At 42.4% G+C, this 60,948-nt stretch overlaps 3 protein-coding genes across 3 annotated transcripts in view; 2 read left to right on the plus strand and 1 right to left on the minus strand.

Annotated features, from left to right (window-relative positions):
• The window catches only part of ELOVL2 (ELOVL fatty acid elongase 2), a gene marked incomplete at both ends in the record, with an annotated part of 23,791 nt that extends 9,399 nt beyond the window's left edge, over positions 1 to 14,392 (plus strand). The window contains 5 exons of the mRNA XM_082499193.1: positions 7,000 to 7,077; positions 8,216 to 8,387; positions 10,531 to 10,655; positions 13,481 to 13,615; positions 14,264 to 14,392. Of these exons, the coding sequence (XP_082355319.1) occupies positions 7,000 to 7,077; positions 8,216 to 8,387; positions 10,531 to 10,655; positions 13,481 to 13,615; positions 14,264 to 14,392 (639 nt within the window). The remainder of the gene's footprint in view (positions 1 to 6,999; positions 7,078 to 8,215; positions 8,388 to 10,530; positions 10,656 to 13,480; positions 13,616 to 14,263) is intronic.
• Positions 14,393 to 24,423: 10,031 nt separating this feature from the next.
• Positions 24,424 to 55,237, minus strand: SYCP2L (synaptonemal complex protein 2 like; the record flags this gene model as incomplete). The annotated part of the gene is made up of 38 exons (XM_082499194.1): positions 24,424 to 24,512; positions 25,740 to 25,809; positions 26,287 to 26,345; positions 26,426 to 26,525; positions 27,953 to 28,047; positions 29,358 to 29,482; positions 30,141 to 30,272; positions 31,962 to 32,025; positions 32,192 to 32,280; positions 32,730 to 32,826; positions 33,881 to 33,930; positions 35,039 to 35,195; positions 35,735 to 35,789; positions 36,402 to 36,457; positions 37,611 to 37,659; positions 39,259 to 39,320; positions 41,089 to 41,131; positions 41,782 to 41,827; positions 41,994 to 42,063; positions 42,504 to 42,622; positions 43,339 to 43,437; positions 44,950 to 45,010; positions 45,854 to 46,002; positions 46,426 to 46,486; positions 46,579 to 46,671; positions 47,443 to 47,488; positions 47,840 to 47,892; positions 48,347 to 48,489; positions 49,239 to 49,273; positions 49,368 to 49,456; positions 49,577 to 49,662; positions 50,584 to 50,608; positions 51,893 to 52,024; positions 53,208 to 53,318; positions 53,456 to 53,593; positions 54,076 to 54,141; positions 54,451 to 54,680; positions 55,147 to 55,237. 38 exons carry the CDS (start codon positions 55,235 to 55,237, stop codon positions 24,453 to 24,455), a joined length of 3,306 nt encoding a protein of 1,101 aa, XP_082355320.1. The 3' UTR covers positions 24,424 to 24,452.
• Positions 55,238 to 55,669: 432 nt separating this feature from the next.
• GCM2 (glial cells missing transcription factor 2) lies at positions 55,670 to 60,422 on the plus strand (the record flags this gene model as incomplete). Its single annotated transcript, XM_082479254.1, has 5 exons — positions 55,670 to 55,711; positions 57,027 to 57,279; positions 57,679 to 57,791; positions 59,223 to 59,348; positions 59,544 to 60,422. The coding sequence occupies 5 exons, from the start codon at positions 55,670 to 55,672 to the stop codon at positions 60,420 to 60,422; spliced, it is 1,413 nt and encodes a 470-aa protein (XP_082335380.1).
• Positions 60,423 to 60,948: the final 526 nt, after the last annotated feature.

A 60,948-nucleotide genomic window follows, 5' to 3' on the forward strand; every position in this document is an offset into this window, starting at 1 on the left:
CAGGTAGCCCTACTATATCTGAAAGACCAGGTCTAAAAAAAAACAAAACAAAACAAAACCAGCCCTGCCCAGCTGCCCTTATCCTACTGAGATGTCTCAGAACTTTTGTGTCAATAATTAGGTGCCTTCGAAGGCTTCCCAGAAGGGCAGTTTATTAGACCTTAATTTAGACATCTGAGTTAGGCAAAGGGATTTTCTTGAATTTGTCAAAGGCACTTCCCTCTTCCCACTGAATATAATGGAGAAACGGTGTACTTGGTTTTGGAGCATGGCTTTTTCAAGTACCTGAAGCTTAGACGCAAGTCCTGTGCCAGGTGCACTGCCAAAGGGGTCAGAAGACAAATCTCTCCACCTCTACCCCTACAAGGGAAAGCTGCATCAGAGGTTTGTTATTGGATAGGTATTCTGTAACATTAAGTGTTCATAGACCCAGATGAAGTCTACTGATCCAACAGTTTCCCGTAACATTGACAAAAATCTGCATAAAGAAAAACAACCACCACCTTTTTATTGCGATAAAAAAAAAAATATATCTATAGCAATTTTCACTGAAAAAAAATAAATCACAGAATCACATATGCTTTTCCTTTACAAATCTCTGCCTAAGATACTAAAAATGCCAACTAGGAGCAGAAAACCAGTTTACCATGAAAAGCAATCAGGTCTTTGGATATTTTAAATCGATTTCTTGGGCAAGTCAACTCACAGACCGCACTCCAGGGACCCAGTCAGAGGCACCAGAGGCCAAGATAAGGTTTTGAAGTAGACTGCAGGATAAAACTGTCACAATTGCAATGCTGAATTAAAACTGGAAACAAAGGAGACCAACGCTGATCTCTGAATTGTGAAATTACTCAGGCAAGGATACTCTCTCTCGTTAATAGGAAAAGACATAATCTCTACCACCATGGTCTTAGGCTGCTTTCCCCAGCAGTAAGTATCACCTCTGCCCTATTTAAATTAAATCTCAGCTAGTCATCAAGCTCTCACCCAAGTCCTTTTGTTGATCAGGCACTGAGAAAACCAGGACACTGGCACCATCTGGGTCAGATTAAAAAGGAGATCTAGAGATATGTGTCATTAGCATAGGGGTGGCGTGATGCCTCAAGCTGCCTGTATCCCCAGGTAGCTTCACAGACTTATTACAAATCCATAGGATTTGTAAGCAAGCAACCACATCCATGTGGGGAAGCAGGACTTGCATGTGAGGAACCCTCAATTCAGAGCAAAGGGGAAAGAGCAGAACCACACAAGTACTGCAAAGCCCTGTGCATTAACTTTTTTAGTGAAGACAGAAGAATACCCTTTTACCTTACAGGATTAAAAAAAAAAAAAAAAAAAAAAAAGTAAATTACCTTCAATTTACCTGTTTCTAGGAGCTGAAAATTCCCGCCCCAGTAAGTCAAATTTCTGAATTATAGTCATGACTTAGCAGATCCATAGGTGCCAAGACGACATGAGGATTTCCAGCAGTATCGGAATTGCCTTCTCTGCATCCTCTGACAGCAGGGAAAGGTCAGAAGCACAATGCTGGCACAATGAGGGCCACTAGCCACCATTTTTAGCCCTACACGTTGCAACTGAGATAACATCTCACAAATTGCTAGAAAGGCCAGTACAATGCCTGGAATTGGGGTAACTGGGCAAAACAAAAGGAACTAACCAAAATTAAGTGGAGCACTTCAACTCTGTTTTATTCCATCGTTCTAATGGCTGACGTGAGAAAAATTTGCTTCCTAACTGTGCAAATGTTAAAAAGATAGATCTTGAGTAGCAGAAGGTCAAAGTAAAATTTGAATAGTGCAGGTAATGAGGAAAGGTAAACAAAAAAGACATAGATCCTAGTTGGCTCGACTATCCTGGAATTTTACTATAGAAATCCAACTTCAACATAATAATTTTTTCATTGTTTTTAAAGATTGGAATAAATTATTTAGACCTTCATTAATTGTCTAGAAGTTAGCATACGTAAATTTAGCCGAAAAGCAAGGAATGCTTCTAGATCCATAAGATTTGGTGCTTGAGGTGAAGGCTTCCTTTGAAGTAATTCTTTAATTAGGACACAAAGTCTGTCTTAACCTTAGGCGAGCAAGAGGAAAAGAACAAAGTGAGAAACAAGAAATCAGGTGTGCTTTTCTATCATTCAGAAGAAGGAAGAAGTGAGAAAGACAAACTAGACAGCAAAAGGTCATTGAGAGTGCAGTGTAAAGTGGTGAAATGTAAGGACAAAAGTAAACAGGTTTTTTGAGCGAGTAAGAACTTTGTCTGGATAGAGTTAAATTCCCACATGTTCTTTGATCCTAATCAGATAATTTGTTTGGAGAACTGAGGAGCTGACTTTGCTGTTCTCATCTTCAGTTATTCTAACAGGACACATTGTCCTCACTTCTCAGTTTTCATCCTCCAATTTCTCTATGTCTTTTCTACTGACCTTTCTGAGCTCTGCATTTAGGTAAAACATTTAGCCTGCTCATGAAAGAGGCAGTGCTCTGGATCTCACCTGCCCAATTCGAATAGGCTTCAGAACTTTATTGGAAATCAAGAGTAAAATTTTATTTGATGAGGCTTTTTTTTTTTTTTTCAAACATGCAAATCTTCCAGTACAACCACTGGTGCTACAAAGTAATATAGAGAAGCTGTTCAGAATGGGACATGTAATCAAAGATTCATGGAAAATAAGCTTGGAAGGGATTTTGTTTAGCCTATTTGACTATCCCAGACAACAGCAACACACAAAAGAATCAGCATTCATAAGTTCAAGTCATTTGTTCACTAATCCTTCTAGCAGTCTCCTTAAGGGCTATTAAACGGAACTGGCTAGGAGTTTCTCAACAACATGGCTTTACTTTTGAAAAAGTTTTTGTTGACAGAAAAAAAAAATTCAGGCATTTCTCAAAACTGTGAACTTTCTGACCTCAAAATAAGAAAAAGCATGGGACCACTTACTTCCTCTGCTCAGGAATAACCAGTATCCTTCTCCTTATCTATCTGGTATCCTGCTCGGGCAGGATGAGAGACCCAGCATAGAGCCAGCTGTGCATATTGCAGCTCAGGATAGCAAACCCCAGCTGGTGTATTATGGAATTAGCCAATCTTTTTTTGGGCCACAACACATCTAATTATTGGACCTCTATCTAGACCCAAGGAGAGATGCAGAGCCTTACCAAGGAGTAGCCCAAAGCACGCTATTTACATTTCTGCCCCCATGAAAAAATTCTCTGCTGCATCATAAAGAGGGACAACAAAAGATTTTAATTGTGAAAATTCTCATGGGGTGTTTCCCATTGAGCACCTGTTTCTTAGAATCATAGAATCGTCTAGGTTGGAAGGGACCTTTAAGATCATTGAGTCCAACCATTAACTTAATACTGCCAAGTCCACCGCTAAACCATGTTCTTAAGTACCATGTCTACCCATCTTTTAAATACCTCCAGGGATGGTGATTCAACCACTTCCCTGGGCAGCCTGTTTGAATACAAATTTCAATATTTGGTATTGACTTCCCCTTCTGAACTATTTTGCAGACACCAAGGTGTGTCAGAAGCCTATTTAGGATGGCTCTGATAGGGAAAAATGAAGGCAGATCAAGCTGGCGATTATTGTCATGAACCAGAAATTAAAAGGGATCCTTCTGGAGGGTAAAGCAGTACATGTGAAGCTTTGCTGAAGTGTTGATTTTGGAATTATAACTAGAAGCTAAAAACTTGGTGAAAATAAATAGCGAATGGATGTATACTTGTTAGCACAAATAAATGAACTGAAAAATTAGAAGGGTGGGTGTGGTGGGAAAATCTGTGCATTTCCCTGGGACTGCAAACACCAATCCTCTCTCTGGGTAAACTGAAAATATTCCGAATGCCTTACACAGCTTGGTCATCTTCCAGGTGCTGATGCCTCACCCTCCATCTTTCTCCTGCCCTGGGACAAAGGGGAATACCTTGGTGCTTCCAGACATTTTGTCACTGAGAAAGCCCAACATGCATGGAGTTTTTTCTATAATTCAAAGAGCACAGAAACCGCAAACAGTAGAAATAGGACTACCCATTCAGAAAGCAACATTACTTTCATTTTTAGCCTACCTGTAGAGGACAGCTGCAGGAACAAGCTACAGCTGTGAAATTTTTGAGGCCAAAAACTTGAAATGAGCAGGGCTCAGGCCCTTGGGTCAGGGCCTTTGGTGCTTAGTTTGCTACTCAGCAAGGTGAGAGACTTTGGCACTGTTTTCTGGCACCTGCTGCCCCCCCCCCCCCCCCCCCTCAGCTGAGATTTCTTACAGAGGAACCAGGTCTCATTCCTGAACGATGTGATTTCCCATTTAAATTAAAAAAAAAAAAAAAGGGGGGGGGCAAGATTTAGATGGCTGCAGCGAAGCAAGTGTCATGAATCCTTGTTCTGTTCATACTTGAGCAGATGAGAAAAGGTCATTTGTTGGTATAAAAACTGGAATCTGCTAAGAACATTAGAGCGACAGCAAAATATGAAAACTGGACTAATAACAGGATGTTGCTACTTAGTATAAATTTTTCACAAGGCAGCATTTTCCTCTTTACGTGACCTGTTTTTCTAAATAGTTTCAAACAATGCATTTGTTAATATTATTTTCAGGCTAGGTTGCCAACAATGCAAAGCATTCAAAGAATTGTTTTATAGAGAGAGAGAATTTGTGTTTTGAAAGAGAGAGGGGATTTCTCCTCTCTTTAATACATCCTGCACTTGCACCATCTTTGTATGACTAACAATACCAGCAGCTTGACAGAGTCGTGAGAGTGCTCAGCGTGTGAAAGGGAACATAACTGAAAGAGTAGAAGTAACGTATGAGTTTGGCATCAGAGAAAAAGTGACCTAGTAACTGAATATCTTGTGTCAGGCTACCGGCTTCTGTTCCAGAAATGCAGCTTGCTCATTTGGTACCACTGGCTAAGCTGCTTACCTTCCACATCTTTGACAGCCAACAGGAAAGTCATGTCCTAGGATCACCAGGATCCCAAAAAAAGTACTCTGCCCTCCAGGTTTCCCCACTAATTTTTTATTGGGAAATTAGCCAGAAATCTTGAAAATGAGCTTGCAAAGTAGATCATTCAAAACTCAAAGTGGATTCTCCTCTTTTCCCTAAAGGAGACCCAGCAGTATGTAAGGCACCTACACCAGGGAATAGAAAAGTTGAGCTACAGAAAAGCTGAGATGAAAGAGCAAGGTTAAGACAGTCAAAACAGATCTTGTCTCTAAGCTGCTGGCTCTTGAAGCACCGCGGCAAATCAGAGGGAACTCTCCTGCCAATAAACGACTGGGGAATAGGCACACAGTACGATCTCCAAAATTTGGGATTATATAGAATCATGGAAGAACAAACAAAAGAGATTAAAGAAACCCCTGGAGCAAGAAGTGGTATTCTTGCCCCAAAGCTTGCTCTCTATTTGCATGCTAATTGTGACGAGTTGCTGATTTCTCAAATATAAAGTTAAAAATTTGTGATATTGAAAAGAAATATTTATTTTATTTTTGAGCCTTTAACGGTTCTCTCATCTCATTTTCCAATGTGAGAGCTATGAATAGAATACTTGAAAAACTCTTGAGATGTGACTGAGCAGGCCAGTTCAGCACCAGCAGGCAAGTTTCCTAACATTTACCACACAAGCAAACAACACACAAAAGAGATTTTTGAAAACTGGTCTACCATAATAACATATGTCAGAATATTTGTAAAACAGACTAAAAGATTTAGAATAGTAAACTTTTCTAGCAAATTTCTGTGAACAAACATTTTACCTACTATAGCGGAAAATTTTTTGAGGTTAGATATCTTCAGCAAAGCAAAAAGAAAAAAAAAAGAGATAGTTGTTAAAGGAAAACAAAAAGATGTTGAAAGATTAAAGTGTTTGCACAATTGGAATCTGAAAAAAGCAGATTCCTAATTATACATTAAAAGAGAAATGAACAAATTTGACTAATTTAAGCATAGGAAAGATATGAATTTACAGATATAGAAGCAATAGAATAAATCAGGTTAAATTGTTTTAATTAAACTTGGAAAAAAATGTTAAGAATTGCATACCTCTCATAAGGTAAAATTGTTTAAGAGCTTTAGGATAAAAAAATGTTATAGGCACATCACATCCTATCCACGCTGGCATCCAGGATTCTGCCTCCAGGTGAGTTCCCGATACTCCAGCACTGTTTGACTGTGCTGCTCCCAGCCAAGAACAAGATGAGAATTCCATTTTCTTCAGCTTTTCTCAAGCAACAAGACAGAGTTGCGAGCAAATCTTCAACAACAGCCTCTGCTGTACCTGCCTATCCCAAAAGTGGTCATTCTATAAAAACATTCCATATCAAAAACCACCATATGACTTTCTAGAAACTTTCTGCTCCATCCGAGTGTGGTAGCCTGACATTTCATTGCTTTGTCTGCTTCCCAATATGACATGGGCTAAATCTAAGAAATTGCTTGTATATCCATTCATATCTCCCTTCAGCACTATGGCCGCTCTCCTCTACTTCCTCCTGCGTTTAACACTGTAGAATAAAGAAACTGTATGGCATAAGGAAATAGTTGTCCCATTGCACTACTTTGGACTTGCTTTTTGTTTGCTTGCTTGGCATCGGGGATTACTCTCAAGGACGGCTTAGCTCAAGTGGCTGTGTTAAGCTCTGTTCCTACCGCTTCAGGACAGAGATACAATATTCAAGCACGAGCTTTGGAGTGAGGATCACTGCGCTAAGTAACAGGAGATTTTAATGGCTGCCTTAAAGGCTCTAAAGCCAGAGAAACGTAAAAGGTGTACCCTTTCTGTTTATGTGTCCAACACAACCGGATGCCTTTCCCATTTCAAAGCAGAAGATATTAGCAAGTTGTTTGGTTTAAGAGCATCATTTCACGGAAGGAGTGTGAACCTACTATACTTGTGTGCTGCTTTTTTCAATAAACACAGAACAGCCGCAGGGGTAAAAGCGAACGGCTACATCTGTTCATGAACATCATTGCTGTGTTTTCTGTTCCAGCTCATCCTTGCCACATGGGAAGGAGGATACAACTTGCAGTGCCAGAATCTCCACAGCGCAGGGGAGGCTGACATCCGGGTGAGAGACAGCGGCAGCTCAGTCCCCAGCACCCGCGGCAGTCCTTCCCTCTGCACCCTTATAACTGCCTTCACAGCAATTATAAGGATGTTATCAGCGACATCTTTAACACGAGGGTTTTAATCGGGTTGCCTAACATCTGATAGCAAACAAGCAGTGTTGTCTTTCTGACTCAGTACAGATGCGTCTGTATTGAATGCTGTAGAAAGTATGACAGGGACTCTTTTGAAAAGCCATACATCAAGATCTGTCATCAAAACAGCGTCACCTGACTATTAAAATAGAGAATACAGATCATTTAAAAACTTGGAACAAAAATCAATTATCTAAAATGTAACACTTATTGGGCTGTAGCTGGAAATGGATTTAAGCCCAACTCTGAACTCTGGAAAACTGCAAAGACATTTTGCTGGCTTGACTCATCTCTAGTTCCAGCCCTTATTTCTGCATTACAGCAATTCCATGTATTAACCCTCTGTCACTCCCCACGTCAGGCTTACTTTCCAAATAATGGTAGAGCTCAAGGGCAGAAAGATTGTTTAACCTATATAAAATTTTCCCCAACCCTCAAAATTTGTGTGTGTTATGGCAAGGAAAAGGTCAGTTAAATATCTTTTCCCATCAACAAGGTGTTTTCCCGCTTTCTGTTTTAACTAACAGCCTTTAAATGACCTAGGACATATCCTGAGCTCTGATAAAGAGTGTCAGCTCTAGAGGAGTTGTGACACCATTGTGTTGAGTGTCAAAGCTGCACTATTTAAAAATAAGATGCTCCCAGCAAAATCTGTTCAATGCCAGGAAAGTATAAATGGTAACACACTTAAAAAAAAAAACAAACACACACACACAAAACCCCCCCACAATGATAAAAAAAATTAGAACAATTAGAAAACCCTTCCTCAAAGTCTATTTTTCTTGAATTATATTTAGGTAATTACATATTTATATGATCACATTAAAAACAATGTGCTTATTGAAAAGGGAAATAAAATTGAAGCAAGTGCTTGTGCTCCTCCTTCTATAGGATATCAATGCCTTTCGGGAAGTCGCATGCCTAGGGACTGACAAAGTACAGCAATATTTAAGCCCTTTTACAGACAGATATTGATCTCCTGCTCCTTTGTTCTTGCTTGTACAGGTAGCCAAGGTGCTGTGGTGGTATTATTTTTCCAAAGTAATTGAATTCATGGACACTATCTTCTTTGTACTGAGAAAGAAAAGCAGCCAGATCACCTTCCTTCATGTGTATCACCATGCCACTATGTTTAACATTTGGTGGTGTGTTCTGAACTGGATACCTTGCGGGCAAAGTAAGTCTCCGTTTGCTTCAACACCTGGGGTACAAGTCACCTCTTGCTGCCAGAGGGGAACCGCACCACCAGGCAAAGCGAGTGTATCACTGTGCAATAGGACAGCACCCTTAAGGTTCATAGCCTGTGTTTCAGAACTGCCGGACATCTCCAGATTGCAGTAAAATTAAAAGCATAGGTAAAAGTTCAGGGCAAAAACATATCTGAGTGTTAGGCCCTAGATTTTCCACTTAGCTGCCACAACCTCACATATTTACTTCTCTTCCAACCACTTTTAGACAGGGTAACACTACTGAGTAGTACACAAGAGTGCTCACATACCAGACCCACTCCAAAAGCAGATGTAGGATGAAATCATGACACTAGTAAAATCAGTGTCAACTGCGACAAATGAACTCTATAGTAGTTTTACAAAATTTGACTCCTGTATACAATCTAATGTTCTGCTATACCAAGATACTTCACTTAAATAATCACTAACTAAAATGCCAGCTTGGGTTTGTTGGGTTTTTAAAATGAGAGTAAAGCATCTCTCTAGTAGTACAGCAAAAAAAAAAAAAAAAAGAAGTTTTCTCTAACATCAGGGATTGTTTTAGCAGTTACAAATTTATGTCATTATGCAGTAAAGACTTTTCAAAAGTTAATTTATAAAACCTTTAGAGAGTTTTGTGCTTAGGATAGAACTGAGGGCACTCAGAAGGCAGCAGACTAAACAAAATCAGCACTGCCTCCAAGCAAGTATGTAGCAAATCCCAAAATGACTACTTGAACTATGAAAAGAACTGCCAGAAGTAATCAATAAGATCTTATATTTCATATTCATAAGCAGCATCATTTGTCTTATTATACATTGGGTCCAATATATTTCACAACGGGAATCTCTAAATGACTTGGATCTTAAGAAGATTATTGTCATCTCCCCTGTTAAGGCCAGGAAGATGTTCCACGAGCTGCTCACTTGGTATTTGTATACTAAGTCCAAACAGCAGAAAACTACTTCAGGCACCTTACCACATGCATGCTTTTCCAGGTCTTCATACATTCAGAGGCTTCCTGTGGCATCATTGTCAGACCTGAGAAGAAAATCAGTTTTCTTACTTTGAGCTATTAAAGGGAGTCACCTCAGTCCACGTAATATTTCACAAAGAAACTTGTTGCAGGTGTTTTTCAGAACAAAAAGCAGAATTCACATTTGCTGGCACTTATTTTGAACAGTACAAGAATCAAAGGAAAACACTGTTATAGTTAGAAGCAGAGATCAAGGTTTTCATAGCAATTACGAGCTATTTCTACAGAGGTATAAATGATTTAGCAGGGGTTTGTGCTTTCTGTTGCATCTGAACATATTCCCCCTCACTTTGCTCTAGTTTTGCACTATTATAATAGAGTGGGAAAATCCATAGCTAATTATTTAGTAATTAAGTAATTAATCAGTGGAAAAAGCAAAACAATTGGTGAAACCATCTTGTACTTGTCAAGCACTGCTGTCAAACACATAAGCATACAGTAGACAGAGTAGTGCTGCTACTTCTCAATAGTCTGTAAGGTACAGAGGGTAATTACATTTCTCTAGAATTAGTAGTTAGTAACTACAGCTGATCAGAGCAGCGAGGTATTATCTAGGGTGAAATTCTGGAAATCTGCACCTAGCAGAAGAGCCACTGAAGAAAATGAGAGCAGTGCTCAAACTCAGCCACAGGAGGCAAGTGCAGTTCAGAGTAAAGCCCTGACTGCTGCCTCAGGGAGCAGGACAGCAGGTGGCTCCCAGGGCACTGCACCGCAGCACTCACCCACAGCTATGTCTAAAGCTTACAGCAGTAATCGAGAGACTCATCCCCCCCCTAATTTGGCAGGGGGAAAAAAAGCCATAACCTGTAAAGTACAGAAGAGAAAAGGAAAGTGGAGAAAATGAAAAATACAGGATGAAAATACAATATTCAGCATGAGAAAAACGCTATAGGAAGCATCATTCAGTTTGTCAGTTGTCCCTAGGACAGCATCTCTTCACATCAGGGATGTCTTTAGCAAAGGATAAGCACAGAGGGAAGATTTACTGCATGCAGGAGACATTGCTAACAATAAGATATTCTCTCACTTTTTAGCTGTTGGTATATAAAATGTTTCCCTTGTTGGATTTTTATAGGTTTCTTTGGGCCCACTTTGAATAGCTTTATCCATGTACTCATGTATTCTTATTACGGACTGTCAGTCATCCCTTCTATGCGCAAGTATCTGTGGTGGAAGAAATACCTCACTCAGGCACAATTGGTATGTATCTACTTTAATCTCATTTTTAACAAGCAGAAATCCTTCAAAATGCCAGAGTTGAATGACAGATAAATATTGCCATTTGCAGAATTAAGCCAGTTAGAATTTAAATCAAAATGCTACCACACAGAGTAAGTCAATAGCACAGCTTGCATAACTTAATAAAGGAGATGATGCTCAGAAATATTTTCTACAATACAGTAGAAACTCTACAGTCCATAAAATTCCATTATTTTTGATGTCTTGCATAGAAAATGGACATTTCTTAATCATGGCAAACAGACTGATTAAAAAATTATAAAAAAACCTGTTTGACAGAGCCAGCTCCAAGACGGACTCACCGCTGGCCAAATCTAGGCCTACCAGAAAAGCTGTAATAACCTATTTAATAAAGGGTAAAAAATGCTGTACAGCAGCTGAGAGAGAGAAGTGAAAAAACGTGCGAGAAATAGCCCTGCAGACACCCACGTCAGAGCAGGAGGAGGGGCAGGGATTCCCCTGCAGCCCATGGAGAAGACAATGGTGAAGCAGGTTGTCTCCCTGCAGCCCATGGAGGACAATAGTGGAGCAGATAGCCATCCTGCAGCCTGTGGAGGACCCTATGCTGCAGCAAGTGGACATGCTCTGAAGGAAGCTACAGCCCATAGAGGACCCCACACAGAAACAGGCTCCTGGCAGGAGCTGTGGCCTGTGGAGAAGAGCACATGCAGGAGCAGGTTTTCTGGTAGGACCTGTGGCCTGTGGGGAACCCAACTGAAGTAGTCCATTCCTGAAGGAGGGCACTGCATGGAAAGGACCCACACTGGAGCAGTTCTTCAAGAACTGCAGCCCATGGAAGGGCTCATGTTGCAGAAGTTTATACAGGACTGTCTCCCATGGGAGGGACCCCACCCTGTAGCAGGGGGAAGAGCACGAGGAGGAAGGAGTGACAGAGCCAAAGCAACATGGACTGACTGCAATCCCCACTCCCCATCCCCTGCACCACTTGGGAGTAGGAGGTAGACAAGACAGAAGTGAAGCTGAGCCTGGGAAGAAACAGGGGCTTAGGGGAAGGTGGGTTTAGGTTTTTTTGTCATGGTTCTACCCCAGCCAGCAGCTAGGGTCACGCAGCCACTTGCTCACTCCCCCCAGTTTGGATGAGGGAGAGAATTGGAAGAGTAAAAGTAAGAAAAAACACCTCATGGGTTGAGATAAAGACAGTTTAATAGGTAGAGCAAAAGCCGCACACACAAGCAAAGCAAAACAAGGAATTCACTCCCTACTTCCTGTCAGCAGGCAGGTGTTCAGCCATCTTGAGGAAAGCAGGGCTCCATCACATGTAATAGTTACTTGGGAAGACAAATGCCATAATTCTGAACATTCCCCGCACATCCCACCCTCCCCACCCCACCCCCCGCCCTTCCTCCTTCTTCTCCCAGCTTTATATACAAGCATGAAGTCATACAGTATGGAATATCCCCGTGGTCAGTTGGGGTCAGCTGTCCCAGTCATGTCTCCTCCCAACTCTGTGCACCCCCAGCCCACTCGCTGGCAGGGTGGTATAAGGAGCAGAAAAGGCCCTTGACTGCTCAGCAGCAACCAAAACCATCAGTGCACTACCAACAGTACTTCTCATCCCAAACCCAAAACACAGCACTGCACCTGCTGCTGGCAAGACAGTTAACTCCATCCTAGCTGAAACCATGACAATTTCTCACTATAATTCTCTGTTATTAATTGTCAATAAATTAATCTTCCTGAAATCAAGTCTGTTTTGCCTGTGACGCTAATTGTTAAGTTTCACCAACTACCCTCCCTGCCCTTATCTCAACCCACGAGGTTTTTTTGTCTCATTTTCTGCCCCTACTCTACTGTGGGGAGGAAGTGAGACAGCAGCTGGGTGGGCACCTGGCAGCCAACCAAGGTTAACCCCACACACAGTGGTACAACTAAAAAAGGCAAAACAATGTAAACAAACTCTTAGACAAGACAGAAGTTGTCTGCCTTCTATAAGTCTACTCCAGGAGTTGCTGTACCCAAAGAGCTGAGCCACACCAAAAGCTTCTATCAACACTACAGAAGGCTGAACGTGAAATAAAATTCCTTCACTTTTTTTATCTTAGGCCCTGTTCATATTATTTGGGAGTTCAGATGTTTGCAGTGAGCTTAGAAACACCTGTGTAGAAACGCATTTAGCAAACGCTTTTTCTCCGAGCCAAGACCATCCCTCCAGTTGAAACCCGCTGCCCTGTTTGGAGCACACCCCACCATGTGGGACAGAGGGCACCCTCAGCTAGCTGGGGAGGATCAGATGCACCAGCATGGGCTGTGGTTCACAGTCCTAAACACTGACAGCCTTCTGCAATTCCTTCTCCAGCTCATTTTTACTTCATTTGTCCCCATCTTATCTCCATTAATGCAACCACCAGCCTACCTGAACTTCTCCTCTGGACCTGGGATTTCCGTTTTCAGTTCAGTCTTCTAAAGCTATTGCCTGGAGCCTTCAGAGTTTTCTCAAGTTTCTGCCCAGTAACAAAGACAATGCTGTACCTGGCATGACAGTCTGGAAGACAGAACAACCCCTATTAAAATAAAAGGGCTTTCATTTTGCCAGCTGGGCCCCATCAACTCATGTTTTTAGAAATCTGACCCCTTAGTTGTTTTTATTTTTTTATTTCATAAGGGTGCCATTTTAACTTAGCCCTCACAGTACATTCACAGGTTCAGAAAGGGATAATTTTCAAGAGTACTCGAACCTTGAAAGAGCAGAACTAGGTGACTTTATCTGATTTAGCGAGCACCAACACTTTCTCAGAAAATACTCACGTATGATCTTTCCTCCACAGATCCAGTTTCTGCTCACTATTGTGCACACACTCAGCGCAGCTGTGAAGCCATGTGGATTCCCATTTGGCTGCCTCATGTTCCAGTCCTCCTATATGGCCACACTGGTCGTTCTCTTCATAAACTTCTACATTAAGGTAAGCAGTCTTCCAAGAGCTTTCTGACAAGGGTGAGGAAGAGAAAGAACTTTTTGCACAGCAGTCTTGATGAACTCATGTGCAGAATTAGCATCAGTACCTAAAATGTATTAAAATATGTACATCAGTTAAGAATGCAGTAACATCTGCAAGAAAGAGTTCGACAATGACGACCTCCCCATTGCAGCTCAGCTCTTCCATAATGCAATGAAGTGCAGTCTTGCACCAGGGCTCAATTCTGTACGCATATAGCAAGTACTGCATTCAGGACTTGGGAGATCTGAATTTGCTCTGTTGGGCAGCTTTTTGAGTCTTCCTCCCTCCTGGGAAAAAACAGGCAGCTCAGTCTTTGCATTGTTTACTTCAAACTTTTTAGCAGAGACTACTCCAGCCTGCACACACACATAGACCTTCCAGTGAAAAGGGCTTAAAAAATCTCATTTGACATCAAGAAGCATTACAGTAATACTAGTACAGTAATATCATGCACAGCAGTGAAGATAATAGAGTTCCCTTAACATGGTCTGAAGCACATCTATACATCTGCATGAACAAACACCAGGCAGCTCCACTTTACAGTTAATCATAAGTAGTGTTTGGGAGTCACTAAATAAATCCAAGTATTTACTTTGGATTTTGCTTTTATAGACATACCAGAAAGCACCTTCAAGAACAGCAATAAAGGAAACCCCTGTCACAACAGAAATCAAGAACGGTTTCCATAAGGACTACTTTGCTGCTGCCAATGGATTCCTGAACAATAAGAAAGCACAATAAGTATAGTATTTCCTATGATATTTTTTTTCTAAAAAAAGAAGAAAACAAAGACTGAATTACAAGCTTTAGCTTAAAACCCATTTGAATACGTTTATCAGTTCTTTGTACCAGATGCTTATTAATGTACTGCTATTTAGGTTTTAACAAAACACGTAGAATTACTTGTCCTGTCAAAAATCACCATCAGAACGAGAAGGCCAAGATCTTTCTCATGTGAAAAAAGAAAAACCTTTCTCATCTCTAATGCGGACACAAAAACGCCTTATAAAACACTTCACGGGGAAATCCATCAATGCCTTCAAAACGTTAGGACTCTGTTCAGACTGACACGCGGAGCACGGTCTGTGCACGCCAGAGGTGTTGAGGCAAGGCTTCGCAGCGCGCCTGACATATTCAAGCTAAACTGTGGTCAAGGTCAAAAAAAAAAAAAAAAAAAGCGTGAATCATACTGTTTCCCATCACCATACCCCTCTCTGCTGCTTCCCAGCCGTTCCCCAGAGCACATTCCCTTCTGTGGACAGTAGCGAGGTGCAGCTGCGGCTTTGGTCCCACAGGAGCTGGCAGGAGCTTGCCGCTTCAGGGGGCTGGACTGGTAGCACTTGGTGCTGCCCCGTAGGATATTTAGAATATATGATATTACACGACGATATGGGGGTTTTGAGCTCTAGTCAGAGCAAAACAAGTCACTTCAGATGTGCTAAATTAATAGGAATTCTGACTAAATGGATTTTGAAAGAAACAGGAGCTCAGCAACTTAATGAAAATAAATCCTTTGAGTGTAAACGTGCACAAAGTTAATCCTATACAAACACTGCTAATTTGAAGCAACTGGCATACCAAATATTGATTGGAAGACAAAGTCTTAAAAGTGAATTCAGCAATCAGCAAAGCACATTATATAGGAATTTCTGTGCTAGGTTGACCTTATTCAGACTGGTCTCTGACTGGAGAAACAGGTGGGACTAGGGAACAATCCTCTGCAGGGAAAGCAAGGAGATATTTGCTGTCTGCAGCTGCAACAGTGAGTCTCACACAAAGGCCAATCCCCATCTTCACTGTTTCAGTTAGCTGTCTTTACCTCCCGCTTAAATGACAAGAAATTAAGAATTCCCTGAATTAGCTTTGGGGATCTGCCCTCACGCTTTTCTTATTTAGCCCCCTTCAAAATCTCTACTGTAAGTGGACACAGCCTTTTTCCTCTCCCTTTCTCACAGTGAAGCAGTTCTGGTCTCTTCCAATCCGGTGTGTATAAATTCTCCCAACAAAAACACCGTTCGGAGCCTCCCCAGCCCAGCAAGCCCCTCAGCCCAAAGCATTTCTGTAAAGGTACCGTGTCCTCTCCCCACTGTCACCCTACAGGGTCCCAGGGCAGGAAGGGGACAAACCACCTGCACAGCCCAGCACAGAGGGACCAAGCAGCTGCAGAGGGTCCAAACGGAAAGGACCCGAGTCCCATTCCTCCAGTTCTTCTCCACCTACCGGGTCAGTTATCCCCCTTAAACTGTCTGTCATCAGGGGGTCTGGCAGACCATCAGGCGTGAAGGTTTGTGCCAGGGAGCGGTGCGGGCGCAGGGCAGCCACCTGAGAGATGGCAGCCATGAGGGCTCGTGGGCAGGAAGGGAAGAGGCTGGGGAAGCAGTACAGTACAGGGGAAGAACAGACTGTTTTGTCCAGCAAAAGCAAGAGCAGAAAGTGGCACAGAGAATCATAGAATTGTTATGGTTGGAAGAGACCTTTAACATCAGAGTCCAACCATTAACGTAACACCGCCAAGTTACCACTACACTATGTCCCTAAGCGCTACGTCTACATGTCTTTTAAATATCTCCAGGGATGGTGACTCAACCACTTCCTTGGGCAGCCTGTTCCAATGCTTGATAACCCTTGCAGTGAAGAAATTTTTCCTAATATCCAATCTAAACCTCACCGGTGCAACCTGAGGCTGTTTCCTCTTGTCCTATCACCTATTACCTGGGAGAAGAGACCAACTCCCACCTCGCTACAACCCCCTTTCAGGTAGTTGTAGAGAGCAATAAGGTCTCCCCTGAAGGGTGTCTCAGGTCAGAGTTCAGTTTGAATTTGTACTTGAAAGTTCCATTGGATCCCATCTGTCTCCAGCCAGTTACAGCTCCATCACAACGTGGATAAAACCCTTCTGCTCCAGCAAACTGAAATCCCCACAGTGCTGCAGCACCAGCAGTACATTTGAGTAGCCTGGCTGCTGAACTACATCATCAACTGGGCAATCAAAATAACTGCAATATTCAAATGCTTTTACAGCACCACCACAGACATACATCTAACTGGTGCATATTCACATTTACTTGCTCTTTATGAAGCTGGCCACAACAAAAGTCAGTGTTTTGCTTTATTTCACATTTGATAAGGAGGAAAGCCAGCAGCCAAAAAATAAAACCCGAGAAAACCCAAACCCCACAGTCACAAAGCCTAGACTCTATGTACATACTAGTTCTCACTGGCCCTTCCAGCAATTTTGCTTTGTAGATCTTTCTGGTTGATACTATAAAACTCAGAAGTTGTAAGAATTTAGCAGGTTTGACTGAAGGTGTTGTACAAGGCCCTAAGTAAAGGGAGAGCTGCAGAGCTCTGCAGATATCAGCTTGATGCTGGAAACCAGGGTAAAGGCAGAGGGAATTGGAAGAGCTGACGAGATAGATGAATGGATGGGCTAGTTGCCTTGTGTGCTAAGGCGGGCAAAAAAGCAGTTGTGTAGCTCAGCATGGATTTTCAGCTGAGCAGGGTCCATAACCTTTTGACGGCAAAGCATGCATTTGACTATCAAGGTGAACAACGTCAGCATGATAACTCTTAAAGTTTACTACAGCAACCAAACCCACAGATATTATCTTTTGTTTTGTTGAAACCGCATTCAAAAGAAAAAAAATGCCTTACTTGAAACTCAAAGGGCTGGGGGAGTTGGGGGGAGGGGGCGGGCAGGGAAAGAAAAAAACCCCAAGATGGTCTCACCTTGCAGATTCAGCCCAGCCAGGAAGGCTGGAATCAGGTATGTTTTAAATTCTTCAAATCTGTCTTAACATCTTCAAAATGCTGCATCTTTGAAGAAAAAGAAGCATTGACTTTTTAAACTGATTTTCCTGTAATACATAACACTGTAAATAAACACATTTTACTATCAGGGTGTCTACGCTCCCCTTTATTTAAGGCACCAAATTGCTGGGAACTGGTTATTTGAGATTACTTTTGTTCTGAAACTTTTTCAGAAAGCTCACAGGACATTTGCCTTAGACTGAGAAATTACCTCTGTGACTATACACACCAACTCCACGCACACAGATGTAAAGCTCCCCTGTGTTTTTGTACACCTGTCGGCTGTGCTCTGCTCTCCTCATTGATGGGGCAGGTAGCACTTCTGCCCATCATGCTCATGCACACATACTAATTAGGTTGATAGGAAACAGTTTCCTACAACATGCAAGTGTCGCTGTCGGGACTGCCAGACTTCCCTCCCATGTCCCCAGTGGCTCACCTACTACAGGTGTCACCTTAAATATGATCCGGATCCGTCAACAGCTCTGCTGGCTGTCTTCAGCTTCACTGGGCTCTGTCCCCACGACTATTTCCAGTCATCTTCTTCCTTAGCATCACATCGGGGTCGCCATTTGTGGCGATTGAAATGCACAGACTCCGATATGCAGGATCGAAATTGAAATCCACTTTATTAAGCAAGCGTGCTCTTTATATACTTTTCTACCAAGGGCAGTAATTTTCTACTTTACTTGTTTACACCATCGCATACTCTAAAAGACCACGTTCCCACTGAAAAGGGAATCTCTCCTCCCTGTGAGCAGCACCTCCTTATCTAGGGAGTAGCTTCACACAACTTCATCGTCTGCCAGAACAGTGCTGCAGCTGCTTATTCCTCCCTATTAGTTCTACCACACTTAACCCTTCTTTTGCCTCAGTCCCCACATGCAAGACACAAGATGTTTACGCTTCCTACTTGAGATAGCTTTCTTTGGTTGACTGAACATCCCCATCCCTCCCAGACAGTTCTACTTCTTAACAGTGGCTCTGGAGGCAACATAGGCTCCCAGTTCTCTTCCTCTGGGTTTTTGTTCAGATGTACAAAATAGATGACATGAATACCTCATACTGAGTTTGCCTTTTCCAGTGGAGAGAAAGACATACCTTCAGCCCAAACTTCTATCCAAACAGATTTGTTAAAATTATCCTGGGCCTGCTGCCTCCCTGTTCCCAGGCTCTCTTGCCTTGCAGATTTAGGCACGTGAGTTCCTTTTGATTCATCAATTATAAATGGGTCAAAAGAGCAGCCTTGACTTTGACAGAGGAAAATTCCCAAGTACTGCATTGGGAGGAAGACCCAAGCATCCCACTCATTAGGTCAAGTGAATTTGACTCCCAGTTCTTTGTGTTCACAAGTAGTATAATGCACTCTATGGTGCACCACACATAATACCAAAAAAAAAATCTCTAGATTTTGCTGTGTATGACAGTACGAGGGCACAGCGAAGCATAACTGGAGCATCACAGTTGAGACATGGTGGACATACAATTTACAGAACACCAGCTCTACTACCCAAACATGCCAACCTGGGGAGAAACAGCCTGGTTTACCTGTTATTTGCCAAGATGTGGAATCCTGTCAGTCAGTCCAAGCTTCCTTATCAGCTTCTTATGCCTGCTGTTTCTGCTGTATAAAGGTTTAAAAATATCTCATTTGTGACTTCTACCTAACAAAAATAAATAAATCAGCAGTCAATACCTATAAAGAAGCATGTGAATTTACAGTGACTGCTGTGCAGTTTTGACAGCTATGACAGGCTTTTAATTGACACATATCTCCCGAAAGATGGAACATATTGGGTTTAGTTTGTTTTACCACAGAAGAGAGCGGAAATCAAGTTTCTCCAAGTGATCTAATCACTTGTACAGCAAGACAAATAAAAGCATCATCCTGCATCCTTCCCCTTCATGAAGAGAATACCACTGAAAAAGTGTTGCTGGATTGAGCTGTTCAACTTCAATAGTTTCCAGTCCACAAAATGCAGAAGCCACATGCAAAGGAATCCTTGACAGCCAGCTCCAGCTATGAAGGGAAACCTAGAAAGTGTTAAGATACTGAAAGGGAAAGGGAACTACCAAGCCAATTAGAACTTCTTCCTATCACACAGTACCGTAGCTAGGAACTCCTAGCTCTCCATACGCAGCCCCACTACCTGTAAAAACTCGTCTTTTGAACAAAGCTAAGGTTGCAATAACTTACTTGTTCAAAGTTTGTACTTACCCATCAAGTCGTCCTTTGATTCTTAGATTGTTTTCAGCTGGGACCTGATAGTAGAAAACTGAGAGGTGAGACAACAGACACAAATCAATCTCAAAAATATTTATTTCAGACTGAAAATACAAACACAGGGGGGAGATGTGCAAACACTTGACCCCTGCTGTTTTAGGCTCACCAGACGGTACATGTGGGAGGACAGAGAGGTAAAGTGGAAGAGAGCTGGTTTTGATTCACTGGTTTTGGATGTCAGTAGCCTACCAAGGAATGGAGAGGAAGGAATAAGCTTTATTAAGGCCCTTCCAGGAACACTGGAATTAAAGGAGAGAAATCAGGCTGCTGATGTGTGCCAAGGCTCAACTTTACAAGTCTTCTTTCAGGGTTTGGCTATAAGTAACGCTTTCTCAACTCTTGCTCACCATAAACAAAAACCACCCTGTAACACACGACCAGAAAAGGCTCTGTTGCAGTGCTTGTTTCCAATATAAAATCCCTCTCGGCTGTTCCTGGAAATTTGTCTATTTTCCAGTGTGCCGTTCTTTTAGACAAGCCCTACCACTGGCAGAAGCGGGACCTGTCCCAGCGCACTGCCAGCCCATATTAGTACACCTTGCTGAGTGCAGGGCAAGCCGACCCCAAGCCAGGGCAAACAAACACACAGTTCCTCTGGTCACTCTGCCTGTTTCCAGCCACAGACAAGACCCCCTTCACTAGTGCTGCGTAGCCTTCATGTAGCCTTGCCACTGGGTAACAGTAGACCTCTAGACCTTGGATGGACAATTGCATTGATACAGAACGTGCAGGTAAACCAGCACTTGGCACAGCATCATCGCCTGAAAGAGATATGGCATAAAGATAGCAGAGATCGTAACAAGGTTTAATATTAAACTGGTTAAGAACTTAAAATGCACCAAGTGCTTTTCATTAACCTGCATTTTGTAATTCACTTTTTTTTTTCCTGGGTACTGATGTGCGGCTTTTGCACTTCAGCACCCACATCATCTTTGTTTTTCTGTCTCAAAAGAACAGGTTGAAAATTGAGCTTTATCTATTTGCACTGAAAGGAATAGAATAAAAGAAATAGCTGGATAAATAACACTTAAAAGAGTGTAAGTGAGCAGGCAAAGGAAACCTGCCAGGTCAACTACCTACCTTGCAAAAGGAAACGTTAGGGTAACCCAGTTACAGATCTGTGCTGCCAAGGTATCATCTGCAGAAGCCAAATAGACTTAAGACCTTCAGGGTGTTTCAGCTCAAACGTGCTGAACTGACCCAATAGTGCAGGAAGTAGTATATGATGGGCGGTCCAAGATCAGAAAGAGTCATTCCTGCCCCAGATACTGTCTCCAAAAACAACTGCTACCGACTACAGACGGGAAGACCATTAGGAAAGACCAACATTTCCAGCACGTCTTCCCAGCTTGGGCAGTTCACAGGTTACCAAGCTAGAACTCACTGAGCTTCTCAATAGGCAATGTCTTTTATATGAAGGGATTAAAAAAAAAAAAAAAAAAAAGTGCAGGGGTAAGAGACATCTGTACATCATCCCTTTCTGCTCTCCCATACCTGTCACTAAAAGCAGCCTCTTAGGGTTCAGAGTTTTCCAATAAAACAGTTAAAAGGAAGTGTAGGTGCATACAACACAATGATAATTGTTAAGTAGGAGATCCCGATTTCTCCTTCGGCCATGACTTCTGAAGTGCTCAACGCTCACCTTCCAAACTTTGTAGTGACAGGTTACATGGGGATTCAACAGTAAGAGATACAGTGTCCATCAGTCTTGTTTCTGTAAATTATCTAGCAAAGATACTTGGATGAAAAGTGTTCCTGAATTTCTACAGTCACAGGAGACACCAAGACAGCATTCTGTCAACACACGAAGGGTGGGGAAATGTAGCAAAACAAGACTTGCTGCACACCTACTCCATTGTGCTGACAAAGCTTAAATACTTAGCAGCTCTAGCTTAGAGAGCAATGAGGCCAGCAAACATCATCTCAGAAATGAAAGATCAACCATTATTGTCACATTTCGAAAACAAAAATTAGACATTAAAAAAAAAATAATCCTTAAACCATAGAGAGCCATCACATCTCACCCTCTTCCTATTTCAAGCCTTCCCTTTGGGCAGTAAGTTCCTTGGAGATGCAGGCGAGCAAGCCCAAATTAGCCAAGGCAACATCCACCCCAAAGGAGATGACACATGGCCCAAGGATGGAGATTATCAACATTCTTTCTGTTCTCCCATACCTATCACTAAAAGCAGCCTTTTAGGGATCAGACTTTTCCAATAAAACAGTTAAAAGCAAGTGTAGGTGCATACAACGTGATGGTAATTTTTAATAAGTAAGGGTTCCTGATTTCTCCTTCATCCATGACTTCCAAAGTGCTCAACACTCACCTTCCAACTTTGTAGCGACAGGTTACACGGGGATTCAACAGTAAGAGATACAGTTTGATGGCTGTCTATGGTTTAAAGATTTTTAAAAATTTTTAATAAGTAATAGATCCTGATTTCATGGAATCATAGAATGGTTTAGGTTGGAAAAGACCTTGAAGATCATTGAGTTCCAACCCCCCTGCCATAGGCAGGGACACCTCCCACTAGACCAGGTTGCCCAAGACCACATCCAGCCTGGCCTTGAACACCTCCACGGATGGGGCCTCAACACCTCTCTGGGCAACCTGTTCCAGTGCCTTACCACCCTTAAAGTGAAAAATTTCTCCTGGAAAGTGTGGAAAGGTCCCCTCAACTCTTCTTGAGGTCTGCTTCACCTCAAGCACCTTTTTAGACCTGGTTTCATCCATCATGTTTGGCGAGGTTGTGGGGAATAAAACCATGGTATGTAGGCATTTACCCGGGAACTACTAGAAGGCTCACCTTGGTGGTTAGGACTGGGAGTAACATTGCACAAAGCACTCCCTTACATTCACTAGCATGAAATCTGGGTTACAATAACAAGCAACAGGGCAGTTCAAGCCATTACCACACTCCTAGGCCCAGGACCTCGCATTACTACTCAGGTAGTACGAGCCCAAAATGGTTTTCTGTTTTGGATCTGGTACAGCCAGGCAATAGGAAGGGATGCTCAGATCACTTGGGTTGATATCTTAAAGCCTGTTTTGGTTAATGACACTGCTGGTGCAACCACAGCATACCACCACACCGGTGGGACACAAAGCATGCTGAAAACTCTGTTACTGGGCTGCAAAACTAAACAGCTGTTCACAGAGGTTACAAATGCATTTCCCAAAGAACACAGCTACTTTAGCCGAGTGCTTTGAGAGACTGGATTCAAACAGCAGCTGTAAAGACACTGAAGAGCAGCAGGAGGATGGCAGCTTGGTCAGGTCAGCAAGGCCAGCCCTTAAAGAAATAAGTGCAAGGTAGTGGATGCAAAATCACAGCTTCAGCCCTTTACGTTGTGAATAGGAAAGAGCAGACTATTGCACCTGGAGCTTTGGGAAGGGCAGGGACGAAGAGTTCTTTTCTTTTAAACCAGCCCAGAAGGAAAGAGCCAACCATCCCTTGACATGGATGAAGGTAGAGTGACTCATACTAATTCTAGTAAGGGCTACTTAAGCTAAAGGACTAAGCATAATCTCCAGAAAACGACGAAGTGATGGCAACAGCAGCTTCTCACTGTTCTCTGTGCTGGCACTACTCTGCATGATCTTCTTGAGAAGGAACAGTTTCAGCCCCCCGAAAGACATTCAGTGGTGAAACAAACCCTTGCAGAAGTGGGCTTTTGTCATGAAGGTACCTTGTGTGCAACGGATGATTCCCTCCACTCGAACCCACACAACAATCTGAGGTTGGTTTTATAAGATAAGTAGATAGAAACACAGAGCTTGGAAACATGCTATGTTCCCACAAATTCATTAAGATGTACTAGCACGTGTGAAATCTGCTACAGCATTAAAGGCAGTTTGTGAAGAGAAACCGCGATTTAGAGAACTTTGTTGAAGCAGAAGATGATGTTAAATAGCACGGTTTATCTGCTACTTGCTTTCAAGAGACCTTTGATGCTAGTTTATCTAATTTTAACATTGTTCACTGTACTTTGAACTCTCCCAGAAGCCAATAGTCACTGGTTTTAAAAATAATTTCTTCAGCTCCACTCGCCACCTTCTCTGCAGTGCTCCAAAGTTTCTTGCCTTCCACAGCCTCTAGTTTGCCATCATACCAGCTAATACCCGGTATATCTCTCTATGCTTTTATCTCTGCAATCCAGAATTGAGTGGCTCTGGTTTCAAGCCATTAGTTCCCACAGTGCTGGATGCACATGAGAAAGGCTACCCTTAACATGCCCCATGCAGGGTATAGAGGACTCTGGAGTACCTTTTCATAAGCATGCACAGTGCATCAATTCGAAAGAAATGAGGAGATTTTTATCCTATGCACACCATATTTTACTTAGACTCAGTAATTAAATGCTTTTACATTTGATAAAGGTATTAGCAGAACACTCAAAGAAAGCAGTATATGCATCAGTTTGGTGGCTAAATCATGATATTTAGTTCATTTTCTGTTTCTTTTATATTTAACAGACCCATCTTGTAAATTTGCAGAAAAACTTGATGTTATCAACACAGGGGTGAAAACTGGACCATTCAGAATTATGTATTCTTTTTAAGCAAAAAAAGGCTCAATATCAGTATTATTTTCTTCCCCTTTTTTTCTTTCCATTTAAGATAGATTAACATCCTTCACAGGACCATCTTCTCTATGCTGCATAGGGTGCTCAAATGTTAAGAGCAGTAATGAATTCAGTGGTTCTCTAGTCAGAAGGAACAATAAACACGTTGTTTTCTACTGCCACCTTCACTGGGTGTTCATACTGCAGGGAAGGAAAGAAAAAAAAAACACACCAACATTTTAGAAGTTTATACAACCGTTTATATTGCATAAGAAAAGAAACTGTAGAGATCCCAGAAGCACATTTAGATTCAGTTTTTAATTCTCAAGCACCCAGCCTGGAACAAGGTGCTGCAGGATGATCAGCTCCCATGATACAATTGCTGCTTCTTCAGCCCTGCCCCTCTTTAAAGGTGTCCTTCATCAGGAGCACCTCTGATAAGGCAAAGGTCCATGTCCTGGAGCAACTCAGTGCTCGTAATAGAAACTTTTCCTTCTGAAAAGGTTCAGAATATCAGCTTCAACAACTAAGGGAAACAAGTCCTCAGTTTTTGGCATCTTTTCTAAAACCCCAGGCCCAGTCTACTGTAGTGACCACCAACACATCTGTCCCTTCAACACGGGGAGCTTTCTTCAGCTCTGTGCAGTGCAGATGCACAGCATCGCACGCATCACAGTAACCCCCCAGTCTTATTACAGGAATGCCAAGCCACCAAAACCATCGGGTCAGCACATAAAAGCTGCAACAGCAGCAAATGTACATGCATATGTGGTGGGGTGGACAAGATGGAAACTAAGCATTGTATCAAAGTTAACAGAGTATTCAGCTTAACTTACAAATTAAAAGGAGGACGTAAGTTAGTGATTAGACTCTGAAGACTTTAAGAACTTAAACAGAATATTTAACTGGGATCCAAGGCAAATTAATAAATTTGCGTTTTAGAAGTCAAACTTGGAGGCATCAAGGCTAGATGTTGTCAGACCCAAAAAGCAGATGAGAGAAAGCACACAAGGTGGTGTTAGGCTGCAGAGGTCCTAGCCACAGGATGTCATGGACACACAACTCCAAGGGCAGGTGAACTGCATTAAGGGTCACTAACAACACAGAAACCAGCATCTGGATGAAGGAATCCCTGAGATATGAACCCAGGAGAAGCATCACCACCTGACAGTCCTTGTCCTTACCTTCTCCCTTAGGCAAGTGCTTTTTCACCGCTTTCCCAAGTCACTAGCAGGGCAAACACTGCTTTCTCAATGCTTTCCATGCCTCAGGACTGTGGGTCCCATGAGGAATCAGCCCCACAGATCAGCTAACCAAAGCCTTCCCCTCCCAGGACTTCAGTTTCATCTTTTCCCTTCCAACACTTTTCAGTCAGGCCACAGCTCAAAGTCCACCACACGTACAGAGCTGCCCGTGTACTGCACATACCATTGTATCCTGGACAGTGTCAGCAAAACTCTTGGCTGTTTCACCCAGGGCTGAGTCAACAGACTGAATCCTGGAAGAAAAGTGAGCTCAGCTAGTTTGTCTGTCAAGTGTTAGTACTTACTGAAGAAACTTCAACAGACATGTTTACCAATAAAAATGAACCTCAGGATTCCCCTTTTTGCAGCTTTTTTCCCCAGCATTTGTACCAACAGTATCTTTTATATAGGAAAAGATTGCCTCCTTCCACCACCTCTGACCTGCAGATACAGATGTGACCAGAGGGTAAATCTTGTTCCAGATCCTGGTAGAGGTGTCTCTGCATGGGAAGTTGTGCAGAACAGGCATAAGAGTCCCTTATTGCACCCTAGTCCCAATTCAAAACCCTCACGAGGCTGCAAAGGCTCCATCAACAGACACCAAGCAGAGATGCCATACTGACTTCAAGAATACTTCCCTGTATACCAGTGAGGGTACCACCAGCCTAACTAGTGCCCTATTTGACCATCAGAGGGATTGTAAGCATGCAGGACAGCTGGTAGAGACGTACCTTTGCTTTTGCTGGTTGCAGAAAGAACTCAGTTTGAGGAACTGCGCATTCCAGAAGTCCTAAAGGGCCCCCCCAAAAAAACCCCAACATTATTTGAGAAGGGGTACCTCAGCTGGCTGGCACAGGAGGTCATACACACCACTGTATCCTTCTCCATGTTTGCCAAGATTTGAGTTTCCTTCTCAAGACTGGCAAGCTCTTCAACAACAATCTTCTGAAAGGACTCCAGCTTACTCAGCCTAGTGATGGAGAACAGAAACATGTTTGACACTTTAATGTGGAGTAGCACAAGGCAGGTGATAATCTCTTCAGCACCAAACCTGCCTTTAGGCAGAAGCAAACGTCTTTGCTGGACTACGTGGGGCAGTTTTGTTCTCGGGTATGTCATAGAGCACATGACTAGCTGTGCCAGGTGAAACTGAAGATGAGTTTAGCTAAATAGCCTGTCTTAAATACCAGCCAGTAACAGAGGCCCAGGACAGGGCATACAACAGAGCTCCCAGTGCAATACTTGCCCTGCATACTCTCCCATCCTCCAGGGATTTCAGCAGAGATTTCTCAAACTGAAGACAGCATCTTGACACAAATAACCTCTGACAGGTTTTCCTACCACGTGTTTAACATACATATAAAGTATTGCCACAGGATGCCAGAGATTTGTAAACCTTAATCAGCAACACCCTTATTTGCTTGGGTTTGCCACATTTCCCCTGGCAGTGAGATGCCAAGCCATCATCTGATGGTGGCTTTAGAAACTACCCTTCTGGGGTAGAAGAGATTTGGCACAGCTGTGTCCCCACTATCCTGCAGCTCTGGTTGGCTCCAGGTTATTATTTTTATTTTTCACCCCAAAGCATTACCTGGTTTTGGTTTTGGAACACAAACTTCTCTATGTACCTTAACAACAAGCAGATTCTGCTCATAGATATCCTACTGACAGCAAAGATTTTGCACTTTAAAGGCTATTATTTCATACTACGTTTGATCTAAATCCTGCAAACTGAATGTGTAGTAAATACAGAGACCTGATAGACTTACTTATATCTTGGGCTGTGCTTGTATTTCGCTTATAACAAATCCATAACTACTAAATTGATTTTTTAATCTAGCTCCTATCTGAGAAATTGGACAACCTGTAAAGAAAAAGGACCTTCTTAAAGCCCCACCTGGTGAGTGCTTGTAAAGTCCACCAACTGGCATTTATTTTGTGCACATGGAAACAATCTACAGAAAGGGGTCTATAACAGACCCCTTGCTTTTCTTCTCCTCCACTTCATTTAGTAAATCAGAGTTTGGCTTCTTTCTTAAAGCATGTACAAACAGAAGTTACTAAGTGTGACAAGAGGGTTTTTAAACAGATCTGCAAACGTTGATGATAATCAGAAGACAGTCTAAGGACTGCTTCATCAGCTGCTCCTAACTCAAGATTGCTTTGCATTAATACATCCACTCTCTCCTTAACAGGCAAGCAAGGATAAATCACAGGAGCTACGTTTCTGAAATTCTTCTTACAGAAAAGCAAGAGACACACACAAGCTGTTTTGCCTTACAAACCGTAAGTGTAGTAGCTTACCGTCAGGTTCGCTCACAAAGAGGGATTTCTTTTCATATCAATCAAAATTTACACAAAGTTGATGCTGTTTTCAGCTAGCAGTGGACAAATTACCTGCACTCGTGTATCTGGTTCAGCAGGGTGGACACATTCTTCTCCGAAGTCCTCAGGGTGTTCTGTGCACTGGTCTCCATCCTTTTGTACCGGGACTAGCCACATGATGCACCATTAGGGATAAGCAATGGCCCAAGCCAAAAACCTAGAAGTCTAGTATGCAAAACCTTTCCCTGGAACACAAATCCCTCCACCCTCTGCCATTCAGCTTAGTAGAAATTATCTTAAATCAAAATTAAACTGAAGTGAGATGACACGTAGGCAGGATACTGCAAATATGAACTGATTTCGTTCAGCCACACCAGTTACACCAACAAACCTCTCTGTAACCAAAGCGACTTCAGGTCATGGTCATGTTATCCAGCCAAAGAAGCAAGCATCACCCGTACTCCAACACACTTAACTGCACAAAACCAGCTCTTTGTTAGCACTACTTCAGATCAGCATTAATGCAAACTGTGCGCATTTTAATCGTAACCAATTTCTAAATGCAACCACTTCCAGCCTTGATTCAAGGACTTAGTGCCAAAAGTTTAGGGCAAACACCTGACACTAGGTCCAAAAAAAAGTCATGGTGCATGATACACAGTGCTGATCCAGTAAGAGTCTGGTCTGCCCCCGTGTGGTTTGTTCAAAGCTTTTAAACATGAAAAAATTTTGTGATGGGTCAGATACTGTCCTCTCATATTAAATATGGTTTAATGCCCACATTACTTGCTATAGTTAAACGAACAGTAGCAGTTGGTTTCTTGCACTGCATCTTATGTATATGTACACAGTTGAGTGAACCAGGAATACACAGCTTATATACTACCAATTGTGCAACTAACACCTCCACGTACCATTAATCTGAAAGACACAAGAGTGTCCTTATGGATCTATACATGTTCTAGTCAATAGGTGTAGCTTGTATTGTTTTCTGTTTTTCATTACAAATAAGTTGCATAGTCTTATATCACAGTGAAACTGCTTTGTGCTCCAAAACGGAGTTTCTGTATTCTTTGATACATGCCCATGAGGATAACAACCCACAGCTCAAATGTTGGTACACTGTCACTATGCTAGTTTACCTTTCAAAAGGCTTTGATCCCTTCCCTCTGAGGAAAGTATTTGAAATGCCTAACCAAATCTGATGTTCCAACATATAAATAAGAAAAAAAAAAAAAAAAGGAAAAACCTAATTAAAAAATCCTTTACGCTTTCCTGTAACACTTCTCAGAGTATACAGGTTGTGCAGAATACTTCTAAGAGCTCCATACTAACAGACACTGCAGCCAAAACCCTGCTCTTGGGCACAAAATATTGATGGGATATTTGCACCAACTCCCCTGGTGATAAAAAGGTACTTTCACGTACTATGAGAGAATGTCACACATGGTACACATGTTAAGAGAGTGCACATTACCCAGAACAATTTCTTTAGTTGGCCAATAAAGCTTTCAAATGCAGCAATCACTCCTGAATCACTGAAGTCTTCACGCAGCATCTTGGAAAAAAATGCATCATCCACACTATCATCCATTTCCTGACCTAGGAGAAAGCGTATGCCCAGTTAGTATTGGAATATAAACCCTCCTGCTACTGAAGGGTTTGTCGTTCATGTGAACGACATTTGTTATGGAGCTGGAATCTGAGTCTTGCTCTTCTAGAGCTCACTGAGAAAGACTTGTTAGAAAGCAGCATGGAAGAAGAGGCACGAGCACACAAAGAGCAACATATTTACAGATAATGAGGCGCAAGCACAGCACAAGGAAAAGAAAGAGTCAGGCCACTGTTTTCTTGTTTTCTACTTGTTCATTGCAAGGAAAGCCTCACCCCTTCTATTCACAGCTAGCAGTGTTTTGCAGTTACTTTGTCCATTAACTGCATGTTTTTTTCAGTTTTTTTTTTTTTTTAATAGCTCTGGACAATTACTATATAGAAAGACTAGAAAGCATGGACATCACTGAATGGCTTCCTGAGTGGAATGTAGTTAGGGAACCCAAATTTCCCTATTCACACCTCTACATACATGGTATCCAATGGCAGGGCTGCAATATGTGCCTTCTGCTACATTTTGACTTTTGGAGAAGATATGGTCCCTACAGATACCTCTCTTCAAGCTTCTATGTGACTATAATTTCTACCATCAAAAAAGAAAAGCTGAAAGCATTTAAACTATTCACCTTAATTGCCAACCTGACTTTACCTGTTTGGATCTCTGCTTCCTTCTCTACTGAATCAAAAAGTTTCCTTTGTACATAGGAAGTGTCAGAGGACAAATTACTTGTTTCCCAAGTGGAAAATTTAGGCTTTTTAATGACAGTGCCACTTAATATACCTAGAAAGAGAACAGAAGATGTTTCAGAAAAGACCTGTTCTTTTGCATAAGGTACGTGGCAGTACCTGCCAGCTACTCAAGCAGAAACCACCACTGGAATTACCAATACCGCAGAGAAGTGAACAACTTCATTTTAGGGTCTAGCATCACACTTGCAGAACAGGATAAGACTTCACCAGCAAGTCTCTTCACTCACAAAAGCAGGCAAGTAGACTGTCCAGTGCTATGCACATAACTGGAAAGCTACCATATCTCCATCTTAAAGACAGGCCATTTCTTAGCCCACTTCCCTAACCACAAAAAAATTCTCTTGTCCAGTTTCTTCCAATTCTCTTTCCCAACCCAAGCCCACAATCTGTTTATGCTCATTTGTTCCTAAGCTAAGTTCAGCTGCTTCTTAAAAAATAAAATGCACAAATACAGAAGAGGGAGACAAACTATTCACGCCCATAACAGCCTTCTTTTCTGCAGCTTCACTAGAGTTGTTATACAGTTGCTTTTAACCCAAGAACAGGTTGAGGGAGGCTGCAGCCTGTATTTTAAGGAAAACTTGCAAAAAACATCCCTTTGTCTCAATGTCCACGTTTCTGAGCTCAGCGAGGTGTTTGACCAACCACCTCTCTGGAGTCTCCATAGGGCAGAAAGGAGGGAGGTGGTGGAGCCCAGGACAAGGGGGACAGTCAGACCATGAGGAGCACACTGAAGTAGATTTAGGCTTCACAGAGCAGGAGTTCAAATGGAGTCACAGAACACACCTGAAATTTTTGAACATAACCCAAGTTATGCCTTCACATGGTATCAACTCCTCTCCAACTCCAAGACTGTATAGTAAACGGAGATAAAAATTAAGTCCCCAGCACTTATCTTCCCTCAAAATCGTTAGTACAGCGAAGGTATATTCTGCAAAAGCTGGACAGGTAAGAGGCATATTGTGGGCACATAGTCGGCTCATGAGAAAGGGGATGCTTTTGTCCAAAGCTTCAGGGACTCGGTTCATAGTCACAACAATAACTTTAGGACAGCCTTGCAGAACTACATCAGCATTGAGAATATTAGGATGAAGATAGCCCGTTGCTGCTCAACTTTTGTGAAGTTTGGTTGTTTCCAATCACCATAGAGACTGTGCTGCAGTTTTGAATTAGTTTGTGCAAGTTCTGTTTCATTAAAGAAAGGTCCAAAATACCACTTACCTAAAAAAAAAAGCTACAGCAGTAATACAAGGCATCATTTACCAAATGCTTATAATCATGGTCTGTGTCTATATTCTTAGGTACAAAGAAAGTCAACAATTTTCAGAGATGCTTATTTTTTCTAAATGAAGTTGCACTGCACTTTCACATCATTAAAAATTAGGTTTTGAGCTTCTTTTACTTATTTCACATATTTTTGTCTTGGCTCACGGGGTTTGTAAATCCCCAGCTCTTAGTAGCTATACTAGTAGGTCCTCTGTGATCAAGGACAGGATTTAAGAGTTAGTGATGAACTCGGGAATGTACATAAAAAAGCATCTTGCCATAGCCTGTCATGATATACAAACCAGAGAAATGGAAGATATTTATTATGCAAAAAGTATCCTTCAAATATCAAAAAATCTCAGTGCCTACTGGTCTCTGAAAGAAAAGTTACAACTCTGTCAATGCTCATTTCTACTTTTTAAACAGCTCTTCTGTGTTGTCAAGACTAACGAACCTGAGTCCTTCCGCTTCAAACTTTCTTCTTCTCTTGACAATGTGCCAGATGCATCGTGATACTTCTAAGGAGAGAAGGAAAACACAGTAAGAAGGTACCCACCCTGCACTGCAGACAAGCTGTCAAGGCTTTGCCTTGTTATAGGAACCAAAGCGACACGATGCACTGGTTTTAGATGAGAAGTAGCCTGACAGCGGATTAGGAGGAGTTTAAAGTGTTGCATACTGCACCTGTGTGGCCTTCTCATCACTGGAATAGCCCTTGGCAGATGCATCAAGTGACAGCGGACCCATTTTGAGCTCATCTGAGAGCACTTCATCTGCATGAGAGACCAGCCAAATGACACAGGCAATAGAGGTTGAATCTTGTATTGACTAGAAACCTCAATTTAATGACATATGTGGCAGGGGAAGAAACCACCACCCTCTCCTCTATCTCTTCACACAGGGAACAGACAAACAGACAGAGGCTCAAACTCAGCCCAAAGGCTGTTTCATTTCTGGCTATCAATTAAGCTCATTCCTTCACCTCTCATTAGCCCCAGCTAATGTTCTGTCTGCTCAAGAGACTATCTACAAACCATATACAGCCCTCGTAGCCATTACAAGAAATATCGCAAGGAAGAATACTTATGAAAAAACGTGAAGGAAAAAGGCAAAATTAAAAAAAAAAAAAAACAAACCACCAAAAACACCAGCCAAAAAGCACACACCCACACATATCAAAACAACTTTTCTAATGCATTGAAGAAGATTTAAAAAGAAATACCACCAAGATCCACTGTAAGTAAATTGTCTTCCTTGGAGCTGGAGGTGCTCTTTTTCCTTAGCATCTCCTTTTCAGCTCTTCGCCTCGATGCTCCCTGCTAAAACAAAACCAAGTCTAAGCATGTATTTTGTTTAAACATTACTAGCGAAGTAGGGTTTTGGGTTGGTTTTTTTGGGGGGAGCATTTCATTCTGTTGTTTTGTTTTTTAAACACATTAAGAGCAGAGATACACCTGAAATATACCTAACATACTGACAGCTCTCTCCAGCACTGAAGGAGATCTGTGCCCTGAAGTTCAATGCACACATAAGTTCTCCCTTTAGCCATGAGAGGTGTACAGTCGAGGAAGTTTTTCATAAGCAGAAACAAAGCATTTTAGTCAAGAGAGAAGAGAATTTTTCCAGGGGAAAATAAAAGCTTTTAATGCAACTACTAGTTCTGGAGAGGTTTTTCCCAAACTTTCTCTATTTATGTGGGGACCTTTCCAAAACATTTGATATACAGCACTTAACAGCTTGGCACTGGAAAAGTATGGCATTGCTAAATCGTATTTTATTTTGCTTGATGTATGTCTGGTCCACTAATTCTCACGAGTATAACCCATGGTCAGTTTTCCCAGAGCTATAGCTGAAAGTGGAGAAGGACAGCATGTACCAGGACTCAACCTGAGCATAGGACTTGGAATAAAAGCCCTGAAAATTGCCAGCAAAACACGGAGGAGAACATGAGCTTTCCCAAGGCACCTACTGGCAGGACAGGACAGAGGAACAGCACAGGGGCTCAACCAGCTCTTGGCATGCCCCTAGAGCTGAACTCATTCCTGTTGGAGTGACACCTCTGTCAGCCAAGGCAGGTGTCACACCAAGCATGCCAATTCCTGCCCAAATTTCCATCTATCACAGGTAAATATTATAGTTTTAGAACAACCTGCTTAGGGCTCATGCACAGTTGTTTCTATGAAGTTTCATGTGTTTTCCTAAGACCTCTTTGTTTTCCCAGCCTCTAGTACACCAACACTTAGTAGGCAAATTTGCCCATCAGAACGTTTGAGAAGAAAGATAACATCAGTTTATTTAATTCCTACTCATTCATACATGTTTGCATACATAATGTTTTTAAATCTGAGGCACCTAAGCATGGCAGCTCCTCACCTTCTTTGTCTGGTAGTCACTGCTGCTACTTGCGGAAGACACTGGAAGCACTGCAAGGAGAAAAGTTTACCTGGTTACTGACAACATGACTGCATGCCTTACCCAGCTAAGGTTTGAATAGCAGCTAACTCAGTTTCGAGTTTGGTTTTCAAGACATTTACAAGAGAAAACTTCACAACACTTGCATTAAGCTTCAAAGCCCCTTTCAAACAAAGCTTCTGAACGATAATGCAAACGTACGCAAATCACTGCATCCAGAGCAGCTGCCAAAAAAAAAAAAAAAAAAAGGAGGCAAGCTCAGCAGTTTGTCCAGTGGCCCCCAAGCCCCAGCTAGGGAGTGCAGGCTGGCACTGGAGTGAGAACAACAACTCCTACACAAACACAGTACAAAGCACAATTTCTCCTTCATCTTTCTTTTACTTTTTCATCCCTACAGAAACCAACAGCTACCTAAGCAGGGCTCATCCTCCATGAGAGGGACAGACAGATTCCAACACTTTCTGGGCAATTTAGTTTGAATTTGGAAGTCCCAGCAGCCAGCACAGCTGTGGAGCATGGCCACAGGGGAGGTTTGCTGTTGGTCAGGCCTGAGCAGAGGATGCTATCAGAGACTATCACATCTGATTTTGCAAATCGATCTGAGGACAATTGGCCTGTCGGTGTATAAACAGGGGACCAGAGTGCCATGGTCTGCAAACCATGTGGTTTTTCCAGGTTTATTCACCATGTCAATTGTATTCCTGGAGAAATAAGGAGTGGAAAGTTGTAGGGAGGAGGTATGGCAACTCCAGAGAGATCTTCCTTTCCCTGTGTCCAAGAGGACTAACACAGCCATCGGCTCAGCACCCGTGGGCTCTCCAGCCCCATTACACAGAAGGCTGCACCCACACAGACATTTAGGTGCCAAATCTCCACCTGGAGATTAGAACCCCAGTACATTCACTGGAGGGAAGGGGACAGAAGCCTGATTCTTCGAGCTCAAGGGTGCACAATGCACCTCCTCCATGGGGCACCCCTCACCGCCGGCCTCAAGCCTGCACTTTCCTACTTGGGTCAGGACTCAGCTGAATTCTCCTTCTCAAACCATCATCAGCCACTTCCTTATCTGCAGAACAGCATGTTGTGCATAGCTAAGCGTCAACAGGGAACCAGCCTCACCTTTTAATTTACTTCTCACCCTGGGTCTTTTTCGGGTATAATCAACAGATTTTGGCAACGACCGTTTCTGAGAGTCAAGGATCCAGCTTTTTTCACTCTGACCAGTGCTTGTATTTTCATTGTTGCTTTCAGAGAAAAGATGTTTCCTGTAATTGGACTAAAGACACTATTAAGAGTGAGTCCTGCTTAGTCAGCTCCCTCTGTCCACCCAGAAGCCCCGCAGCCATTCCCCATCGTTTACTACCAAATTATTCCATTTCTCCCTCCCCCACAGTGCACTACCTAAAGTATTTTAAGCTGAGAAATCTGCCAAAACAGCAACAGTTAACTGTCAAACCAGCAGTATAAAAACACCAAGAGGCACGTGCTTGCACTTTGTCAACACAGGTTTTACAGCACCCTCCATCCTCATCTCAGCCCCCTGCTCGTGCATCCAGATAAAAGAGCTCTCACGAGGAGGAAAGCCATGGCATGCCTGAGCTGCAGCCAAGAACACAGCAAGAAAAAATGAACACAGACATTCACTTGCTGATCTAGCAGTCCTGGTGCACCCTGAGCACTGCTTTCAGCAGCAACAAGTGAGCCATTTTGAGGCTACCAGGCTCACATTCCTCCACGTCTGCGCTGGGTAAGCCTTAAACTTCAGCTGATTTGTACAGCTGGATGCAGACGGCAAGCAAAGCACACCCAACGTACCAGCCTTCTCTCGAGCTTGTTCGATTCTTCGTTCTTGTTTCCCATTTCATAACTCCTGCCAAGTAACCCATAAAGACCCGAGTTAGACTAGCAGATGCTGCGATAGCACATCACAGCAGCACAGAAGGGGCACAGCCAAATAGCAATGGCAGGGGGGATGCTTAAGAGATCAGCAGGGGAACCAAACTGTTGATGCGCAGTCATTAGACAAGTTTTGATTCTTTGGTTGGTTTCTGAAAGTAATGATCTGGGGATACCTAGAAATTAGGACCTTTTAAAAGAAAAAATAGGCTACATACTTAGAGGTGGCAAGCACCTGGCAGTTTGCTATAACCAGAGGTGGCCAAAGCAAGGCAGAGGGTTTAAGCATTTTTCAAAAATTTAATCAGCAATTTAGGCATATGATCAGGGAGGGGGATGTTTTAAGAGTTATAGTCTTATTAATGTCAAAGCTGACAGGAGTTATTATTCTCTCTAGTAATTTGTATATTCTCAGGTACTATTTAAATTTAGTATTGATAACATACACAGGTACCCTGGCAGCTACTATTTCATCAGAAACATCACATAGTCTTTTTGATCCCAACTTAAAACAGCTTAACTAAGGCAATAAACTCTTCTTTCACAGAGCAAAAAGTTCATCAACGGTGCACGTATGATCCTGTACCTCTGATTTTGTGAAGAAACTTTCTGGCCAAGAACCTTTCCTTTGGCTTCAGCAACCTAAAAGAGAAGTATTTGTCTTAAAGTCTAATTATCCCATTAAATTATCTAAAAAATTAATATCTATCAAAACTCAGAAGAGCTAGAGGAGAAATGGATTACAAGTCCAGCACAGCAATTCAACTTTTTTAATGGAGTGGGATGTGTTGATTGAAAGCATCGTAAATTATAACAGACAAACATTTGTTATCTTAAACAGAATTACTTTCTCTTCTCCTTGCTTTATGAATAAGCTCATTTTAAGCAATAACGTCATAAGAAGCATCATTTTAAGCAATAACACAGCTAGTAGTAGCACGCTGCAAGTGCAGCACACTTTACCTGGACAGCTTTTGGACAGGGCTGCTGGGACATGGGGCAGGGTACCACGAAGCAGAGTTTTATGCTGACACCCAGTGGCAGTAGCAAGGATTGGACGGTGTCCCGTTTATAACAGAAATCTGGGGTGTCCCATTCAGCACCCATGGTCTCTGAATTAGCAGGCAGCAGTGACAGCATCCGCTTCAGGGAAGGGGCCAAAAGCCAAAGGGTTTGTACGGTGAAGCCACCTTGATCGACCCCATTGGGAGCAAGTTTTCAGCTTCCTGGGAAAAGCTGCACTGATCAAAGTTTCAAAGCAGGCTGAGCAACTCATTTTTATATGATTTTTCTAACTGTCTGCAAATATAAGTCAAGCAGAATTTCCAACATAAGTTTTGTGGGGACTGGCTTTAACCAGGGATTCCCAACATGCAAAGTGTGGCTCAAAACGGATTTCAGTCTCTTCTGGTTTAGCCTAAGAGCGCAAAGCAAAGGATGCTCAGCAATCTGCTTGCAATAATCAGTAAAATGCAGAGGTTGGCCTTCAATCACAAAGATATCCCACAGCCTCACTCAAGCAAAGCTCAAATTTCTATTGCAGTTAGTTATATCATATGTTACTGACCACAAAATTCAAGTAGTGATGAGCATTCTCACCACCCCCAAAAAAATATTTCCATGTATAGCACCATACAGTAAAAAAATCAAGAACCTCAGATTCCCGGTTGCCTGTTTTGCTATAACAGCACCTCCATCCTTACTGCGGCGATATCCCCTGCTTCAAGTTACTACTCTGTCAGCTGCTGAGCTGGGACCTTAGCACATCTCCTAACGGCTTCTGCCACAACTTTACCTTTTCATGGCTTGCAGAGTCTGAGTTTTCAAAGTCATATAAGTCCTTCCTGCAAGACAACATACACATGGCAGTGACATACAATCATGAACAGTCACCCTATAGAACTTCATTGAGAATATGGGGAAGGAGGATAACTAACCCCCCCATGAACTCTGTTACACAGTAAACACTCGAATACTGTGTATGCTTAAAAATGCTATTCCTGCATCTTCTAAGAAATACTTGTTCCTTTCCTTCTTAGTCTCTATTATCGTCTTATTTCATTCTCACACTTTATTTCTTTCACTTATATATTTTTAATTTTAAGAGGAATATTCAGAAGATATAAACATAGATAGGTTAACCTGTTTGTAGAGTAGACATTTTGTTTCCACACGTCACTAACAGTACGAAGTAGGAAGAAGTCATGAATGAACTTAAAGATAACATTTCAGAAGTATTTAAAAGGAAAAAAATCCATTTGATCCATTAATGTTTGTTCTCTAATTACTTCTCTGTATGGATCCAGATATTTTTTTCCATGCCTTTCAACAATCAAGATGAATACCTTTATTTCTTTCTCCAGATCGCAGCTATTTAAAAAAATCCTACAATTACCTCTTAATCCGCAGCACGCCCTTCCCTTCCTACTCGCGAAAGGACAGGAAGACTAAAGAACTAAGCTCTTCTCGTTAAAGCTTCCTTTAGGGAAAGAAATGTTCGTTCTCAGACAAAACACTAGAGGGAGCAGAATGACAGAACTAAGACGACTTCAACTTCTACGCTGCTACCCCTGTTCTACAGCCAGTAGCCTCAAGCTATTTGGCCTTAACGAAACTTGTAGTAACGATGAAGTCCTGCATCACGTTTTACCATTCTTATCTCCAAGCAATAAAAAAAAAAAAAAAAAAAAACACAACAACAAAAACCAAACCCCACAACATCTAAACACTTGTTTTTTAAGATAAGAGCCACTAGACTGAAGGAGGACACCCAAGGAAGCCCTGGAACAGCCTGAACAGCAGCAGGGATCCTCACATGTGGTTCATTTACTCTCCTGTCCAGCAGCAGGCATTAACCTGCACAAAACACTTGGTTGGCAGACAGCGCGGGAGGAGGGCGCAAATGAGACAAACTTCCAGTGCCACAGACTGCATATGGTCCTCAAACACTTGAGTGCTTCTAGTGCAACTAGCTTTGAACATGAGCAGACTGATGTACGGGCATGAGGGAAGGGGACAAACAGAGAGAGACCATACTGAAACTCTAGGACACACAATGCCAAAAGAACTGGGACAATATCTGAAAAAGCTTAGGTATTTGTGAAAGAAGCTGCTGCTCATAACCCAGCTCACTGGAGGATAGGAGGATTATGGTTGGGTGAGGAAAAAAAAAATGGGAAAGCCAACCTGACACAGTATCACTGAGGCAAGGGCATTTTTTGGCAGCCTAGAGTTAGCTTCTGAAGTCTTCATTGTTTTGGGAACCCAAAGGTTCCCACTGAGACATTATAATCCTTTATAGCCTCCTGATTGTTTTGCTGTGTTCTGTTCAGACAGCCCAGCCGTGGGCAGTCCCTCCCCCCATTAGTGCTTGAAATGGTCTAAATATCACCTGGTACACACAGGAACAGACCCTGTGTGGGCACAGGGCTCGTGTGTCATACCTGCCTTCAGTCTTCTGCTTGGCCAAACTTCTTCTGTTTCTCTTTTCCCAGGTAACGTCCTTCTGAAAAGAAGAGAGTTGCAGGATCTAAAACTACAATATGCAAAGTCATTGTCCTGGTTTGAGGTAAAACAGAACCAATTTTGTTCAGTAACTTCGCTTCTTAGCTGGGCCTCTTCTAACTACTGAAATTAACTGCATATTGTGCAGACACTGTTCACTCTCTCAGAGTGATAAGACCTATGTTTATGGCTGATGCCCAGGCACGGTATGCAGAGAGGCTCCTGCTTACACTTATTGCTGTAACCCCCAAGGCCAACCAACTTTGTTATTTGCCACTTTGGAGTGTCAGAAGCGGAAAAGAATAGTGGGGTCCCATCTGCGGGGAGGAGTGGACAGGACAGGTGACCCAAAACTGACCAACAGGGTATTCCATCCCATCTGCCTCATGCTCAGTATAAAAGCTGAGGGATCAAAGGGTCAGATCTCTCTTTCCTGCAATGGCCGATGTCTGAGGAGGACTCTGTTCGTCTGCCTGTGATCCCAATCCTGAATGCAGATCCGGAAACCAGTTCCCATCCGTCACTGAGTCCAGCCTAGGACTGCCCCAGTGCCAGCCGGTGTCATGACTGTCATCTCGGGAGCTTGATACGGTTTTGTATATATTTTTCATTATTTCCTTTTTTATTTTATTATTAATATTTTATTAAAGTAGTTTAGTTCCTTCTAAACTCATAAGTCTCTTTTTCCTCCTCTGCCTCTCTCTTTGAAGAGGGGTAGAGGGGAGCATCTGTCAGTCCCATCTGGGGTCCCCCTGGTCCCCAGTAGCTGATTTTGGCCTAAACCACGACAGTCATGTACTTATCCTAGAGCCTGCTAAAAGCAGAGATAAGGAGTGCCAGGAAACATCTTTCACTCCCATTGTGACAGCCGTCCATCTCAGTTTCATGCAGTTCTTTCCCTACCAGAAAGTATGGGAGTCCTGGGACTAAAAATTAGGGGGCCAAGGGCATGAGGATACAGAAAAAAGTAGTTCAAAAGCTTTGAATTCACTGTGCAGCAGGCAACTGTTTCAAAACCTTTGAACTGACAGTTAAAAAGTAATTTAAAAATAATCTAAACCTAGTCCGTGGAAACATAACCCCAAGACCAAGTCAAAAATGTGATTTCTTACTCCAAATGAAAAGTATTGCTTTGGGAATTTAATTTCTCTCATGTAATGCATAGATTATTTTTTTATCCCTGGACACATCAATAGATATTTCCAAGTGCTCAAGTTGTCTAAAGAAATGCAACTACAGATGGCTGTCAGTTACTTGTTAATTTACCCTGGTTGCAATCTCCTATGCCAGGAGTACAAGGACAGATCTAGTGTGGAAGGATCATTAGAGCTCAAATACAAAACTGAACAAATATGTCTGTAGACTTCCAAGACTTGCTTCCCTTCAGGAAGCGAACCTTTGCTCTTGCAGACCACGCATAAGGCTGAGACACGAGTTTGCCCCACACAAGGCCAGGCTGGTTGCCCACACACCATGCTCCTGGACACAAGCACAGCACACCACTGCCACGGGGTATATACACTGAACAAACTCAGCTAAGTTTGAATTACTCTAGACCACACTAGGCTAAGGTCAGCAGCCATTGCCTCTACAGCTTGCTCCTGGAGCTAAACATGTTACATCAGGTACAAATGACACTGCATAGGCATAGGACACCACTCAAGGGCAGGAGCAGGTCAACCCACCCTAGCTTTCTTCTGCAACTCCACCACAGCATCTCTTCTCCGCCCCATGTCTCTTCATCTAGGTGGGCCTCAAGGCAAACATACCTTTGGTGTTGACTCCTCCATGGGTTCTTCTCGGGGCTTCTCACTGGGGACAAGAGGACACATGAGGGGAATGCAGTGCTGAGGGGTTGTTCATTTAAAGCCCAAAGAGTCAGCTTGTGAAGTACTAAGAGGGAAAAAAAAACTTGCACAAACTAGCATCAAAGCAGTAGGTTAAAAGGTGTATAGGGAAGTAAGCTAAATCAGTAGCTCTACGGAAGTCCAACTCATTGACTCTATAAAATGCTGTCCTGTAAAGCTCTGGAAAAAGGTATTACTAATGCCAAGGTGAAGTCAAATTCACATGATCTTTCACAAAAGTCACCATCCTCATTATGAAAAGCTACATATCTGGTGAGCTCTGGTTACACAGCTGAAGTTAAACTCTGTGATATAACTGCATGCTCATCTTGTATTTGGATTAAATCAATGATGAGAGAGAAAGAGTCACACCAAAGTAGCAGCCAAACCAGTAACGGAACACCACCGCTCTACAACTCCAAAGTGCTGTAACTCTGGGCAACCAGCCTCACTACTGGGTGGCAAAACAGATTTTTTTTTCCATTTAATAATTGATGGAATAAACCTCAAAATCAGTTGCATTAAAACCCCAGGGGAGACAAAACAAAAACCAGAAAAAAAAAACAAAAAAAAAAAAAACACAAGTTGCAACTTTCTTTTCTCCGAGACACTCACCTAGGCTTAGCTTTCAGCCCTGGAGATGGAGTTTTGGACTTTTTTGCTGAAGGAGGCAAGGAAACTACAGCTTCATCCTCTGGAGCTATTATTAAACGCTTTATCTGCTTTTGCTGCAAGGCCCACAAAAGCAGAGCCTTCACCGTGTCACCTGGGTGACACATAACTGGGTCAAACTTAAGGAACTGAAGGGAGCCATGCCTGACCTGAGCCTTGGTTAGCATCTTCCACATCAGTCTGCTGGCTCACTGTAATCATGGTGACACCAGAGTTAACCATTTTCTGCTCGGAGACATGAAACCATGAACAGAGCATGCATATGACCAATAAAGAAGCAGGGGGTTTTGGGGGGAACAGATATTTTCAGTGCTAGCCTGTGGCAATTGATGGATGACAGGTTCATCATTAGCCACACACAAAAACGTTTTAGGTTGCATATAAGCGATACTATGAGCTCCTCACCAAGAGCATTGCACCATCTCCTTTATAAGAGAGAGTACAATTTATTTTCTTTTTAAAGCAGTTTTGCCAAAGTTGAAGCTCTGAAGGCAAGTGTTTGGACTGACTTCTCACAGATTTAAGATGGAGATTGAAAACTTTGTCATATCTGGATACAAACTAGTTTTCTTTGAAAGAAGGTTTTAACCACACCTATAAAAAAGCAGACTAGAAGGAGCAGCAAAGGGGCACAAGGACTGTTTCATCATACACCAAACACTTACTGGTACGGTGCCTGTTAACTGTTGGCTGTGCTGAGGGGCTAAGTTGCCTGGTACAGACTCCATGTTTTCAGAGTTTGAAGGATCTTTCCTGCCGTCTGGATTAGTGGACTCGGGTACCACTGCAGAACAGCAACGGGTGAGAACTTTATTGCAGTAACTGAACACACACACTTCCTTTCCATTCTTATACATGTGCATAAAAGCATAACCATACAACTTATTAGGCGCAAACATCCTGAGATCTTGTTTCATAGAACAAAACCATCAAACACCTCCAAATTACCTAGTGCAGAATTGCAATACTAAATAAACAGCACCTTGAGCCTACCCCTTTTAAGCCCCTTGTACTACATACAAGTTTATTATATTATTGCTACCTTGACTTAGCTCTGGAAGACACAGAACAACCCTTTGCGTCTGGCTAAAGCAACAGATCAGCAGCATCTTCCACCATCTCTGTTTCCCTCCATTGAATCTCCACCTGGCAACTGCAAAAGTTGTCTCACTACAGATGAACTACCTTCTGCCCGTTCTACTCCTTGATTGCTTCAAGTACTAGTGCCCACCTTGTACCTCTGTGTGCTTCATGGTGAACACTGATGAAGGAGCTTCTCCCTCACCTGCACCTCCAGAATCTGGAGGAATTCCATTCTAGCTCATTTTGGGTTGTAACTGGAGAAAAATGGGAAGGACTACTGAAGAAGTTACTGACTCAGACATGTAGAGCTGGAAGTAGCTCTTTCAGGTATTCACCTGGAAGAATCTGAAATGCACAGTAACTAAGAGGAGAGTAAAAATTTGTTTTAACATGAGCACAGAAAGAATACTACCTAACCTAAGGGCTCTTCAAACTCGCGATTCATTTTCTGAGATGGGGGGTGGTAGCAGTAGAAAGTGAGCTGCGAGTTTGTTGTCTGAGAAGACCGGGAAAGATCTGTTAAGCAAGTTACACCAAGGAATAATCCACACAAAAAATAATCACTTTAAAAACTGAAGTACAGGCAAGGACATATCCCAGTTTTCAGAGACAAAAGACCACTATATAGAAAACAAGCCACATACAAATTTGATACTGAAATTGAGCTGAGGAAATATTTCCTGTTTAAGAGACCAATTTTCATCATGCACACCTCTTTCTCCTGCACTGAAAGCAGCTTTTCCTCAAACTATGGGCCACAGCCTTTGTGCGGATTTACAGAAGAACTTCAGAGCAGGGTGGAGGGAAAGGAAGGAGCTACTTTCTCTTCCCTTTGGACACCAGTGCTGGGCTTGGACCTTCCTTTTGGTCACGCAGGCAAGCATCATGCATATACTTCAGGCTCTGTGTTCCCTCAATATCCATCATATTTGGAACAAAATTAAACTCAGCCCAGTGATCCAGGAAGGAAAAATCTTGCAGGAGATGTTCACTGGCAGCATGGGAAGTGCCACCATTTGATCATAGAAAATTCAGTGTGTCCAACTCAAAGAAACACAAAGTGTTGGCTGTAGGCTGGTGAGAAGAAAGAAGTAATGGCTATTACAGGTCCAGCTAAGAGTCTTTCCTTCCATAAGGCACACAGCTTACATTTGTAGTTGGGACACAGGCAGAGACAGCCCTGTGACACAGGGCACTCGCAACGTCCCTGCATACGGCAGCGGGTCACCTCCTGCAGAGAGCAGCTGAGGCTCCTGCTCGTCCCTCTACAAACAGGGACCGTGGGTGAGCATTTCTGATCCCCAAGCTGCCCTTGCACAACAGGCCCCAGCATCTCCAGGGCATCATCTGCTCTGCGTTGGTTAATGGGACTAGAGCGCACCGTTCCCTATCACATCATCTTGTTAGAAAGAAGCAGGAAGCCTTGGTAGAGGCTGCCCCACCACACACACCCACTGCACAGAGGAGAGAGCATGTCAAGTGCCAAGGTGCAAGTGCTGGTCCATCAGAAGACCTATGCTTCCATGGGCACACAGATGCCACTGTCCCCTCCTGAGGAGACTCTCCCACAGGCACCAGCACAACGCAGCAAAACCAGGAACCACGCATGGGGCAAGCAAGGGAAGATAGACGCCTGCATCCCACTGCACTATAGCTGCAGCTGGAGAAAAAAAACTACTGTGGACTCTTTGCATGTCAGAGATCTGCCAGCAGCTGAGATCTGCCTTGCCAGGCTGCCTGCCAGTGCATGAATCCACCCTCCTCAAGCTGTTCCCCTGCCCATGCAATCCCAGCAGCACATGGCCATGGTGCCCCATCCTCACGCCCCGGGCTAGAGGTACTCAGCGTCCACCACAAACACCAGTTACCAAGCTCATGAGATATAAACAGTAGAAGATTGAGCTTGGGGGTTGCTTTTTCTTCTTTTTTTATTTTTTAAAATGTGATTAACTGCAAGCAAAGATGCTCATTTTAAAACCGAGCAATTTAAATTTCATAAAATAAAATAATAATTTTTAAAAACACCACCTGCTTCATTCTGTCTGGCTTCCTTCCCAGCATGGACAGACTCCTCTTCAGCCACATTTATCTGTTGGTGTGAATTAATCCCATGTGAAAGCAATCTCAATAAAAGTAGAATCTTTATCTGGTAAAGGCAGCTACTAACAACTAATAGTTGTTGATCGCCAGCAACAAATCATTGGCAAATCATTGGGTGCTAGTTGAGTTGACCATTTGGAAATGTCTTGGCTCCTGCAAGGATAATTGACAGCTGCTATACTACAGCTATTTACCCCATGCATGGCGCGTGGATGAATCACAAGCATAAGAAGTTAACCATTTTATTTTTTTTTTGTAAATGTTATCACACACATCCCCTGTGCTTTTACATTTGCTTATTAAAAACTTGAGGTTTTAAAAGTACTCTACTTTTAATCTAGAAGCAACTTATACAAAGTCAATCTAAGATTTGTGTCTTGCAGCATCCCTTTTCTCTTCTCCAGGTTCTCATGTCACAATTTGCTCATCCTGTGCAATGTAACACTTTGAGCTAGTGTAAGAGAATGTTTATACTTCAAGTTATAAAACTAAACGCCATAGACTTCATTTTCCTACTTCAGAAACTCAGCAAAAATAATCATATCACACTGAATTGATTAACAAACCAGTTTAACCTTCCAGCTTCTAAACCACAAATTTGAGTCCCCTGAAACTTTTTTTCTAAAGTCTCTAATCTCTCTTCCAGGCCAAAGCTAAGAACACCAATATGGACAGCTACAAATCCTCAAGGGGATGATAGATATATAATAAACAGACATTAAAAAAAAAAAAAAAAAAAAACACCACCCAAAAAAACCCACACTGAATGTTTTTGCCCAATATATATCAAGTAATACAGTTTCGAAAAGAAAAACTCATACTAAGAGCTTACCATCATTTTTTCATCTCCCAGGACTTTTCTAAGTACACTTAAGACTTCAAACTCAGCACTGAAAGATATTTTGATTTTTGTTGCTTCTGTTTTGTTAAGAGTAGCAGGAATCTTCATGTAAATTTTAACAATATTTTCTCCATCCTCCTCTGCATGAAAAAAAAAAAGCAATTAAAAACGTTTTAGAACAAGACATTCACTATATCACCCCAAAACCATAGGAATGATTGTTTGTTTGGTTTTTTTTTCACAGTCTTTTTTAAATCTTGCCCACACGTTTCCAATTACTCTGTTTACTCATTTCTTTCTCATTGGACCTAGATGATTATTTTATTCCCTAGCACATCTATAAACTGATCCCTCAACACATCGTGCTTGGGTTGAGTGGGCAGGTTATTGTGCCCACAGACAGCCCAACAAGCAGAGCTGGTGCAAGGTGACCATCGAAGTGCGCAATAGGGAGAGGGGGGGACACAGGAACTCTCTTCGGTGACGGTGAGATTTTAGGTTGGCTCCCTGTGCCTTGTGAACCCACAGCCAAACAGAGGATAACACTGGCTGGAAAACCTTACCCTTCAGGCTGTAACTGCTGACTGCTTCTTTCGACAGCCTCACAGAGTCCCAAAGAGCACCCTTTGAAAACCAAAACCACCACATCAGAAGGGCTGAGCAAGCTCCCACTGCATTAGCCAGCTAGCCTGAGGCCACCTGGACTTTGCTATTACCTCATTACTGTCCACATAGAAAGTCACACTCTGGCTGCCAGTGTTGAAGTCAATCCAGAACTCCTCCAGCTTCTCGTCCGACGGCTTCTTCACCTGGGGAAGCACAACAGCAGTTCTCTTTTTTTTTTTTTTTTTTTTTAACAAGACAAAATGGGAAAAAGTTGCCCTACATATATGCATACCTTACAGAAATAAGAATCTGGATTAATCTGTAAGTTTCCAGCCTACTGCCCACACAAACATACTCGCAAAGTCAGATGTTGCTCTACATCAGCCAAGGGAAAGGCAATACTGCACGCAAATGCTCATGTTTGCAAGAGGAAAAAGTCTATGAAAGTTTTCTGTGTTTCTGAGCACTTGAGATAAGCAGAAGCAGTGGAACTGGCTTCCACTGACTTGGTTTTGATTTGATACAACTGTCAGGAATGGTGCCACAAATACATTTACTTAAAGACAAGTAAAGCAATCTGCGGGATCTGTAACTGACTATGACCTCTCCCTACATGGGCATCAGGCTAATCTTGTTTTCTGGAAGTCTGGGAGCAGTTCTGCCAGAGGAATCAGAGTTATTCTGTCCTCCTGTTTCCTTTTAGAGATCTCTCTTCTGTCACCACCATGAAGAGGAGCGCTGCCTTTATCATTTGGCTGATACAAAAGCAAAGTCAGCAGCAATAAGTTGGGAGCTAAGTGACAAACAAGCAAACTTTCCAACTAAAATAGAAGGTTACACTTCACACTCCAGAAAATTAAGCTCTTTAACGAAAAACAAGGAGGGGTAAAAAAACCCAAACATATACCACAGAAAGTAACATTTTAACAGTGCTAACACTGTAGGGAAGGTGTCACAGTGTTAAGGACTATTACCTCGTTCATGTCAGCAAAAGCAGATATGCACGGAAATGAATAGACTCTGGAAGAAAAGCAGACTTCACATGATAAAGTCAGACTCTAATGTTGAATGTATGAAAGACAAAAATCATTTAAGATGGGTTATTAATCTTATTGTTCAAGAAGGAATTAATAAATTCCTGGAAGTAAATTAAGTTTGGAGAAGCTTAAAGAATAGAGTATTTTAGTAGTGATGCATTATCTTCTTTGGTTTTACTTTCAAAGGAACTACCACTAAAATCTCTTTCTTAAGAACTTATTCATGAGTGTGATGTAAATCCTTTTCTTTGGAATATAACCCATCAGTTTACCATCCTAGTTTTTCCCCTCTGCAGTAATGACAGCACATTCAGTCTGTTGGTTCACAGCTTACCTTCTTTCATCCCCAAGCCTCTCATTTAGCTGGTTAAGAAATTTTCTGCAGTCCTTCAAGACAAATAAAAAAAAAATAAATAAAAAAAAATCAGGCTACGTTCCCTTTGCAAAGAGTTATTCTATTGGGCTGCGTAACCTCTACTCCAGTTACAAGCTTTTAACTACTCAGTGTCATGCCAAAAGCCACTGGGGAAGAAACTTAAGTTGCTACAAATGGTTGGACCCAACTTATGACCAGCAAGCCTCCAAACAGACCACAAAAATTAACTTATTTATACTTTAGAAGTAAAATAACTTAGAAATAAGAGTTATTTTAACAATACGCCAATTTCTATTTATCAGATTAAAAAAAAAAAAAAAAGTCCACAAATAACTAAATAACTTTGCATATTTATAAAATCAGTTTTGTAGGAACTTCTTACAAGGACATCCTGACTGAACTCAACCAAAACTAGCCCCTATTCAGACTCGTCAAGTATGTTGTTTTCAAAATAAGGACCCTCACCGTCTCAAATTCTCTATCCTTGATCTCTTTGAAAGCTTCAGCAAGATAGTTATCTTCAAACCAGTGGTGAACAAGGTCATCCCTCCATTTTTTTGTCATTAACCTACAAAGTGCTTCTGAAAGGGCAACCTGAAGGTCATAATCTACGTGGTAAACATAAGCACAGGATAAATATCACCCCCCAGCATAAGAGGGTTATAGCACTGCTACTCTTGCACTCGTATACTACACAGTCATATGCATCAGCTAGCTTCAGTTTCACCTAGGAAGACCACGGAGGGTAACAGCCGAGCGTTCGCTCCAGACATCTTCAGCTCCCCCTGGCTCAGCAAGGTCAAGGTGCAGAGCACAAAGAACCACAACACACACGCATGCATGATGTTCTTGGGGATCAGGGAGAGGACGAGAGTGAAGCCTCATCACTAACTCACTAGGATTAGGTTACATTTGACATAACCACAGTAACACCCAGGAAAGCGTTATCACTAGGAGAAAACAAAGAAGATTTCACTCAAGAGGCTATAAAACCTTGTTAAATGAAATTTGTCCACATTGTGGCAAAGTAGTTAAAATTTATTTTTTAAACACTAACAGGAAGCATCCTTTGTAAACACATACATAAAGCTGATCTAATTACATTTCTACACACATCTGTTCAGCTTTTCTTATTAGTTAATATGAATTACTAATACTAACCAGAAACAACTAATGCATTGTTGCATCTAACAATTTTTTATAAATATTTTCTTAAAGTACCATCTGATTTTCCTTCCCAAAAATCAACTCTTGACAAGAAAATAATTTAAATTATAATTCATCTACGATAAATAAGCAGATGAAGTAAAGCCGGAGAACCCCAGCTTCGTAAGAATAACCACTAAATACTTCTTACCACCAACCTCCAGCATAGTTTTTGCAAGGTCTTTCCTGAAACAACATAATGCAATGAGTTGAAGTGGAAATAACTTTAGCTCTTGTTGCAGGGAAGACAGCTACAGGAGCTGGAGGAAAAGCCACTCACGTGAGCGAGCACATCTCCTCAGACAGAGGGAATTTCTTTCTCTCCTCCCGTGGGACACTGTCAAGTATAGAGTTGAGGGTCCTCAAAGCCTTTCAACCCCAGAAAAAGGGGCAGAAAAGGAAGGGAAATAATTCAGTAACATGTTTTTCACATTTTGTATCTAATTACACGCACTTGTGTGTGCACGTATCTCCTAGTAGGAGTCTTACCTCCTGCCGCAGAGCACAGCAAATATTTGCTTCTGTCACTAGATGCCCTAGTTCAGGCAAAAATAAGTTCACCAGCTCTTTCTTCCCTAGAAAAATCATTTGAAAGGTTACAGCTATCAATGAGCTGGTGTCCATACAAAAGGCAGTTGAAGCAACTACAGTTTGATGTGTCGAAGGAGTTAAAATATCCCAGCTGGGAATTCATTTTAAAACAAAGCTTCCAACCATCTAATCCTGGATAGAAAAGGGAACTCGTAACTTCTCTGTAGCAAAAGCTCCAGATACTTTAACTGCTGACCTGGGTAACTATTTAAATAGGTACAGAAAGGAGAAGCTACTTACTATCCACAAGAGATAAATCCGTAATATACAGCCTTTGTCAAAGTCGACAGAGCAAACGACTACAGTATTAACCTGAAGACTTGTGAGCCTGGATGTCTGGGCACACAGACACTTGCTCTTCCTGAAAGCACCCGCTCCCCTACCCTAATGGAAATCCAGCTGCAGCCACAGGCAAAATCTTGCCACTGAAACAAACGAGACAGAGATCCCTCTCCCAAGTTAGGAGGGCTGAAGTTACCATGTTCCTCTGCAGAGGTAGTTGCCTTCAGCAAGGGAATAAATCTGAAGCAACTACAAATAGATGTGCAAGAGCAGACTGTCTAGCCTGAACCCCTTTCAGAAGCACCACTTACTCTGACCAAGTGAAATACTTCATGCCGACCATTTAAACAAGATACCACAGCTAGATTATTATTTTTTTTAGCATATTCAAAACAAGCAAACAAAGTGAAACAGTAAAAGGCTTTGTGCTCTGATGTAACCATTAATGAAAATTAACTGGAAAGAAATCAGCAAGAGGACTGAAAGAAAACATTGCAGAGAGGAGGAGGAAGGGAGCAGAAGGGAGAAAAGAAAGGGGATAGAGTTCAAGCAGAATAAAGAAATGTGTTCCTGAGATAGAGATTCAGGATATTGAGGAACGGAAGGAGAAAAAAAATACTGACCTTCATTACTGCATCTGCAAATCACCTGATGGAAAAAGCCAAGGAAGCCATCATTAACACACCACAACCCAAGAACAGCAATACTCAAAGCACTGAGGTGTTTATGCCCCCACCGCCACACCTTTCCGAGGCTAAATAACATAAAACATTTGTGCACCCACATCAGGAAAAGCAGTGCCACCTGATACAGGAATGTCACATACAGTCACCCCGATCATACAGGTTGGCATCGTGCAGGAAAAGTAAAGGGAGCAACGCACCCACTTCCCCTGGGGATTTTAGCAGCACTCAAGAGCGCAGTGCCCTCAGCTTCCCTGGAAAACCCACATCGTGGCATCACTTTGTTATTTTTATTGCGCACATGGGCCTATGTAAAAACCCACTTTATGTTTACGCACTACAGTACTAAATATATCTGAAGAGCGTTAAAGCCCACTGAGGAAAATTAAAAATAATAATGAAAAAACACAACACATAAAACCACACTTCATCCTCCACAGTGAAAGCATATGGAAAAAATGTAGCTGGAAGACAAATCAAATTTTGACAAACAATTTATACAGTATTTCATATAATTTCAATGTGGTTAGTAGAGAAAGAAGAAAATTTGATTTTGCTCAAATATCTTTTATCAAGTCTCCTAAAAAGAGCCATAAGTATTCAAATAAATTCTGACGCACAAAGTGGCACAATTCCAGTAAACCACTGGGGGAACAGCTTGGGGCAAGAAGCTAAAAGCATTCTTCCTACTGAAAATTTACATCATTGGGCCTCCAATACCTTTACAGTTACAAATATTTAAAATAGAAACCTAAATGAGATTTGTGAGCAGCTCAGATTACTCTTTAAAAGTCAGCTGTTTCAACCACCACAGGAACAAACCACCAGGACCACCTTGGGCAAACACGTTTGCACATCAGGTGCAGCTCAGTGTGAATAACTTGTGTTTTTAAGGGCAGTTTCAGCACAACAGCTTTTCTTTACAAAATGCATCACAACAACTTGCCCATTTTCCTGCAAAAAACCAAACACTTGGCTTCATGTCAGAAAAATGAGAAAACACCGCAGCTCTGTGCAGCCCCGCAGCAGCTTCTCCCAGGTGTGTCAAACCTCAGCCCGATGGAAGCCCAGAGCACACACCTGGGGGGCACTGCTCATCCCCACCACCTGAGCTGCAACCCTAGGCTCAGTCCTAGGGCACAGGGTCCCCGTAACTGCTTATTTTTTAACAGAAAACTGTTTGTTTGTGAACTATGGCTTTCTTATCCAATAACAGCAACCCTTCTGCCTCCTTAATGCACGTACGTACCAATGCAGAGTCAAAGAAGTCTTCAAGCAGTAACATTAAAAATTTATTCTCGTTTGCGTCGACGAGGATCACAAATGCTCTTGCTCTTTCAAACCAAGATACCAGGTAAAAGTTAAAAGAATCAGTTAAAACCTGGGAAGAAGGGTTAATAATCCTTAAACTAGATAAATCTGTAGGCACCTAGACTGAGCTTTTTTAGTCCTTGAACTCCAGAGTCATGTACTGTGTCAAAAGCTACGCCGCATTAAGGAGCTCAAATTTTGCTAGGAGGACATGAGAAGTGCCACCCTCACACCCCCTCAGCAGGACTTATCCCCCCCCTTCCCTCCTTTTGTCTTCCTTTCTCATCTCAAGGCACCTACTCTTGGTGCTCAGGACCTCCTTGATACAATGCACGGTGCTAGTGGCATCGTAACTCCTATGGAAATTTCCAGAGGACATCAATTCACAGAAAAATAGTGTATTAAAAATTCATGAAGCTTTTTCAAAGTCATTATTTTAATAATTTATGTTATTAAACATATTGCATAGCATAACACACCTATAGCTAAACAGAAATCTGTGCTTCACTGGAGATACAGAGCTCAGATTGGTGAAACTTCATTAATAAACTCTCCATACATGAATTTTGAGCAACTGTATCCCTGAAAAGTGTAATTACAAGGCAAGATTATAACATTTTGAACTGAGGACTCCTCGGTACAACTCTGCCAACAGAAAGCAAGTGTTAACTGTTCCCTCCTAGCTACACTAGATCCAGCTATTGCTCAACTTCAGCACAAGTGCATTTCTGCCCCTACAAGTATTAGCAGCTGAAATCAGTATCGTGCCAGAAGATAAAACACAATTGCAGACTAAACGCATCTGGTTTACCATATATCTAAAAAGGGACCTTCATAAAGAGCACGGCAGTTTTTGAAATTACAAAAGCACAAATTGCTCATCAATTCTATTATTAAAACTGTATTTTGCTGAAGCACTTAAAATGCATTTAGAAATTCTGTATCACTTCACAAATGGGACTTCATCAAAACTCATCCTCTCCTTCCATTGTCAGCTTAAAAAAAAAAAGCCATAAACCCATTCAGTCAGGTAATAAGTGAAGCCATGATGTTAGTTGTTGTACTGAAAGTAATGCAATGAAACTAAGCATTTTTTCCCACTCAGCTCATGCAATATATTTAAAAAATATTTCTTTTCTGCACAGCCAATAAGCCATCCTCTGGTTCTCACTTCCTTGGAGTTCTTTTCCTGATGCAAGCAACATTAAATCACATTAGTAACTCATATACAGTATTATACTCATCTTTTGTACCAGTCCTTGCTCAATAAACAAACTCGTCCCTTCTTGAAGATCACTTTTAAAGTAGAGCTGAATACATTTCAGCAGCAGCGAAACATTCTGGAATTCATTCTTGTCCAGCTCCTACAGAGACACAGAGTGCTGTGCTTCATTAGTCTGATATTCATAGAGCTGAGCGTTAAGACGCTATATATATAAGATTATATATATAATATAATATATACAATATATATAACCATAAGATTATTTATGGTACTCGCCTTTCTCAGTGCTTTGTCTAGCTGACTGAAGAGAGATTTGCTGTATTTCTGGGGAAGCTCTATTTCTCTCTCTTGAAGCAGTTCACTTATTTTCTGATATCCCTTCCCCTTAAAAGCATCAGTCAGAAGCGATTCGAGCTGCGGAGGGGAGGAAGCAAACAACTGACAAGTAAAGTAAGCTGGCATCTGAATTGTTGCACCGCTGATGAGGAAAAAATACCTGTAACGCTATTTTAAAAGTCGTAGGCTTTTTTATTTATTTGTTTTTACTTTGTTTCTCTACTTTCATTTTACTGTTAGATCCGAAGATGAAACAACAGTCCTAATCTCAAAAAAGAAGACAGGACACTTGAAACTGAGCAATCTTAAAGGATGCTGAATAAGGAAATAAGCAACTCCTTTAGTATACTCTGTTTGCAATCCTTACCATGTCCTGCAATTATTACAATCGTTTTTTCCCCGCTTACTAAGGACAAGATTAAGGGGTCTGCTGCTTTTACAAGATTACATTAAATTACTAAAACCTCTAGGTCATCCCCTATTCATTTAAGAATGCACCTTGAAATGCATATATAGCTATTTGTAAGATAAAGTTAAGGATGCATTTAAAAGATATTTACATAGTCTTCTGCTACGGCTGCCATGTTGACATTCATCTCTTTATTACGGTCCTCATTTTTTCCTTCCTTTAAAAAGAAAAAGGAGAGAAAATCACAAAAAAAAAAAAAGAAAAGCCCAAGAGCTGAAGACTGACCCCATCTTTCCCAAAAGGCTGCTTTTCCTTCCTTATTTCCTAAGGAAAGTTTCAAATACCACCACCCCACAACCCAAAGGTTTACCAAAGCCGCAACGACGAGAAGCGGTAGCAGGACACCGTGAGTGTCCCACGGCAGGATCACACCGCGTATCCTCATCTGTCTGTCCGTCTGTCTGTCCCCCCCCCCTCCATCCCCCGGTCCGGCTGCCGGTTCCCCGCCGCAGGGAGCGGGACTTACCTGGGCCATGCCGGGGGGGCACTCCGGGCTGCGGCTCCGCGGCGGGGGGCGGCCCGGGAGGCTGGGGAGAAGGTGCTGGGGCAGCTTCACCCCCTCCCCACGACCCTCGCACGACCACGGCCAGCTGCTGGATACACTCGCGTTTGGGATAGAGGAGAGACGCCCACCGGCGTTTTCTACGGCTCCCAGCGCTCCCCGTCCCTCGGCAAACCTGAATCTGTCCCCCAGCACTAGTGGGGGGAGGGGAGAGGGGAAAAAAGCCGATTTTCGCACCCGCACTAAAAAGCCGCACCTGTGTGGCGGGAAAGGGACACACACCACGACCACACCGCACCCCGGTGATGGCGCACAAAAGAGGAGCCCGGGGGGCTGCTTTTTGTTGGGGGGTCACAGCCAGTGTTTTCTGTTACAGGCTCGTTTTTAATTTATAAACGACTAAAGGTAAAGTTCAGTAAGTTTTTAGAGTGGACCAGAGGGAATGGAAGCAAATGAGAAAATCCTTCAGAACAGGTGGGATCGTTTAAAAGATTATAGCAGTGCTAGCTATTCAACGATTCCATCTCCAAAATATAGTATTATGTATACTTTATGTTTTTTTTTCTTTCTGTTTCTGAGAGCTAAAACCAAACTTTTGTTTCCCAAAAAAACCCCATCGGCTATTTCTTCCTAAAAGAAAAAGGTAACAAAAAGCGTTACCTGTAACTTTCCAATAAGTTAAAATACGCCGATCAATAAGGCGGCACTGACTCTGGTTTTGTGGTTTAAACCTCACGTCATAGTAGAGCATAGCGTAAAAGGAGAAACGCGCTTAATAACGCTTAATTCGTTTACATCTAAAGGGGAAGAGCGGGTTATTTCTACAGTCCCCTTGACTCCCTCCAGGGGTTTCTCAAGCCGCAGGCAGCTCAGAGCCCCCCTCCAAATCAAACATCAGCGGGCGGCACCCCCCCAAAATTCCAGACCCTGCTCAAATTTGCAGAGGTCGCAGCCCCCGGTGAAGGGGGGTGGATTTGAGCAAGACCCCCCCGGGGCTGCCCCCCCCCCCCCCCATCTCGGAGCCCACTCAAGAGGTGTGGGGGAGGGGAGCAGCCCCTGCCGCCGGGGGGGGCTGGCGGCGCTGCTGCCCCGCCTGCGGGGCCGGCTGGGAGCTCCCCCCTCCCCCGGGGACGCCCCGACCGCATAGAAAAGCGGGAGTCGCCGCCCGCCGCTGTCCCCCGGCATGAAGCTCACCTGGGACATCAACGACCCCAAACTGCCGCAGGTACCGGGAGAGGAGGGAGGGGGCAGTAGAAAATCGCTGGCTGGCTATACCGCGGGGCCAGGAGGCTGGGGTGCCAGGGGAACAAAAAAAAAAAAAAAAAAAAAAGCTTCCCCTCCCCCCGAGCAAAGCTTCGTTTTACAGCTGGTTTAATTCTGCCGCACCTTTTCAAATAGAATTATATGGGTCTTGACAGGTGGCAGTAGTCTGTACGAAATGATTTGAAATAAAGATACAGATTTGATATAAAGCTTTGGCCAGCTGCATATGAACCCCTAAAATAATCTTCAGGTCCACTGTTTGGCCAGTTTCCTTTTCCCTCCTTCCCCATTTAAAGAAATGTTGAAAAGAAGCTCGGATTGACTATTTTCTGCTACTATAATTCAAGCTATCTAAATATTTCATCGGTTTGTTGATGTAACATTTTATTGTCAATGAGCACTCCATTTTGTTCTAGTTGTGAGTTTGTGTTGTTAATTCGCAACTTTTTTCATCTTAAGAGTTTATTTAATTTTACAGAGCCCATGCAATTATAGAATGGCGTAACACTGTAAAAGCTGGTAGTTTACCTGCATTCATTTGGACTGCTCACATGTGGTACATGCATACGTTAAATGAGTGTTGCAGGAACTCTTTTTTTATACTGTAAATATTTTGAGTTTAAAATCTTAGTTATTCTTTCATTGTTTTGGTAAGGAACTCCAGAAAGCCAGTGACGTCCCAAACTGAAATTTTCTTTCTTCAAACTCCTATACATGTATTGGAAATATGTTTACAATGACAATTGTTTTTACTTTGATTTTTTGGCAGAAGCCTTATTCAACTTATATTAGATGCACTTTAAGAAACCATTCATTAGCTAAAACTTCTAGTTACCAGCCTGCAGGTGCACAATCCCACAATGAGGAGAACTTAACAGCAACTACAAGTGGGGCAGCTTCTGTCCTGTCTAGGCACAGTCTAGGTACACCAGCCAGTAAGTTCCAGTAACAAGGCCGATCTCTTATGGCTGGGTCACCTTGCTTCAAATAGGCAACTCTGACAACAGACAGCGTTATTACAGATCATGATGCAAAAGAGGAAAAGATCCTGACTTACTTTTGAGATATGGAAGCTCAGACTGCCTTTCCTCTTTAATAGAGCATTTCTGAATAAGCTACTCTTTCAATATTCTTTTTTCATTGCTTGCGTGGTGATAGAAAAAGCCCCTTTTTCCCATTATGTATTTTGTAACAGGGCAAACCACCAGGTCGCAATATCCTGCTAATATTCTCTTGCTCTCCTCCTTGCTCCTCCAACCCCACTTGCTCTGCCACAGGAGCCCAAGCACTTTGACACCTTCCAGGAATGGCCCGACGGCTATGTGCGGTTCATCTACTCCAGCGAGGAGAAGAATGCGCAGAGACACCTCAGCGGCTGGGCCATGCGCAACACCAACAACCACAACTGCCAGATCCTCAAGAAGTCCTGCCTGGGGGTGGTGGTGTGCGCCAGGAGCTGTGCTCTGCCCGGTGGAGGCCAGCTGCAGCTTCGCCCCGCCATATGCGACAAGGCTCGGCAGAAGCAGCAAAGTGAGAGGCGCCCAAGGAGAGCTGGGATGCCCAAGGGGACCTCCTTTCTTTCAGCTGGGTTTGACTTCTAAACTGGGATCGCCCTTACTTGCATGCAGACGAAGGCATAATTGCAAAGGCTGTGATGAATACATTTATTTCCAAATTTCATCAATGTCTGTCCGTAAATACCAAAATGGATCTAAAACCCTTTAACTCATTAGCTTTTATATCAAGATGCAGCTCTAGTCCATACCATTCAGTTATGCTTGGTAGCCTACATTGCATTTCCTTGAACATCACATTTTAATCTGAATTTCAGTGAAGGCTGATCCTATTGCTCTTGAGCTCTGTTTACTCTCAGACAGCATACTTGCCTTTAACCAAAGTCCTCAGTCATTTCTTTATCTCTGTTCGCAGAGAAAGCCTGCCCAAACTGTAACTCGGCCCTTGAGCTGATTCCTTGCCGAGGACACAGTGGCTATCCAGTCACTAACTTCTGGAGGCTTGATGGCAAAGCAATATTTTTCCAGGTAAAAAGCATGCATACATATGTGCACACACATATATAAATTATATCCAGAGAGATGTTTCTCCCTCCCTGCCTTTTTTTTTTTCTCTGTAATTTTGTAATACTGAGCATGGTAGACTCCTGGTCTATGACTGAATTACTTTGTTTTATTTGTTCTTGCCATGTTTGTCCTATAATAACAGTTGGCTGTCTTAAAAGCAGTACTTGAGGGTTAACTATATTCAATTTTAACCATAACGTCGTTACAGATGTCTAAAGTTCTCCTGTTTACAGTACACAAATATAAACAAAAATGTTGTCCTGCACCTGGCGCATCTGACAACTGAATCTCACCAAGGACCTAATATTTATTTCCTATTAAAATAAATAAATGGCGAAAGAAAAGCCTTACTTAAATTGCACAAGTTGAAATGGGAAAATTCTACCTCATGTGAAAATAACCTTTGAATATTAAGAGGATTTAAAAACTTGCCAGAAAAAAGGAAATTTAGAAAGCTAAAGTTTGAAATTTCAGGTTGATTTGTTCTTTTTTAGCAACATTAGGACAAAAATTTCACAAAAAAAGCTTCTGTTCTAAGAGATTACATTCTCTGCTGGATGATTTTATTTTTTTTCCCTAACCCACACTGCAGTAAGTTCTACTCTCCAGTCAGTAAATGGAAGCAAACTGGCCACATACAGGTGAGAATTATTATTATTATTACTATTCAGATATTCTGTTACAGACATGCAAAAACTGAAGATCTTTACCATCAAAATAATCAATAAGTCCTTGCTTAAAGTTAATTTCTATTTGAGAAAGGGCTGCATTTTAAAAGCAATTTTAAGTTTTCTACTTTGTATTAGGAACTACATGCAGATCCATTTAGGGGAATGTAATGGGTAAGGACATGTAGAATACAGGGTTTCATTGCATACCAATATAGCTTTGGATACATAGATCTACATATCCACAGTTGTCTCCATAGCAGAGCATCTTTGGATGGTTTTCCAGGGTACACTTTTCAGTCCTTTTCAATAAGGTCTTTACTTTTTTTAGAGTAGGGAATATTTGTCATCTGGTGGCGTAAAACTTCTTTAAAGCTTATTTATACTGTTTTAGCAGCAGCTGTTATAAAGAAGAACCGAGATCCTGGACTGCAGAAAACCAACCAAACTAAATTTATAATCTTTTTCTCCCCTTGGTTCTAATCAGCTACTCCCGAATGTCACAAACATAGGTAACACCTTTACTCCTTCATCAGCTCTGCAGTTCTCACTGACTTTTCTATCTACCTGAAAATCATTATTTATTGTTGTTTAGTTTCTCCTCCCTGTTCTCTTGTGCCAAACCACAGGCCGTGCCGTGGCTATCTCTCATGGTACTTACTGAATTTTCTATTCTTTTACCCCCCTCTAGCTCACATCTAATTTCTTGCTAATCCTAATTTAGGCTAAAGGAGTCCACGACCACCCCAGGCCAGAGAGTAAATTGGAAGCAGAGGCAAGACGAAGTGCAATTAAGAAGCAAATGTCCTCTTCTCACCATTCCCAAAAAAAAAGACTTCTAAATTCAGAGGTAAATCAAAGTCATTAGTCAATTAAAAGGGTGTCATAAGTATGTACTGGGGATCTTGGGGCAAAACAAAGCTTTATACCACACTACGTCTGTTCATTTGGGGCCAAAACAAGCAATAGCACAAGTGTTGAGACATATACGGGTGTGTGGGCAGTATCGATTCCTGAATCTCAAAGATCTACTTGTCCTTGTCAGGCAGGAAGGTACCACGACAGCGGCAGTTACACCAATAACCTACAGAGTCTGCCCTGCATGGATGGCCCAGAAAGGGTCGGTATCATCACAGACACCAATTTTTCGATTGCCCAGTCTTACCCTTCGCTGCAAAATGCTGACCTCTACAAAGCATCTTATGACTCAGCCAGCTTCCAAGAGGACCAGCTATTGCCATACCCAAAGTGCCCCAATCCAAGGATCTATGTTCCCAGGCCATGCAGCTACGAGTTTGGAGTTCCTACCTTTATAAGCTCCAGCCCTTACCCAACATTTTACAAAGATCTGACAAGTCCTGCCATTGATGCTGACCCCCTCGGTTTGAATGGATCTCACTACAATGCTGTGACCACCCACGATAAGAGCTTTGATAACCCTGGCAGACATTACGGACTGAAACCAGCTTGGGGGAAAACTAGCAGCGGAGACCGGAGTGACTATGGACAGATGCAGATGAGCACTAACCACCCTTACTATGGTGGGGACTACACCTGCAAGTATGGTCCCAGCCCCTCTCCCATAGCCCCACCGTTGCAAACCGTCATCACAACCACCACCAAGGTGTCCTACCAGGCCTACAAGCCATCCACGCTGAAATACAGTGACAACCTCTGTGATATGAAAAATCTTCAGAGCTATACCCACGTGGCAGAAAACGTCTCAGGCACTATCTATTCAGGGATGAAGATTCAGGAGGACTTTGGGATGATAAAGCCAGCGTTGCTCTACCAGCATGACCCAGTCCCCACAAAGTCCGAACCAGCCGAGAGCATGGAGACCTATCGGTATGGGCCACCACTGGGGAACAGCTATGCTGAGCATGAAGGTGAGACCTTAAGGTTTGAGAGTACTGAATATTGACTAAATTTAACCTAAACGGCAAATACATTCACATGGCAAAATACATTCTTGTGCTGACCATGTGTGTGCTAAGGCTGGTGGTTTGAGATTTGAGAAGAGGTGAGGTAGCAGTACACCATAACAGCTTGTCCCCCAAAAGTGCCTTTCTGGAGCTGTGCTGAGTGAAGTGTATTTTGCACAAAATTTCAAACCAGCCCCACCTGTTGTCTAAAATGGCACGAGGACCTGAGCCCCAAACATGCCTGGGGAAAGGCAGTGTGTGGGCTTGGCACCTCTGGAAGTCAACAGCTGCCTCTGATGGGGAATGCAATCTGCTTGTAGCTACAACTCCTGCCAGACGCCTCCAGCTTTGACAGAAAATGCTCCATCTCTAATAAAGAAAAAGCTTACCAAGTAACGGGGAAAAAAAATATGAAGGAAGGTGGCTATAGATTAGAGTCAACTAAAAGAAATAACAGAAAATGCGAGCAAATAAAAGAAATGAAAACAAGACAATTTGCTGAGTAATTCACCTGAATGGTCCATT

The sequence above is a fragment of the Vanellus vanellus genome (genome assembly GCF_965231255.1).
Source record: "Vanellus vanellus genome assembly, chromosome: 2".
Lineage (NCBI taxonomy): Eukaryota > Metazoa > Chordata > Aves > Charadriiformes > Charadriidae > Vanellus > Vanellus vanellus.